The sequence below is a fragment of the Triticum urartu genome, chromosome 3A, assembly GCF_056163025.1.
Source record: "Triticum urartu cultivar PI428250 chromosome 3A, HENAU_Tu73, whole genome shotgun sequence".
Classification (NCBI taxonomy): domain Eukaryota; kingdom Viridiplantae; phylum Streptophyta; class Magnoliopsida; order Poales; family Poaceae; genus Triticum; species Triticum urartu.
Genome location: NC_141875.1, coordinates 335,511,832 through 335,583,920, shown reverse-complemented (window position 1 = coordinate 335,583,920; position 72,089 = coordinate 335,511,832). Strand labels below are relative to the sequence as shown.

The 72,089-nt window shown below is 43.9% G+C and overlaps 1 protein-coding gene and 1 long non-coding RNA gene across 2 annotated transcripts; both read right to left on the bottom strand.

Moving 5' to 3' along the window:
• Positions 1-30,662: 30,662 nt before the first annotated feature.
• Positions 30,663-37,826, bottom strand: LOC125543964 (2-oxoglutarate (2OG) and Fe(II)-dependent oxygenase superfamily protein). The gene is made up of 9 exons (XM_048707478.2): positions 37,401-37,826; positions 37,149-37,307; positions 36,354-36,516; positions 36,104-36,221; positions 35,244-35,313; positions 35,088-35,168; positions 31,611-31,667; positions 31,426-31,537; positions 30,663-31,335 (listed from the first exon to the last, which is right to left on the bottom strand). Exons 1-9 carry the CDS (start codon positions 37,650-37,652, stop codon positions 30,848-30,850), a joined length of 1,500 nt encoding a protein of 499 aa, XP_048563435.1. The 5' UTR covers positions 37,653-37,826; the 3' UTR covers positions 30,663-30,847.
• Positions 37,827-48,717: 10,891 nt separating this feature from the next.
• Positions 48,718-51,848, bottom strand: LOC147979633 (uncharacterized). Its single transcript, XR_015599723.1, has 3 exons — positions 51,516-51,848; positions 50,194-51,429; positions 48,718-48,964 (listed from the first exon to the last, which is right to left on the bottom strand). It is a non-coding gene; the product is annotated as an uncharacterized LOC147979633 (long non-coding RNA).
• Positions 51,849-72,089: the final 20,241 nt, after the last annotated feature.

Below are 72,089 nucleotides of genomic sequence, written 5' to 3'. Positions count from 1 at the left end.
TTTAACTTTCGAAAAGTTTCAAATTCACTCACTTTCAGTCAATCAATCAAATCTATCTATTTATTATAACATTCCAAATTTTAGAACTTTGGGATGTTACAGGGGGTGGGCGAAAACCAAGTGGCCGAAGTGCACTAGAGGGGTCGTCCGCACGGGTTCTGCGAAGCCCGTGTGCACGGGGTCCCGAAGGAGCGGGCGAACAGCTCCAGATCCGTGGCAAATCTAGAATCTGAGGTCAAAATCGAAGGATGGAAGGTAGGGGAAGGTGGAGGAAAGCTAGATCCACTTGAAACCAAACAAATCCATGGATCAAATCCAACAAAACCTCATCAAACCAGCAAATCACAAAAAAAATTGGGGCTATTTTTGGTTGGGAATTTTTGAAATTGGGAAAAAAAACAACAAAACTAGGCTATAAAACAAAGAGGGGGGCTCCAAGTTCGTGGTCAACGTGGCTCTTGATACCAAGATGTTGTAGGGTGGAACCCTAAGTGGGGATCTTTCATGAATTGGAGGGGGGATCCCCCAAGAACAAGAAGAACACAAGAGGGAAAACAAGAGGAACACTCAATTGACTAGATCCAATCACACAAGAGTTCACATGATCCAAAAACAACAAAGGAAATATACAAGATACTAGTTCATCCCAATCCTATGAGGCGAGAGGTCTTGATGATCCTATGATGGGGATCCTTCCCACATGTGGGGGTCTTGATATCCACAAGTGGATCTTCTCCCTTACGAGGACATGATCTCCTAGAGGAGGGGATACAAGGAGCAAAGCTCACAAATATCTCACATATACTTTGATATCCCTAACAAATGGTCTAGGTACGGAATATATAGGTGGCTGGAGGTGAGGGACGAAGTGGATGAAGAGGAGGCCCAAACAGCAATCATAGTCGTCCATCCTATAGGGCCCGTGCGCACGGGGTCCCGTGGGCATGGTACAAGCCCGTGCGCACGGGGTGCTCCAGTGCCAACTCCCTGTGTAGTCCGTGTGCACGGGATCTTCGAGGCCCGTGGGCACGGGGTCGCCTGGGAGGTGCAGAGTTGATCTTGTTGCACTCCTTCTTCCTCCTTGTGGCCTTGGGGTCCTTCTCCTTGGCCTCCGGGATGCTCCCCAACTGCTTGGTGACGGTCGTCCTCGTACCTAGTGATGCACAATGATCCATGGTGAGGTACCAAGTCCTATGGATATTCATGTAAATCTTGGAGAGGAGCGGGTTCACCTTAGGTTCGTTAGGTCCACTTGAGGCTTGAGGTGCAATGAAGGTGAACATGGTGAAAGCTCTAAGAATCATAAAAAATATTAGGCAAACCATCTATACCCCTACCTTTATATATTTATATATATATAGAGAGAGAGAGAGAGAGAGTAGCACTATTCTGATCCCGGGATCAGAATAGTTATTCTGATCACGGTTCGCGCTATATAGGGCGCGAGGAGGTATCCCGAACTCATGGAAGCGTTAGCGAAAAAAGAAAAAAAAAGAAAAAACACTCCCGATCCCATCGCCCCCAACCTCGTGCCCCCGCACCAGATCTCCCTCACCCCCGCGCCGCCGCATGAACCTCCCCAGGGTCCCCGCCGCCGCGCGCCTTCGTGGCCGCCCTGCCGCCGCGCGACCTCCCGGGACCCTTTCTGGTCCGCGCCGCCGCCCCGCCTCCCTTCCTGGCTGCTGCCGCCGCCCGGGGTCCAATCAACGATAGCGCCGCCCACCGAGTCCCTGCCGCCACCGCTGGAAGGGGTCCCATCGATGGGAGCACCCTGCGACGCACGCCACCCACCGGGTCGCGGTCGTCTCCCTCCACCAGCCCCCTAGTGCGGCTTCCTCTAGATCCCATGTGCTCCTCGACTCTGGTGAGTGTGTGTCCCAGCACCTCCCCATCGACCTTCTTCGACGGAGCCGGCGGTGGCTTCTCCTTCCTGCAGCAACATGCACTCCTCAAAAAAGTGACGCCCACCTGCTGCTATGCCGACCTGCTCCCTCTGCTACCCATGAACTTTCCATTTTTCCATGAGTGCTAGTTCTTTCATCTCATGAACTATGTGAACAAGTACTGTAAGCTAGGAACACTAATTCTTTTGATTTTTGGTCTGTGTCAGAGGAGCATGTTTCCCTGGATTCCAACTACAGCGGTCGACGTTGTCAACAAACCCAACTTGCGGTGCGGACTTTCTTCTCGCGACCAATCTGAACTTCAGTGCCCTACTGACGTCTTCCTCCTGAACCCTGTTCCTCTCGGCGTCCAATTTTAAACACTATAAAGTTGGGGAAATGATGGTTTATGGGTTTCAAATATTAATCATTGCAAAAGATGTTGCTAGCATTGTTTTGAGTTGTTATGTGTGCATTTTAATTTGCTGGAATTTTTTGTATGACATACATGATCAAGTTCAGAGGACACTTGTGTTCATGCATGCACAAATGGTTGTGTGTGTCTTCGTGCAATGGGTAGTTCTTTTTTTCTTTCTACGTACAAAAATAAAGAAGTTCAAACAAAAAATTGCAAAGGTTCAAAAAATTATGTGACAAAAAAGGTCGTTTAATATACTAGCGAAAAAATGTAAATTCACACAGGAAGTTCAATATATAAGAAGTTTTTTGTATGTTTTATCATGTAGGAAGCTATTTTTTAAAAAAATAGAGTTGTTAAAAATTCATTAAAAATGCATTATTTTCTGTGACGAATGGATAATACCACGAAGTCGAGATTGAAAAACCAAAAAGTCAATTTAAAGAAAAGTAGAATAGTTCAATGTATACGAAAAGCCCAGATTTTCCTCATTACTAAATAATAAACCAAGAAGTTCAATTTCAAAAACCGGAGCAGTTCGATATTTAATACAAAAACTCAATTTTTCTCGTTACTAACGAATAAACCAAGAAGTTCAGTTCGAAATAACGAAGAAGTTGTATAATGTTTATTACAAAACTAAGATTTTTTTCCGTTACAAATAAACAACACCGAGAAGTCCAAATTGGAAAAAAATCATGAAGTTCAGTTTTATAAAATAGAATTGTTCAATGTATATGAAAAACCCAGATTTTCCTCGCTACTAAATAATAAACCAAGAAGTTCAGTTTCAAAAATTGGAGCAGTTTCAATATTTATTACAGAAACTCATAATTTTACGGTTTGTGAAATTTTACGATTTTCCAAATTACTATTTAACCATAGGAAATTAGAGAAAACCTTCAACATGTAGAAGGAGCGGTTTTGCAACAGCTTTCTAACGCCATATTATTTGCCTCATTCCGATAAACGGTTTAGAAATGCGATCAAAAATATGATTCACGTTTTTTGTATGAAGAAAAACGGTTTTCAAAACTGCTCTTAAACCGCTCACATTTTGCCAAAAATTTAACTTGGGTCATGATACTGGTGTCCATAGCTTTCCAACGGTATATAGCAAGCCCCATTTGGGCAATGTTGGCGGAAGTTCAACTTAGCACTGGAGGAAGTTCAGGTCGGACAAATCAGGCAGTAAAATTGCAAAAAAATCAAGTTCATCATGACCCAAGAACAAAATCTGCCAACGAGCGAGTGACAGAAGTTCAAGGGAAAAACAACGGGGAGTTCAACTACTACACGGAATGCATTTCAGGTGAGAATAAAATAATGCAAAACTAAAAACCTAAAATGTTTGTTGCAAAAAGTTCACGTGCTTCTCCGAGTGAAGTTTGAGAACTCTAGTGCTAGACGTCCGACCTTCAATTACATGTAAAAAAAATAGAGTGAAGTTCAAACAAGCATGCCCCAGAAGTTCAACTACTTCACCAGTGCATATCCATTCGCGATGAACGCAGAAATCATGATCTCGCCATTGAGGTTTGTTCAAAAAATTATTGTGAGAGAGGTTTGTACAAAAGAAATATCATTTGTGTAACACCGACGAATGGGTGAAAAATTACAAACAAAAATACGCGACAGAAGTTCAACTTGAAAACAGAAGGAAGTTCAACCACTACGCTAAATGAATTTTGGATGAAAATGTTCTAAACCGTCGTGATTATGAAAAAAATGATCAAGACGGAAAAGTTGCGTGTTTACAGTAGCTTTCCATCGGTATATCACTTGCTCAATTTTAGTGAGTGGATGAAGAGCTACGAGCAGTGGATGGAGAGCTGCGAGCAAAAAAATACGTGAAAAACAGAGTGAAGTTCAGGTGCGCACACCGAGAAATTCAAGTTCTTCACATGGTGCATTTTCGACAATCTGTTTCGCGAAAAAGGCAGAACGAATGATCTCGCTGTTTTTGAAATTACTTGAAAACGGCTAGGAATCAGAGAAAACCATCAACATGAAAAAGTTTCGCATTTTCCGTAGCTTTTCAACGGTATATTATTTGCATCATTCCGATAAAGTTTGTCCAAATTACGACAAAAATACGTTTTCCGCCATTTTTTAAATTGACTTAAAACCGTAAGGAATTGGGAGAAATAATATATACCAAAAAGTTTCGCATTTCCTCAAGCTTTCCAATGCCATATCATTTGCTGCATTCCGACCTACGGTTGAAACATTATCTCGAAAATACGAACTCTGTGGAACTTGTACCGTTTTCTAAATTACTTTTAAACCGTTGAAAATTAGAAAAAACTTTTAACATGGAAAATAGCGCATTTTCATAAGCTTTCCGACCCCATATCATTTGCCTCAATTGAATTAGCCGTTTAGAAATGGCATCAAAAATACGAACTCGGCTGTTCGGTTTGCGAAATTTTACGATTTTCCAAATTACTCTTTAACCATAGTGAATTAGAAAAAACTTTCAACATATGGAAGGAGCGGTTTTTCAGCAGCTTTCAACGCCATATTATTTGCCTCATTCTGATAAACGGTTTGGAAACGCGATCGAAAATACGATTCACATTTTTCAAAACTGCTCTTAAACAGCTTACATTTTGCCAAAAATTTAACTTGGGTCATGGTACTCATGTCCATATCTTTCCAACGGTATATGGCAAGCCCCATTTGGGCAATGTTGGCGGAAGTTCAACCTAGCACTCGGGGAAGTTCAACGTACTACTATCGGGGCAGGTCAGGTTGTGATCAAAATATTATTCTCATCCCGTGATCAGAATAGTGTTTATATACATATATATAGGGTTTGACATAAGAAAATAAAAATATAGGTCATAAGACAAGAAAATTTACAGTTTATGTGTATTTTAGACTATATTTTTACGTTTATAATTTTACATAACATAAAATATTTTTTACGGCGATTATATATTTTCTTACGATCCCTTTTTGTGTCGGAAATAAGACAAAACTTACGGAACATAAAATTACGATGCATTGATGGTAAAATAGAGAGGAGTGAAGAATAACTATCCCTCACCCAGGATGACGAATAGCGCGACCATCAATGCATCATAAACTAAGCCCGTTCAAACCACGCTTGAACTTGCTAATTATGGAAGTGTCCACATCCCAACCACAGTTTCCACCTGATGGTAAAAGACTCTAGTACATTACCATGTGTGACAATGACTTTTACTATCCAAACCCACAAGTCCCTTCAACTAGTAAAATTGACTAGTAAATTATATATATCACACTGTTGTTACTATCGCTCTAGCATACGGTAAAATCGACCAACAATTACTATATTTTGAATAATTATATCTTGGTTATAATTTTCTCAACGTGCGTGCATGTAACATTAAGATTAATTTGAAATCATTTTTACTAGAGAGGTCACGTATTTACTACATGCTATCTGAGATTTTATTAACAATGTCCATGCATCTATAGTAAAGAGATTACCTTTTTTGTGGGTATAGTAAAGAGATTACTAATTGTACTACATGTTATACTTCTGATTATTTTCCCAAGAATGTGCAGTAAGGTGGTTAACATGCTTTACTAAATTTTGCATGGGGTGTTACGGCAAACTTCATGACCAGATATGTGTAGTACAAAAGTGTATCTATAGTAAAGAGGTTACTAGTTCTATTACAGGTTACTACCGATTGATTCCCTGGGAATGTATAGTAAATAGGTTACCATGTGTTACTACATTTTACATGGGATTTTACCATCAACTTTGTGACTAAACTTGTGTAATAAAAAGGTTACCATGCTTTACTACTAGTTTTCTATGAATTTACGACCATGTTGGTTGCTTGGGTGGGTGCGCAGTTCCGGCCGGAGCGCAGAATTAGCATTCTACGCTCAGGCACAGTTTAGCGCCACCGTATATATATGTATATATATAGGGCTGGACTATTCTGTTACCCGTAACAGAATAATATTCTGTTACCCTTGCGCCCTATATAGAGGAGGTGATCCGTTTGTCCAAAGCCCACCGGACCTCTTACATCTGGTCAACCCTCGACCTTCTCCATCCCGAGTGCACACCACCTCCACCTTCCCGCGCGCTGCTAGACACCACCTCCGTCCCCCGCGCCGCCGGACGCCGCCTCCCTCCCCCGCCCCGCCGGACGCCGCATCCCTCCCCCACGCCGCCGGACGCCACCTCTCTCACCAGCCCCGCCGGACGTCGGCGCCACCACGACCACCCTCCCCGACGCCATTGCCATGACCACCCTCCCCGACGCGCCATCGCCACACCCCCCTCCCCCAGCGTGCCGCCGCCACGACCTCCCTCCCCAGCGTGCGTCGTTCGTCCCTCTTCCCCACTGCGTGCAGGCAGTTCAACGTGCGAGCATGGGCCGTTCAATGTCTCCGCCGTGGACACGCCCCTCTACCTCCTTCTGGTTGCCTGTCATCCTGGTGTGGCCAGGGCGTTGGGTTCGCCGCCAGTGCGACCAGCAGTCCAACCCGGCCGCCCCAGGCCGTTCACTCGTCGTAGCTCCCAGGTCCCTGCCCACCCCCCTTCTTTCTTCTTCACCGCATAAGCTTTTGCTAAGTGCATGCCATGTGTTTTCTAAAATGTCTTAGTGCACTCGCCTACTAGTTTTAATATGTTCATGTTCGTTTGTAGCTAATGTCAAATCTGGTTTCGCTTGAGGCAGGGACAAAGAAGTGAGCAAAAGGAGAAATTGATCAATTGCACATTATGCAGCAGTGGTTTTCCTATGCACATGTTGACACAACGTATCATTAAAATGGGTATGATCAAAATGCCTCTCATAGGATTTGCTATAAATGTGTACACCTTTGTAGGCTTTTTCAGTTGCTAGCAAAAATAGATTTGTAGAAGTTCAACATAAAAAGTGAAATCAGTTAGTTGATGGAAAATAATTCACTTAGATATGTATACACTGCAGTAGCAGTTTGATTCAAAAAATTCTATAGTTTGTTAAACAAAAAATAAAAACACATACTGTGGTTTAGGGCCTAGACCACAAAAATTTCAGTAACTAAAATAGTTCAAAAAATAGGTACAATGGTAGTTCAGAGTTCAAATATAGTTGCCGTCAGATAATTGGAACTTTTCAGATGTTGAGAGGGAGAAATGCACTGCTCAATTCAAAAAATAGCTGAATGAAAGAACTATAGCTTTCTGTATGCTTGTTTTGTGTTCTTGCATCAAGTGACACCAAACTCGTTTGATGGAATATTCACAAGGAATGATCACACACAAGTGACACACTCAGTCAGAATCTAATTTTGGATCAGTGCAATTCTTATTTCCCATGTCTTCTGCATTTTAGGTGGCGGAGAACCAGTAAGTGCTACTACTGGTGTACGCCAAGTTCAAGGATTTTCCCATGCTCGAGCATACACTGGCTCTGACCTCCACCCGTTGCCGCATGCCTGGGATCCGCAACCTCCGACCTCACATGTGGACCTCGGCTGGCTTCTCTGCCCCGAGTGTCACCGCCGGTCTCCCTGCAGCATGGCTTCGGTTCCCTCCTCCGGATGCGTCTGCGGCAACCATCTCTACGAGACACTCGGCACCCTGCAACATGACCGCTCCAAGGCCATGCCTTATGCTTCAGCGGCAAAAAGTGGAGCCTGCTGGAGGAGTCACGGGGTCAAGGACCACCAGCTCAACAGTCCAACTGGTTCCTCTATGGCCGGTCGCTCAAGGAGCTGAGTGCAAGCCGCTCCTTGCTGCAAGCTGCTGCTGCACCTAGGACTGCCCGGCATAGCCGCATCCTTTTCTGTTGCTACCGATGCATGCCCCTACGCAGCTACCAATTGCTGCTATTGTTACCTCTATTTTCTATCTAAAGTTTAGTTCTAGTGCGGTGACTAGCGAAGCTAGAGAGGTACAGAATGTTGATTTGACCATAACCCTTACTCACACCTTTAATGTTGCTAGTAGTGGTGTTTATGTTGTTACTTCGATCGAGAAGGAAGTAGGAAGGAGAAGGAGAAGGAGCAGACTAGCAACCTTGACGTGGAGGAGAACGAGAAGGCCAAGCATGCCGCCCATGGTGCCCCTCAACGAACAGCTCAAGATCGACAAAGGTAGCTGCCGCAGTGCAATGAGTAATCAAATTGATTCATTTTGTTTGTTTCCTTCCATTCAATCTGGGGAACAATCAATTGTTCTTTAATCTTAACTTGTCTTGTTTGATCTCAACTTCGAATCCATCAGCCAATTAATTGTTCTTTCCTCATACCTCTGCTCTCGACCCTCGATCCTATTGCATTACAGGAAGTGAGCGAGTTTGAGAGAGATTTGAGAGATGAATGTGTATGTGGGGTTGCTGTTGCTATGTAGTCTGGTTTTGCATTTATAGGAAGTGAGAAGAAATTCAGGAAGATGAATGTGCATGCTGTTGCACTACTGTGTTTGTTGTTTTTAGAAAGTTGATTGCTATCAAAATTTTGTTGCTTAAAATGATGCTATTTGCTGATCGATGCATATTTACATAAAAACTCTGAAAAAGTTTGGATAGAACCCCCTAGATCGTTCGAACGCCAAACCCTGTTAAGTTCACCTTGAAAAAAAAATCTTATCTTGTTCCTATTTTTTGCAGGTTGCAGCAAAAACAAGTTGCTAAAGTCAAAGTCCCCAAAAAGCCTATTCTTTGCATCTTCAGTACTCACTCAGGTGAGGTCTGAATTTCTTCAAAATTTGAAGTTCAAGTTCTTTGAAAATTTGGCAACAGTTCGATGAAAAGGTTTACCTCAGTACAAAAGTATGGGTACCCAACCAATTTCTGAACAATGTTTCTACGTTCTGCAGGTCCTTGTTGAGATGAGAGGGATGACTAGAAAGTTCAGAGAAGTATATTTACTTGACCCAGAGGTGGTATAGTTTTATTGATCTCCTTTGTAATACTGTGTGGACTAGAAAATGGATTATTTTAATATATTGCGATTTTCAGTCAAGTTTTTGTGCCCAAGCTGAGCTTATTTTGTCCATGTACAGTAATAATTAGTGTGTTAATTGTGCATTGCAGAGTTTTGATAGAAATGGTACTTCGTTTGGTTTGTGATATTTAAACTTACGCATCACCATATGTCTATGTTGATGCCTGTAATTTATCTACTTTGTGTTCCCGAGATTTCTTTTATAGGTCTCTATTACAGAGTGCTGAGAGGGATTGATGTTAAATGTCGAACTTATGTTTTCGTGTGTAGTTGGTAAGATGTATACTGCACATCGGTGTAGTCAGAGAAATAAAAATGCAGCTAATTATTTTAGATGTTAGATTGTCTAGTGATTTTGTTTCACACAAATTGCAAAAAAGGTCGCACTTTCTTTTGCACTTAGTTCATGCGATTAGTTGTTATAAGTTCGAAGAAGTTTATAATACCTCCAAAGGACTATGAGATTTTTTTTTGCATCAATTGACACTACATCTGTTTTGATAGGATGTCCACAAGGAATGATCTTCAATGACGACTAACTCGTGTGAATTCCTCCACTAAACTACAGTTCGGTCAGTTAATATTTCAGTAACACGCTCATTTCCGTTTGCTCATTTTAGTCTAGTACAATTTATTATTTTAGCTCAGTCCAAAGAACTTATTTTAACCGTGTAATATACATTGTTTGCAAAGATGAATATAGTTGTTATAGCAAAAACAGTACAAACTTTTTAAAAGTTTATTTTTGAACTTCTCCCAATTAATATACATGAACTTGATTTTCTTTTTACATGTACTTACAGCAGCTCGTTGGATTTTGTGCGTCTGCTTGTAACACAATCAGTTCATATCTCGGGAGACCATAAGTTCAAGTTCACTAGTATTTACAAATGCTGGTAGCAGTGCTAGCATTTAAAAACTTGTGACCTAAGAATTAAGCTTGCATCTTGTTACTTCTATGGAGGCAATAACCTTTTCATTTTTTTAGACCAACCACTGACTCGAGAATTAGCCATGGTGGTGATCGAGGGAGAACACTCGGCCAGAGGGGTTCCCCAATTAGTTGTGCATGGACGGCCACATCAAGCAGTAGTAAAGTTCATCATATGTAGACTAGTTATGAACTAAACATGCAACCTCCTCAATGTGCCTGATGATGCTTGACATACAAGTACATGCATTTGCCTGATATGCAAGTCTGTGTTGTTGGTACGGTCGTCGTGGAGTATTGCAGCGGCACATAGTGGCTCTTCGAGCTGCAAGACTTGCATCCGTTAGCTAGCACCAAATTCTACTACTGCTCCGACCACTCATGCCAAGAACAGAGAGCCCAATTCGCAAGGTTCAGAGCAATCTGTCATAGTTGATTCAGTGTCTAGGTCTAGTGGAATCCCAAAGGTGCGTGCAAATCTATGAAATTGCTATGAATGGGATGAGTTTTGTTTGTTGTGAGTAATGGACTACTGGTTATCTGCCGCTCCTTTTTGTCAAGAATTTGTAACGAGTTTCAGTTCTGATTTCACTCGCTCACAGTACCATTGTTCTTCATAGCACACCACCTGTTTGTGCAAATACCTATGAGAGGATACCATACAATGGAGATGAAAAGGTGTGTTCAAAATAATGTCAAACAACCTGCTCCTTTCAAACATTTTGGATAAGTGCAAAAATGAACGTTTGCAAGTTCAAAACAACTAGTTCAATAAGGTATTCAGAGAGCTTTTTCAGATAAAAGTTTTCCTGCAATTATCATTTTTCGTGTGTGATCATTTCTCCACTTAGAGCAATTTTCATGTGTGATCTGTACTTTAGGTGCTAATATAAGAATTCGTGTCCTCTGGGAGTTCATGTATTACAACCATAGGAGTTCAAAAACTACACAATGAAAAAGTACGCCCCGTAGTACATTTAAACAAAGATACTCTAGAAAGTTTATTGGAAAGAATACTTAACATGAGCGACATGTTTGTTTTAGTGTGCCTAAAGAATGGTCCGATGACACAAATGCATCATTTCTTTATTGTTTCTCTTGCTTATTAAAATCTAAATGGATAACTTATCTTGAACTGGATGTTGCTGCAGTTTGGGGATTTTATATTATATGGCATTTGGGGATTTTGCGGCAGTTTATGAAAAGCTAGTAAGTTCAGACTCTGGAAGGAGAGATCATTGTTTGTTAAGGTCTGGTGTTTAGTTGGTGGTTATGTGGTACCTACACCGTCACTTTTCATCAAGACCTCAAGAAGAGATATCATCTCAAGGTGAAAAAAAATCCTTTTACTGCTCCCTTTATTCTCTCACTCGTTCATCTTATTATATGCACACAAAATTCATGTCATCCTAAATTTGTTACACTGGTGCGGGAGCAAAAAATAGATGCACAAGTTCATCTTCAGTGACACACTCAGTTCAAATTCTAATTTTTAGTTAGTACAATTCTTATTATTTTAGTTCAGCACCGATTTCTGACTTCCTCGGCCATCACCACCACCTCGTGTAAGTTCGCTGCCGAGAACAAGCATCACCACGAGCTCGTCCACCATGCTTACTCACAGCCGTCCAAGTGGAGCATGGACATCAGTCCATGTAGAATTGAAGCCACCATCTTCACCAAGCAGAATGGTTGTGCTAGTTCAATTTTTTCAGTCCATCTTCTGTGTGCTATTCAGTACATCTAATGCCAAATCGTAAGTACAATTGCCTCATCTTCATATAACATAATTCAATTTATAATGTTGTTTACTGTCCTAATTTTTTGGTACCAGTAACCTTCCTATATACATATGCAGCATCAGTTCAGCCGCTGTTATGGTAATAAGTAGTTTAGTAACTAGAAAAACAACAAAAAGTTGGTTCACTTTTTTTTTCTCAGAAGCTTTTTTGGTTCACCTTGTATATGGTTTTTCAGTTGACCTTGTATATGCCTTTTCAGTTCATTGTACATGTTTCAAAAGGAGCTCCCTTAGTTTTAGTAGATGTGGAGATTGGTAAAATCTAAAGTTCAACTTTTCTGATGGGGCACTTCATAAAGCAAAGAAAAAAGAAAGCAGAGCAAAAGTGAAGAAAAAGAAAAGAAAACCAAAGTGGTTCTGAGAAGAAAATGCCTACTATCGAGTAATACATTCTCTCATTAGTCTATGGTTATTTGTTCATGAGAATGAAAAAATAGTGGTACTATACAAATTACGTGAGTTGTTCATATAAAAATGCCTCAGTTTGTGTAACATCAGTTCTAACTTTTATAGCTTGATAAATGATTAGAAGTCAATCTGAATTCATTTTGATCCATTCTCTTGTGATTTTAGGCTGAACTCCAATACTTGCATCCGCCACCCTAACGTTGGCGTGTTCCCTCAGTCCTCTCTCGACAAATCCAACAGTACAGGTTCTTCGGTGCGCCAAGTATTTCCTGCGGCGATGCCTGCATCATGGCCCATTGAGGAGATCTTGTGTATTCCACATAGAAGAAATATTGTCAGTTCATGAATAGAAAATTTATGTACCAGACTTAATATTAGTTTGGTGCGTATTCTATCTTCAGTCCATGAAAAATCACAGAATAGTTGGTGTGTGTGCAGAAATATCGTCAGTGCAAGTTTCAAAATTCTGTAACTTTAGTTATATCACCTAAATAAGTAATGATTTGTAGCGAGTCCATGAAAAATCACAGAATAGTTGGTGTGTGTGCAGAAATATCGTCAGTGCAAGTTTCAAAATTCTGTAACTTTAGATATATCACCTAAATAAGTAATGATTTGTACCGAGTTTCTTCAAAATTCAGTAAAGTTTAGATATATCACCCTAATATCGTCAGTGCAAGTTTCAAAATTCTGTAAGTTTAGATATATCGTAAAGAAAAATCGATGAGTCACCATCTGCTTTATATTCATGTTCTCTGCATCACAAGTAGCAAATGGGATTGACTGGGAGTGATCCCTGAACCATTTCATTAAAGTCCATGGTTTCCAACAATGCTAATGCTACCAGAAAGGAGCTGGAGGTGATGAAGCCTCCTGGCTTCTCCAATTAGCATGTTTGGCCAGTCCTGAAGCTCCTCCTCAATCTCTTCGATGATGATTGGGCGCCCATCAAGGACGAGAGCTACCTCATCCTTGTTGACACCATAGATTGCAAAAGCAATGAACCAATACCTACCACTACCCGTCATGTAAAAAATGCTACTTTCGTTTTTGTTAGCCTTCCTTAATTACCACTTGATGCTCACCTTTCCAATTGCAGTTTCCAAAAAAATTTAGAGCTTCAGTCCAAATATGTTGCTTCTGTGATTATCCATATGTAGAAAATCACACTAAAAGATTGTTTTGTTGTCTGAACCTAAACACATTTTTCTTTGAGCTTAAATGCATTTATTCTCTGAACATAAACAGGATGGCTCTCTGAACTTAAGTGTGTGTGTTCTGTGTGTATTCTGTGAGTGTTAGAGAACAATATGATGTATTTTGTTCTTGTAGAATGAAAAAATGATGTATGCATTGCTTCTTGGTCCAGCTGAGAGAACCCTCATGTTAAAAAGTATAAAGCAGTTTTGAAGCAATTCCTAGTGTCTTTCGAAGCATTCATGGTTAAAAAGCAACGACAACCTCCTCCGTTCGAGTTGAGCATTGGTCATCGTCCAAGTTGAGGACTAGGTGCCGTCCAAGTTCAAAAAGGGTCATATGCAAGTACAGAAGTCTGTTTTAGTGAGAAAATGCGGGGTTTTGACAATATTCTGTATGATTCATATGTTCAACCTTAGAACTTGGTGATATTCAGTATATTTTTCTATCACGAAGGCACACATGAAGTCCTGTGCAAATGGTTACCCCCCTAGTGCTTCCAAGATTCATATTTTGTTTCTTGAAATGTGTTGTGTGCCTGTTTGATGAGGTAAAGCAAAGTAAAAGGTGAAAATGTCATTAAAAATACTTGGAAGTACAAATGTGAAAAATAAATAATTTCTGATTCTCGTCAGGTAGGAAGTTTGGAGAAGAAAACATAAGTTTTTAAAATAAGGGAATGGTAAAAATGTAAGCCTGTTCAACTACATAAACCATGAAGGTACGATGTGTGATAACACCGTCAGTAAGGATAAGGATGAGAAAGAAAACTAAAAACTAAAACTAAAAGAACATCGAGTGATTTTTTTTGAGAAGTACAAACTCTCTAGTACCATAAGTACCATAAATAAAAAATAAAAAATTGTATCAGTTCTGACTCAAGGGACATTAAATTTGCAAAAAAATTGTACCAGTAAAAGTTCGAAGGAAAAAAGCAACTTAATAAATGAAAAAAATAACAAGTTCACAACTACAAAAGTTGTACGTTCAAACATGACGTCTCAGATAAGTTTGGGAAAAAACTCAAATAAAAGAAAAGCCCACGGAAATTCAAATGGTAAAAGTTCAAGTCACAAAACGCGAGAAGTTCAAAAACATCGTTGCAAAAAAAGAGTTCAAAAAAGAAACACACAAAACATTTTATTTTTGAAAAAATATCATTCAATTCAAGATATAAACCATGCAAGTCCGAGGACTATGATACCGTAAACCATTGAAAAGTTACGAGGAAAACCATACCAAAAAAAGAGTAAAGTCTAGTCTGCGAAAACACGATCATTACAAAACCATACAGACATCAGTTCAAGTAGATTTTTTGGAACCATTCAAAATTACTCTGTGAAAATTACCTCCTGAGTACACACATACACATAGATCAGTACGAGTACTCTGTTTTTTCTGACGTGAAAACAATACGAAGGGTCTCACCGTATTTCAAATTATTCTTCACTAGTTGCGAATTTGAGAAAACGTTCAACATGACTAAGTTTCACATTTACAATAGCTTTGCGTAGACGTTGAACTAAAATCTTTGGCCTCTTTGAAAGTTTCGCATTTGACAATTCTTTGTGAAATTTCGTGGATAAGCAAATAAGCACTCTGGCCCTTTCAAACAGTAAATGGGTTTGGATTCGTGGACAACAATAATTGATGGGTGCAAATAAGCAATCTAGCCCTTTCTCTCAAAAAATAGAAATCGGAAACTTGCTATATACACAATTAAGGAACAAACTACCTCCTCTGTTTCTTCCCAAATTGGGAAGAACGCAATACAACTAGTACTATGTATAGTATAACTGTGCTCTACTTAGCTAAACGATTAACTCCACACAGCGCCTGCGTCTCCGCCATGCCGCTGCACTCCCTATCCTCTCGCCACGCTCCAGCGTCCGGCGGCTCGATGAGCATCCCCTGCGCCAAGCTCTCATAGTACGACCCGGCAACCATGCCGCCAAACCACTGCTCGTCGTCGAGCTCCAGCAAGTCGCCTGACAACATGGAGAACAGCGCGCCGCTCGGGATAACGGCCGACTCCTCTGCTGGGTAAGGTACTGGAAGAACAATCTGCTGCCGCTGGAACACTAAATTGCTGTCAAGATTGATAAATTAAGGTGTTTTTTTGCAGGTTCAATCTCTGATTATTTTCTTGTGGGGAATCCAATCTTTGGTTTACCTTGTAAAAGTACCTCCTTCCGGGCTCCAACCCATTCATGAGGCCATCAAAGACGAAGCCCGGATCCCTCCACCCTACGTTGTCGTTCGCCGGTGCGTTGCACATGTGCTTCTGCTCGTACGTCCTCACCTCCGTGCCCACCTCCGTCCAGCCCTTCTCCTCCCCCTTCTCAAGCCCATACCTCACGGCCCTCTTTCCGGCGTACGCGTACGCGCACATGAACATCACCCGCATCTCGTCGGCCCTATCGGCGAACGTGAGGTGCACCTGCTCGGGCCGCGTGGCCGAGCCCGTGAAAGAGACCTCGCCAGAGTGGAGGACGCGGTGGCGGCCATGGAGGAGAGGGTTACCGTCGTGATTGACGTGGTGGTAGGAGTACTCTTTGGCAGTACAGCAAAAGAGGCGGAACTGGTAGGGCGCCCGCAGGTTGGGGAGCCATGGGAGGGTGAGCTCTCCACGGCTGTTGCGCCAGGAGGCGGAGCCATTGAGGAAGATGTAGCCGAGAAAGTCGTAGTCGCTGGAGGTAGGGCCTGGGTTGCTGGGAGGGATCGGCCACAAGCAGCTTGGTCGACGGCTGGAGTGGCCGGCTGAACGGACGGGGGAGAGCGGGAGGGGCTCTTATTTGCATTTTTAATAAAAGACGATCAGTTCAACGAAAATGACAGAATCAGTACAACCCCTCGAATGCATCAGTTCAAGTAGGGTAACAGAATAATATTCTGTTACGCGAAACAAAATAGCCCAGATGTATATATATATATACTAGCAAAAAAGCCCGTGCGTTGCAACGGGAAAGAAAATAACACACGCTCTTAACCCAATAATCATGACTCAAGACCTTAATTAGCCCGCATCTTTTAGTTTCACATGGCATCACATTTGTGTTGCCGACAGTAACCTCGGTGCTCACACAATTAAAACACGTTTGAATGTGGTCAGTCCTAAAGTCTCTCTCTCGCGCGCACGCGTGCACACTCACTCGAAATAAGATGAAAAATATGTTGTTTTTCCTGCAAGATTTTTCATAGGTGTGCATGCCTGGTTCGTGATGTTTTTTTCTCTCACACTGGTTTTAATAGATGTTTATTTGCAGTTAGAATCACCGACAGTACGAAAGAAAAACGGACTGTGCACTATAGATTAAGTTTGCACCAAACACAATATTTTAGAAAATACTTAACAGCTAAAAATAATATCATATTTAGATTCTACATATTTTTCTAATCAAATTTCATATATAACATGTTAAAATCGAAGTTACGGTTTAAAAGATATGGATAGTTTTGTCTTACATAAACTATGGATTGATTAACCGAAACGTCAAGGTTTTTTTTGTGAAAACAAAAAAAATGTTTCGTCTGACTTAAAACTGGACGGCGGGTTGATTATCTAAAATGTCAGGGGGTTTTCTGGGAAAATAAAAAAAACGGTTTGTATGTAACTTAAATGTGTACTACGGGTTGATTTAGAGAAAACTGAGGGGGTTATTTGTAAAATGCACGACGGACGACCCGAAACAGTTCGTGCTTTTTATTAGTAGGTAAGATAAGATAAGATTCAGGAATTTTGTTTGTTTCTTTATAATTTTCGTCCGTCTGTCCGTCTTGACTTTTTAGTACGTCAGCTTTCCTCTCGCGTCCTCAAATATCAGATTCAACCTTCTTTTGAAAGTTAATATCAGATTCAGCCTAGGCAGCCCATTATTCTGGTCCCTAGGCAGCCCATTATTCTGGTCCACGGACCATTATTCTGGTCCACTAGCCCAACAAACAATAGAAATCAGAGAGCTAAGAGGAGGGCGGACTCTCAATCAGTTTGAGTTTTCCCTTGACCCTCCCATAAACATGGGCTCAAGATTCAGGAAAGAGAGAAGGGGAGGCGGTGGATCCCCTGGGGGCGGAAGGAGCCGGTTGACGGCCGATCCAACGGGGCACTTCATCTCGACCATGAGGCCGCGGTAGTATACGCTCGCGCACATCCGCCACCTCATCAAGTGAGGACGCTGCCATCGCTGCTTTTGAGAACCCACCGGTGCAGTGGACAGCCATGGTCGATTGGAGCTGCTAAGACGGCGGCGGCGCAGGGCGCGCAGCCCCACTTTGAGGTGTGGTGGCTCGTGTCAAGGAGCCAACCATGATTCAGAAGAACGATTTGATTATCTTCTCATGTATGTGAATAATACGGTCTGATCAGCACACAATTAAAATTTTGAGATCGATCAAACGCAATTGGCCAAAGTTGCTCGTTCAGATGGTTCGTCACTTGGTCCTTCTGACATTCTTGATTTCTTGATTTGGAAGCTGATCGTGCGGTAGATATGATCCGGCACATTGCTGTTGTTAAACCTATGAATGACTCGGAGATAGATGCGCTTGGGGTTAGGGTTCTTGATGGCTTGTGTGCCGATCTTGACCCAGCACTACACGAGACGGAAGAGGACACCATTCCTGAGGTGTCTCTTCATGTAGACGAGCCTGAGGCACTAGAAGCAGAGAATGACTGTGCTGATCGGGCTGATGGTCTCCCTAAGCCAAAACGGACGTGGAAACGGAAGGTTTATCCCGTCTCGGCAGCACGTAGGAGTGCTAGGATCCGCACTGCAAAAAAAATTCATGATGAATTATGAGAGGCATTTTCTGGAATAGCAGAGGTCTTAGAGACTTGGCTAAAAGAAGATTTCTAGCGGAGGCTTCTCTTGAACATCATTTGGATTTTATTGCATTGTCTGAGACCGGAAGAAGCAACTTCACTTCACAATTTCTTGCCACTTTGTCCGGGGGGTAGATTTTGACTGGCATTGCCTCCCCCCTCGAGGAAGATCCGGTGGGGTTTTACTTGGGGTTAAGTGCGAAACGTTGGAAGTTCGGAGTGTAGTTTGGGGGGATTTTGCTGTCAATTTTCGAGTTAGAACTAAGGCAGATGGGTTTGATTGGGCTTTGGTGGCAGTGTACGGAGCTGCGCAACCAGAGCTCAAGCCAGACTTTTTGGCGGATTTGGTTCGTATTTGTGGTAACGAACAGCTCCCCCTCTTAGTGGGGGGGATTTCAACATTATCCGTAGGAAGGAGGAAAAGAATAATGACAATTTTGACGGCCGCTGGTCATTTATGTTCAACACTATTATCGAAAGCTTGGATCTCAGAGAGATAGAGCTTTCGGGTAGGAAATTCACTTGGGCTAATTCGTTACTGGTCCCGACGTTTGAGAAACTTGACCGTGTCCTAGCCAGTGTCGAATGGGAACAGAAGTTTCCTTTGGTAACCGTGCAGGCATTGACAAGAGGTGTCTCTGATCATACACCATTACTAGTCGATTCAGGAGATCAAACTTTTGTGGGCAACAAGAACATTTTCTCTTTTGAACTTGCCTGGTTTGAAAGAGAAGGGTTCCTCGAGTTGTTAGCTCAGGAGTGGGCTAAAGACTCAGGAGGAAGGACACCTATCGAGCGATGGCAATGCAAGATTCGTCATCTCCGAAGGTTCCTTCGAGGATGGGCTAAGCACACGCATGGTATTTATAAGGCGGAGAAGGAGAGACTTCTTCTACTTATTCAAAACCTTGAAGTTAAAGCTGAAACATCTATCTTGGATTCCAGTGAGTTGGAAACAAAGATAGAGGCGGAGATGCGACTTAAACAGCTTCTTCGAGAGGAGGAATTGAAGTGGGCGTTGCGAGCTAAAGTTCGCAAGATAGTACAAGGCGAGGACAATACTCAATTCTTTCATATGATTGCTAATGGGAAGCATCGTAAAAGGAGAATTTTCCAGCTAGAACAAGACGAAGGGACGATAGTTGGTCAAGACAATCTGAAAGTCTATATTACCAATTATTATAAGTAGTTGTTTGGTCCCCCGGAAGAGAATTTTGTGTCCTTAGATGAGTCTAGGGTTGAGGATGTTCCTCAACTTGAGACTGCTGAGAATGAGCTCCTGACTGCTCCTTTCTCTGAGAAATAGGTGTTTGAAGCTATTGCACAAATGGAGAATAATAAGGCTCCAGGTCCGGATGGGTTCCCGGCGGAGTTCTACAAAAAGTGCTGGCATTTTATTAAGGGAGATTTAATGCCCATGTTCCACGAGTTTTTTGAGGGACAGCTTTAGTTGTTTAAGCTGAATTTTGGAACGATAACTCTTCTTCCTAAGAAGACAGACGCTGCTCGCATTGAGCAGTTCAGACCCATATGTCTGCTTAATGTGAGTTTCAAAATCTTCACCAAGGTCGGGACGAACAGACTTACGCAGATTGCGCATTCTGTGGTTCATCCGTCCCAGTCTGCTTTCATGCCTGATAGAAATATCCTTGAAGGGGTTGTTGTCTTGCACGGAACGCTCCATGAAATCTACTCAAAAAAACTTGATGGCGTAGTTTTTAAAGTGGATTTTGAAAAAGCATATGATAAAGTTAAATGGCCTTTCCTTCAACAAGCTTTGCGTATGAAAGGTTTTGATCCAGCCTGGAGAAACCAGATTGACTCCTTTACGCAAAAAGGGAGTGTAGGGATTAAAGTGAATGACGACATAGGTCACTATTTCCAAACACACAAGGGGCTAAGGCAAGGAGACCCGATGTCACCGATCATGTTTAACATAGTGGCAGATATGCTGACTATTTTAATAGGTCAGGCAAAGGATGCAGGGCAGGTAGGCGGCCTGGTCCCACATCTAGTTGACGGAGGGATTTCCATTCTTTAGTATGCTGATGATACTATCATCTTTATGGAGCATGACTTGGCGAAAGCAAGAAACATGAAACTGTTGTTATGCTTATTTGAACAATTATCTGGCCTCAAAATTAACTTCCACAAGAGCGAATTGTTTTGCTTCGGAAGAGCAAAGGATGACCAGGACACATATAAACAATTGTTCGGATGTGAATTGGGCTCCTTACCGTTTACATACTTAGGTATACCCATTCATCATCGTAAGCTGACTAACTTTGAGTGGAAATGCATCGAGGATCGCTTTGAAAAGAAACTGAGCTGTTGGAAAGGGAAGCTCATGTCATACGGAGGAAGATTGATTCTGATTAATTCGGTCCTTACCAGTATGCCTATGTTTCTGTTATCCTTTTTCCAAGTTCCTATGGGAGTCAGGAAAATGTTAGATTTTTACCGATCTCGATTCTTTTGGCAGAATGATGAGCTCAAACGAAAGTATAGGCTCGCTAAGTGGGATATAATCTGTAGGCCGAAGGACCAAGGGGGTCTAGGTATTGAAAATTTGGAAGTCAAAAACATATGTCTCCTTAGCAAATGGCTATTTAAACTATCGTCTGAGACGGACACTACTTGGTGATGAGGACATCAATACCATTGTTACACCCACAGCCCCTACTGTTACATATACTGGACCAATTACTAGAGCTCGCGCACGCCAATTAAATTACCAGGTACTTTCGTTTCTTGGTAATGATTCTAATGTTCATGAGATTATGATGCTGCCTAAATTGGATACATTTGTTTTGCTTACAAATGAAGGGCCTAGCTTGGAGAAGGATGAACATTGGAGCAAGAACACGCATGGAGTTGATGGCATGCGCAAGGGGATCAAGAACGGAGTTACAAGTGATGATTTCAGGACTTTGAAGCCGCCATAAGGAGTGCATGAAGCCTTGGACGAAATATACAAGATGCCACTTCATAATATTCGTCCATAGGCTATTCTAGGTGCTGTGTCACCTTATTAATGGGCCAGGCCCATGTAATTTCGAAATACTTAAGTATAGGCTATTTTTAGAGTCCGTATGTGTGGGGAAACAAGAGTTAGGGTTGGTTTCGGACCCCACCCTCAAGGGCCACGAAATTCCCCCCCCCCCCCTCTTCCTCCATATATACAGCCCTTAGGGCATCGTTTAGACTTTGGGTTTTGTTTAGATTAAAAGTTCGCCATAGCTGCAACTTCGCGTACTTCGTTTGTGTCCAACGACCAGACCAAGACGTCACAGAACCCCACCTTGATCAATAAAGCTTTCATCTTATATTCGCAATATCCCGATTGCAATCTCAGTTTCTTGCTTGTTCTTCGTTTGCTCGCAGGAAACAGACCCTCGTGGTCAGGTTGATCGTGCTCCGGCATGGTCAATAACCCTCGGAAGTTGGTTTAGCGATTGCTAAGGCGCGACGTCTCGCACGTTCGTAGTCGGATCGTCAAGGTCGACTCCCACAGAAAACGATAGCCACCATCTCATCGAAACATCGGGACACCTTAGTCTCTATCAAGTGGTATCAGATTTCCAGGTTGCTCGGTGAGATTTTACAGTTTTTCGTAGATTAGATCGAGCCTGTTCTTCATACCTACAGTCCACGAAAAAGCCACAAAAAAATTAGGGTTAGTTCATCATATCCGAACCAATCTGAGCCTTTGCATAATCTTTTTAGGGTTTTTGCTTTGTTGAATTTGCGGTTGCATCGTCGTGTCAAGTTGCTGGTCTTAGAGTCTAGTCTTTTAGAGTTTCGAGTTCTGGTCATAAGTTGTCACGCCGCCGCCGCACCATCATCATCGCCCATCTACCACTTTTGCCTATCCGCCACCACTCTGAATCCATATCCATATACCACCACCAATCTGTATCCATATACTACCGCCGCTACCATATACCACCACCGCTGCCATATACCACAACCATATATCCACCACCAATCCGAGTTCTTCTCATATTAGGTTTGTTCTTGAGATCAATCAAAATTCCGATTCGTGTTTCCTTGCCTGCGTAGGTCTCGGAAAAAAAAAGAGGAGCGCAAAAAAAAAGAGGAGTGCAAAAAAAAGAGCGAAAAAAAAAGAGTTCCAGAGTGTGGTTTTCCCTTATTTACGTGCAGCGCCGTGATTTTGTTAGTGTTCTAGGCTCGCGTCTCTAGCACGATCTAGCCTAGGACCAGCACAGTACCGTCGTTGAGCGTTTATTCAACTTTGCATCTCTGAATTGATTATTGCTGACCCTTTTTGCTACCATACTATAAGCCTTCCCAGCTCCACATACATCTACGTCGTGCGTTTGACTCTCCCTGGCAATCGCTCTATCCAAGCTTTTGAGAGTTTTTGACTACAACGGTTGCCGATCACCGCCTGCTGCTGGGTAAGAACTGGTAAGAATTTGAGATTTTCTTGACGGATTTGTGACACCCGCCACCACCACCACTTGTTAGTAGTCTGTAGGATCATATTCTTGTGTGTTTCTATTGCTGCTAACCATGCCAGGATCACAAGCCGACGAGACTGACTGGGAGAACTTGACGAACAAGGAGCTTCATGATACGTTTCAGCAAATGATGAATGGACAGGTGCAAGATGTGATAAACAGATTTGAAGAGGCCATGGAGAAGATAGATGGCATGGAGAAGACGTTTGAAACAAAGCTCGATAACAAGTTTGCTGAATTGCTTTCGCGTTTTCCACCACCACCACCGGCTGCTCCTGCCGCACCTCTGCAACAACAGCAACAACACCGACTACCTCCACGTCGGGAAACAGCCCTCCGCCGAGCGAGCCGTGTCCCTCTTCAGTCGGGCCAAACCGCTGGTGCTGCTGTTGATACTTCTATGGCTCCTACCGTTGATGTGGAGGAGGATGATTATGTGGGAGATTATGAGGATGAGGTTGATCAAAAATAGAACTACGTGCCACCACTAGCACAGCAACCACCAGGTCGTCCACATGCAAATAATGGCAATGGTAGGGCTCACCCTCAGGTACGAGATCATGACCATCTCCCTAAACTAAAATTGAATATTCCACCATTTGAGGGTAGATATGTTCCTGATATATATCTTACTTGGGAGTTAGAAACTGAACAACGATTTACATGTTTACAATATCCCGAGGAGAGACGTGTTCCTGCTGCTGTTTGTGCTTTCACTAGTTTTGCATGTGTTTGGTGGTCTGAGCATTGTAGATTATATCCTATTCCGGCTACTTGGGCTGCTTTGAAAACTGCTATGCGTACTCGTTGGGTTCCACCATATTATCAACGTGAATTACTTCAAAAATTGCAGCGCTTAAGACAGGGAAAAAATTCTGTAGAAGAATATTATCAGGAATTACAAACTGGCATGATTAGATGTGGTATTGTTGAGGAGAATGAAGCTATGCTTGCACGTTTTATGGGTGGATTAAATAGAGAAATTCAGACGATTCTAGAGTATAAGGAGTATACTAATATCACTCGTTTATTCCATCTTGCTTGTAAAGCTGAACGTGAAGTGCAGGATCGACAGGCATTGGCGCGGACTAACTTTTCTGCAGGTCGACCTTCATCATGGACACCACGTGCATCATCTACTTCCACACGTTCTGCTACACCGGCACCTCCATCGGCCGCCACCTCCAACCGTGATACAATAAAGCAAGCACAATCACCACTATCTGCCAAGAGCACACCTTCTGGGCCTGCAAAGAGCTCTTCTTCATCCATGGCATCAACAGGGCAAACACATGATATTATTTGTCGACATTGCAAGGGTGGAGGTCATTATGCGAGAGAATGCCCATCTAAGCGTGTGATGATTGTTACTGAGGATGGTGGGTATGAGTCCGCTAGTGACTATGATGAGGAGACTTTGGCTCTTATTACACGTGACGAACACGGTGGAGACGATTCTGATCATGAGATGCAATACATGGCTCCTGAAGATGCTGACAGGTATGAAAGTTTAGTTGCTCAACGTGTTTTGAGTGTGCAGGTTACACAAGCTGAGCAAAATCAGAGGCATAATTTGTTCCATACAAAGGGAGTTGTGAAGGAACGTTCTGTTCGCGTGATCATAGATGGAGGGAGCTGCAATAACTTGGCTAGCATGGAGATGGTGGAGAAGCTATCTCTCACCACAAGACCACATCCACATCCTTACTACATCCAATGGTTCAACAACAGCGGCAAGGTTAAGGTAACACGTACTGTTCGTGTGCATTTTAGTATCTCTACATATGCTGATTATGTTGATTGTGATGTGGTACCTATGCAAGCATGTTCCTTATTACTTGGTAGACCATGGCAATTTGATAAAAATTCTGTACACCATGGTAGAAACAATCAGTATACTCTTGTTCATAACGATAAAAATATTACTTTGCTTCCTATGACTCCTGATTCCATTTTGAAAGATGATATTAATAGAGCTAATAAAGCAAAACAGGAGACAAATAAGAGTGAAAATCAGATTGTGGCAAAAGAATTTGAGCACCAAATGAAGCCTAATAATAAACCATCTACTGTTGTTTCTGAAATTAAATTGAAAAGTGCATGTTTACTTGCCACCAAATCTGATATTGATGAGCTAGATTTCAGCAAATCTTTTTGCTATGCTTTTGTGTGCAAAGAGGCATTATTTTCATTCGAGGACGTGCCTTCCTCTTTGCCCCCTGCTGTCACTAACATTTTGCAGGAGTTCGCTGACGTCTTTCCACAAGACGTGCCACCGGGATTACCACCTATTCGAGGGATTGAGCATCAAATTGACTTAATTCCCGGTGCTTCGCTACCCAACCGTGCACCATACCGTACCAATCCAGAGGAGACGAAGGAGATTATGCGTCAAGTACAAGAACTGCTCGACAAAGGTTATATACGCGAATCCCTTAGTCCTTGTGCTGTTCCTATCATTTTAGTGCCGAAAAAGGATGGTACGTCGCGTATATGCGTTGATTGTAGAGGCATAAATAATATTACTATTCGTTATCGTCATCCTATTCCTAGGCTAGATGATATGCTTGATGAATTGAGTGGCTCTACAATATTCTCCAAAGTTGATTTGCGTAGTGGATACCATCAAATTCGTATGAAATTGGGAGATGAATGGAAAACAGCATTTAAAACTAAGTTTGGATTATATGAGTGGTTAGTCATGCCTTTTGGGTTAACTAATGCACCTAGTACTTTCATGAGGTTAATGAACGAAGTTTTACGTGCTTTCATTGGACGATTTGTGGTAGTTTACTTTGATGACATATTGATTTATAGCAAATCTTTGGAGGAACATTTGGAACATTTACGTGCTGTTTTTATTGCTCTACGTGATGCACGTTTGTTTGGAAACCTTGGAAAGTGCACCTTTTGCACCGACCGAGTATCTTTTCTTGGCTATGTTGTTACTCCACAGGGAATTGAAGTTGATAAAGCCAAGATTGAAGCTATTGAGAGTTGGCCGCAGCCCAAAACGGTCACACAAGTGAGGAGTTTCCTTGGCCTCGCTGGTTTTTATAGGCGTTTTGTGAGAGATTTCAGCACCATTGCTGCACCTCTCAACGAGCTTACAAAGAAGGATGTGCCTTTTGTTTGGGGTATCGCACAGGAAGAAGCCTTCACGGTATTGAAAGATAAGTTGACACATGCTCCTTTACTCCAACTTCCTAATTTCAATAAGACTTTTGAGCTTGAATGTGATGCTAGTGGAATTGGATTAGGAGGTGTGTTATTACAAGATGGAAAACCTATTGCATACTTTTCTGAAAAATTGAGTGGGCCTAGTCTGAACTATTCTACTTATGATAAAGAATTATATGCTCTTGTTCGGACCTTAGAAACATGGCAACATTATTTATGGCCCAAGGAATTTGTTATACATTCTGATCATGAATCTTTGAAACACATTAAAAGTCAAGCAAAACTGAACCGTAGACATGCTAAATGGGTTGAATTCATTGAGACTTTCCCTTATGTCATTAAACACAAGAAGGGTAAAGAAAATGTTATTGCTGATGCCTTGTCTCGTCGTTATACTATGCTTTCACAACTTGACTTTAAAATATTTGGTTTGGAGACCATCAAAGATCAATATGTTCATGATGCTGAATTTAAAGATGTATTGCAGAATTGTAAGGAAGGGAGAACTTGGAACAAGTTCGTTCTTAACGATGGATTTGTGTTTCGTGCTAACAAGCTATGCATTCCAGCAAGCTCCGTTCGTCTTTTGTTGTTGCAGGAGGCGCATGGAGGAGGATTAATGGGACACTTTGGCGTCAAGAAGACGGAGGATATACTTGCTACACATTTCTTTTGGCCAAAGATGAGACGGGATGTTGAGCGTTTTGTTACTCGCTGCACTACATGTCAAAGGGCTAAGTCACGACTCAATCCTCATGGTTTATATATGCCTTTGCCTGTACCTAGTGTTCCTTGGGAGGATATATCTATGGACTTTGTTTTAGGTTTACCTCGAACAAAGAAGGGGAGGGATAGCATATTTGTTGTCGTGGATAGGTTCTCGAAAATGGCACACTTTATACCATGTCATAAAAGCGATGATGCTGTTAATGTTGCTGATTTGTTCTTTCGTGAAATTATTCGCTTACATGGTGTGCCAAATACTATTGTTTTAGATCGTGATACTAAATTTCTTAGCCACTTTTGGAGATGTTTATGGGCTAAGTTGGGGACTAAGCTACTTTTTAGTACTACTTGTCACCCCCAAACTGATGGACAAACTGAAGTAGTCAATAGAACATTGTCTACTATGCTTAGGGCTATTTTGAAGAATAACAAGAAAATGTGGGAAGAATGCTTGCCTCATATTGAATTTTCTTATAATCGTTCATTGCATTCTACTACTAAGATGTGCCCTTTTGAAATTGTGTATGGTTTCCTACCTCGTGCACCTATTGATTTGTTGCCTCTTCCATCTTCAGAGAAGGTTAATTTTGATGCTAAAGAACGTTCTGAATTGATTTTAAAAATGCATGAGTTAACTAAGGAAAACATTGAGCGTATGAATGCTAAATATAAACTTGCTGGAGATAAGGGTAGAAAACATGTTGTGTTTGCGCCTGGAGATCTTGTTTGGTTACATTTGCGTAAAGATAGATTTCCTAATCTACGCAAATCAAAGCTAATGCCACGTGCTGATGGTCCTTTTAAGGTGTTAGAGAAAATAAATGATAATGCATATAAACTTGAGCTACCTGCAGATTTTGGGGTTAGTCCCACGTTTAACATTGCAGATTTGAAGCCTTATTTGGGTGAGGAAGATGAGCTTCCGTCGAGGACGACTTCATTTCAAGAAGGGGAGGATGATGAGGACATCAATACCATTGTTACACCCACAGCCCCTACTGTTACATATACTAGACCAATTACTAGAGCTCGCGCACGCTAATTAAATTACCAGGTACTTTCGTTTCTTGGTAATGATTCTAATGTTCATGAGATTATGATGCTGCCTAAATTGGATACATTTGTTTTGCTTACAAATGAAGGGCCTAGCTTGGAGAAGGATGAACATTGGAGCAAGAACACGCATGGAGTTGATGGCATGCGCAAGGGGATCAAAAACGGAGTTACAAGTGATGATTTCAGGACTTTGAAGCCGCCATAAGGAGTGCATGAAGCCTTGGACGAAATATACAAGATGCCACTTCATAATATTCGTCCATAGGCTATTCTAGGTGCTGCGTCACCTTATTAATGGGCCAGGCCCATGTAATTTCGAAATACTTAAGTATAGGCTATTTTTAGAGTCCGTATGTGTGGGGAAACAAGAGTTAGGGTTGGTTTCGGACCCCACCCTCAAGGGCCACGAAATTCCCCCCCTCTTCCTCCATATATACAGCCCTTAGGGCATCGTTTAGACTTTGGGTTTTGTTTAGATTAAAAGTTCGGCATAGCTGCAACTTCGCGTACTTCGTTTGTGTCCAACGACCAGACCAAGACGTCACAGAACCCCACCTTGATCAATAAAGCTTTCATCTTATATTCGCAATATCCCGATTGCAATCTCAGTTTCTTGCTTGTTCTTCGTTTGCTCGCAGGAAACAGACCCTCGTGGTCAGGTTGATCGTGCTCCGGCGTGGTCAATAACCCTCGGAAATTGGTTTAGCGATTGCTAAGGCGCGACGTCTCGCACGTTCGTAGTCGGATCGTCAAGGTCGACTCCCACAGAAAACGATAGCCACCATCTCATCGAAACATCGGGACACCTTAGTCTCTATCACTTGGGCACAAATTTTCCGCAATAAGTATCTTTATGCTAAAACCTTGGCCCAGGTAAACGTGAGGCCTTCCGACTCACCTTTTTGGAAGGGTTTGATGAGAGTCAAACAACTTTTTTTTCAACAAGTCAAAATTTATTGTCGGGAATGGTGCCACTACGAGGTTTTGGGAGGATACGTGGCTTGGGGAGACTCCCCTTGCACTTCAATATCCTACTTTGTACAACATTGTGCGACGTAGAGAAGCCTACGTTGCAACTGTTTTACAATCCACTCCCCTCAATATTAGTTTTCGGAGGACGCTAGTTGGAAATCATTGGGAGGCCTGGCTCCACCTTGTTAGACGTTTGATGGAGGTCAGGCTGTCCCAGCAACCAGATCAGCTGTATTGGAAACTTACTAAGAATGGTGTGTTCTCGGTTAAATCTATGTATCTGGATGTCATTAACTCTAGCGTTGTCCCTTCTTCGATTCACGTTTGGAAAATAAAGGTTCCCTTACGAATCAAAGTGTTTATGTGGTTTGTGCATAAACAAGTCATTTTGACTAAGGATAATCTGGCAAGACGCAACTGGATGGGCTCTTCTAGGTGTAGCTTTTGCGATCATAACGAAAACATCAAACACCTCTTTCTCGATTGTCCGTTGGCTAAGATTCTGTGGCGGTCGATTCATATTGCGTTTAATATTAATCAGCCCACCTCTATCAACATGTTATTTGGAGCATGGCTTGACGGAGTTGATTCCGATACTGCAAGACACATTCGTGTTGGCGTTTGTGCTTTACTTTGGGCAGTATGGAACTGGAGAAATGATTTAGTATTTAACCGATCAACAAACATTCACTTTTTGCAGGTTATCTTCAGGGTCACGACGTTCATCCGTATGTGGTCGCTACTCACTCCGACGGAGGCCAGAGAGCGTTTGGTTACTGCGTCTACCCGATGGGAGATGGTAGCGCAGTATATTTTCAACCGGTTTGGATGGCGGTCATGTAATAGGATAGGCATGTAGTGCTCCTATTGTGCTTGCCATCCGGTTGTGGCTTTGGGTTTTCGCTCTTTCAAGCTTTTTGTTTATTTTCGCACCTCGATACTTGACGACTTTGCTACTGGATTATGTTTTTAATAATATGAGCCGTATGCATCGTTCTGATGCAGAGACTGGGGTAAACCCCTTTTTGAAAAAAAAAAACTTGGTCCTTCTAACCGCCAACAATACGGCCATATGGGAAGTATAGAAAACCAATGCATGCAACCACAAGATCATGATCCAGAAAAACCTGATCCATCACTGATCCACTGCTCTGGCTACCGTTCGTCGTCGAGCGCCTGCACCGTTCCTGCGCCGCCCTCCGCCCATACTGTACTCAGAAATCACCATGTCGTCTTCCTTGACTGGAAACTCCAGCAAAGATGGCTTTATCACATTGAAGCACCGCGGTCGCTGCCGCTATAACTAACGCCAGAAGTAATATCTGGGTGATAAGGGCACCGGATGACAATTAGCTGGATGCATGCTTATCAACTGAAGGCAAGCAGCTAGATGCATGTACGGTTGATTACTGGAGGCGGACCGATAAAATACTAACAACTTCGAGCACGTCACGTCCTCAGGTGCGTCCTTATGCATATGTCATTATGTGCATGAAGCAAATAGCTAGATGTAGTATTGACATTAACTAAACTGAATTAGACTTCAAGATACTTTTTATTTTCTATTATTGCCACATCTGTCACAATTTATATCCACAATTACTCACGCTTGTCGCCGTCTCCGTAAAAAACTCAAGGTCTATCCAAAATAGGCTGGTTATGAAAGTCCCCACATAGTCCTGCTTAGACTAGCCACAGTGCGAGTAATTTCAGCAGTAACATCAAGTCCACCTCAGCAAATTTGCTTATGTGGCAATGAGTTAATGAGGAAAGAGGGAGTTGTAGTAACTTAACTAGTTACGATAACATCACATGTTCCAATGCAATATGAGTCTATAACATAATAAATGAAGCTTTGCATGTTACCATAGTTATATTACTACCCACTATAAAGGTAGTAACATATCCAGAAATATGTGTATGTTACTAGTGTATGTTACTCTTCATTGTAGCTAGTCTTACCAAAATCCAACAGTGGTTATAAATGCATGGAAGTTTACGCACGCATTATGCGCTTACAATTATCTCTCGGGTAGAGCAGTATCAATTAACCTCACCAGATCCTCAGGTCCATGAATTTCACGCATAAAAAATGTAATGCGATCAACAACATTACAATCAGATTTCGAACAGGTCACCGACAAACAGCCTTCCTGATTTAAATATCTCACTTCGTACAAAATTCTTTGCCCCCTGCGAATGCATTCATACGCCTCGGACAATGTCATCCATAGCCTTCTGAAGCCATCGTCTTTTAATATTTTTGTAACATCTGACATAGCACTCCGATTTCCTTCCGAGATAACACAAAGATTCTCAATACTGAAAGCATCTGCAGAAATCATTTTAGATGCAACTTCCCGAATTTGCATAAGGTTATACACATAATGGTGAGTGGCTTCTGGCAAATTGACTTTAGCATCCTCGGGCTCTTGGACATGGTAAAGCTCAATTACATTGACCAAAACAAACCGTGTGATAAAAATGAAGAAATCATGGAAGTTCATGCCTGAAAAAAGAAAAACAACAGCATGTCAGCAGAGAAGGTAAACACGCCATTTGATTGTTCAGGTGATTAATCCACACATTAGAATCTTACCTGTATTTGCTGCCAAGTTGCGTTGACAAAGCGCCTCAAAATTATCACATATATCGCGGATGTCTTCAATATACTCTTTTGCAACTTTGTGGTCTTCATGAAGCAAGTTCCACTGTGAATTTGTACTCTTTAGCAAGAATTATGTTAGTCTGTGAAATAAACTTGACATATACACGTCTACTCACCACCCAATGAAGGTTGTAGGCATTGAACCAATTATGGTTGATAGATATAGTATCCTCCTGCAGTAAATGGTGGAGGAGCAAAAGAAATAAGCAGCTTGCAGTTCACAAATGTTGATTAGAAAACAATAGAATGTAAAACAGAGGAGGTGTAAGAATAATACGAGTCGCTGCATTGATATATTAAAGGTCACCAGAGAAAGCTACACCAATGTTACTGAGAGCATCTCCACTCGTTCGGCCCCCAGGCGCTTGAAATAGCGCCACCTGGGGGTGAGCCAGCGAAAAAATCGGCGTGGGGGGCTATAGTTCCTAGTTGCCGACCCAAGGCCGCCCTAGACGCCGCTTTTTGAAAACCAAATTCAGCCAAAGAGACAAATTTGGAGGAAATTCAGCCGGTTTCATTGAAATTTGTACAAACTGAAAACATAATTAAAAAAACAAACTAAAACTCCAGAGGGCGGCCGTGGCACCGGGACTCCGCCGGCGCTCAACCTCCACGAACCCGGCACCCACATGTCCGGTGGCGCCGGGTAGTCCGCCTCGTAGAGGAGGCGGGCCTCGTCCTCGTGCAGGTGGCGGCGGCCGAAGCCGTTGGCCGTCGCTCCGTCGCCGGGGTAGCGCTCGGCCATGGTCGTCGGCGGGGAGAGAGGGTAGAGGGTCGTCGGCGTTAAGAGGGCGAGAGGGGCGTCGGCGGCGAGAGGGGAAGAGGGGCTGTGGCGAGGAAGTGTGAGGCCACTGGCGATGGAGGGGCGGCTTTTATAGCCGCGGGTCGGCGGCGAGCGGGCGACCGCCATGTGTACGCGTGGGGGGAGGGGGCGGGACGCGCGTTGGCGCGCCTTCACTGCACCGCTCGTGAGGAATCAATGCAAGACTGACCGGCGGCAGCCTTAGCATTGATTCCCCGCAGGAAACCGAGGCGATGAGGACGACGAATGCGCCTAGTCGCTGACTCGGCCGGTCTACTAGGCTTTTGCGCCAAAAATGTTTCCCCCGGCGCCCCGGGGTGCCCCCAGTGTGCCGGATTCGCGCCGGCGCCAAATTAGGCCCTAACCGGCGAAAACTGGGCTTCTGGGGGCGCGACTAGGCCGTTTTTTTCACACCGGCGATAAAAAAGGGCATTGGGGGGGGGGGGGGGGGTGTTGCGGGCGCAGTTGGAGATGCTCTGATACGTGCACCTAACATGATGTCAATAAATTAGTTAATAAGAGCATATGGTCGTTCATGATGTCAACGGTCACTAGTTTCACCATTTTTAATGTCACATGGGACAGATTCATATGATTGAAGCTCTTTTGGTACAAGTTAAGAATATCAAAAGTTATAACAAGGAATAACTGCATCAGTTCCAGCTATGCAGGGTGTATCTGGTAGAAACCACGTCTAAAATAGCAGAATCGGAAATTCCCAAGTGGATCAAAATGTGATGATTTTTTTTCGACAAAGGGTGGATTTTATTTGCTCAAAATGGAGCATCAAAAGGATACAAAACATAATGAGCACACACGCGGCCTCTGCATAGGTATGATGCACACAGCCAACATGAAAGCACGCACATAAAAAAACACCCCGACAAATAGCAAAGTCATATAAGACGAAAGCTATGCATGGCGAGGAAAAAAGAAAACCTAAAGCAATCCGATCCGCGATTGGCAAACTATAGAAATTGCCATATCCGCACCAACCATCTCATGACACCACATGGACGACGAGATTCTTCAACGGTACGCCTTCAAGAAGGGAGCAACGCTGAAGCGCCGTCGTCACCGGATCCAACCAGCAAAGGTCAGATCTAGGTTTTCACCCTGAAGAACCAATCCGAGCTTATCCGAGCAATGCCTTCAACAAGGTAACGACATCAAACATCGTCACTGCCAGGTATATCCATCACGGAGACCTAGGCATTCGCCCCGGAACTCGATACCGGGTGCTTGCGTAGCACCTCCATTGACGTCACTTATGTGTTGTCGCCACCACTTTTCAGCGGTCCCAGGCGCAGCCGCACAACCATCCCTCTGCTTCAAGTCGTCATCTATAGTTTGCATCTCCTTACCGAGGCCGGCCACCGGGTTCGGAGAGATGAACCCTCATGAATACCTTTCGATGGGCATCACAATCCGCAACGAGTCCGCCGCCGCAGGTCATAGTAGTCGCCAAGGACCAACACTAGCAGCTGAAGACATCATCGCTGACTACCACCTCACCGGAGAGAGCCCTACCCAGGCCCGTAGGTCCAGAGGTCGATGTGGTCAAAGCCGGAGCACGAATGGCCGATCAACATTGCCCATACGAAGCGCAGCTGCCGCTAGCCGCAAGATCGACACCATGGACCTCCATCGCCGCAGCCTAGCCGCCTTTGGGCCAGCAGTCTCGGGAGCATCAGATCTCGACGGAGGATGTCAAACAAAATTGCTCCCTGGCCATGTTGCCTCGCGTTGCGTCGCCCAAGAACATTGCCGCTTCAGATCAATCGCTGCCTCGGTGCACGCCAGCCACCAGCCATCCCACCATGAATTAAGGCCGCCCCACCGCCACCGACCCATGCCAACCGCCCGCCAAAACACGCCTTGCACCAGCTCCGCAGTCTCCCATAGAATCCAGCCAAGGAACCCAGCCGCCATGGCCGTACAGGCCCCATGCTGGGAGAGAGAAGGCGAGCCAGGAGAACGCCCCGCCACCGCCGTCCTCGAACCCGCTCGGCTTCGCCGGCAGGGCCTCAAGCAGCGGCGAGACAGGAGGGGCACCGGGAGGACGGCTGTGGCAACGCGATGGATGGCCTCCCGTGTCGCCAGGAGACGACGCGGGGGCAATCCACTATTCTTGGACAAATGTGATGATATATACTCCCTCCCTTCCGGTTTATAGGGCTCAAATCTCAAATCTCGTCAACCATGGGATTTTGAGAGTGGAGGAATTTATCTCGTACTTTACAAAACTACCCCAATTAAACTTGTGCATTAATTTGGATTAATTACAGTGCATGCCTGCTTGGCCACTAGATGAGTAGGAATATTACATGCATTGGTGTGTTCCTTTTTAGTTCTTGCATGCAAAGATTTAATGCGCATTGGAAACTAAAAATGAGATGGAGATGAGCCCTCTAAATTGGAAAAACAAAAAAGTTGAGATAAGCCTTATAAACCAGAAAGGAGGGAGTACCATAATACCAAGACAGATTGCTTACACTGGATGACTGAAAGGTGTGAGAGTAAATGTAGAATTAAGCATAACTACCCAATAACCCAAGGATGTGTCAACTGCTTTTAGTGTCCAAATCTTAGCAACCCGGATCTGATCCAATGATCAGGATTTCTACTTCTCGCACTCATATGCTTGGTTGTTCTCATTTGCCATACAGATGTAATCCAATAAGGATATATATCAACTTGTATAACATAGCAAGTTAGCAAGTTAGTAACATTAAACCTTATATATTAAATAACAAATGCATAAACACTCGGTGAAGATGGAAACATTTACCAGATTATAGACTTGGTGGTACCACCCACTGGGCACAAAAATGATTTCATTCTGCTCTTGAATACACTCTATCCATTCAGCCTACAAAAGAATCTTAATAACATGAGTACACACCGTGGTTACTACCAAGACGCACAGGGGGTCGGAGGGGGGTACCTTATTGAATTCAGGAAACTGCTTTTCAGAAACATCTTCATTTATGTCATAAACCGATGATCGTAGGTTCCTACAAATTACTGGTTGAGTAACAATGCAAAGTATTATGACTAGAACAAATAGACAGCCCAGATTTGACAAAATGTCATCAAATGCCAAGGTAACCTCAATTGGCATACAGAAATCAATTACCAAGAAACTGCACTGAAAAATTATGCCAACACAAATACCCAAAATCAATTCATTCTTAAAACAAGTTAGACAACAGATGCCATGAAATCCTGGAAACAGAAATAAGGTCATACGCTTTAGAACTTTACATCCATCTGGAATGACCCAGCTGAGGCTGTTAAACTCCGACCGGAAGTTGTGACTATTAATTGAATGTACAAGGTCTAAACAAACCCATGTTATTTGCAAAATAAATTACCCTTGTTTTAATTTAAGTTTCTTTTGGCGAAAAACAAATATATGATAAACCATAAGAGTAAGCATAAGTTGCATGAAAAACAAACAAGCATATAATACACCATTACCTTTGTATAGAGGGCCAACAAATTTGTAATTCATGATATTGCTGATCAGAGACAACTCAACCTAGTAAAGAGTGAGTTGCCATCATTGCACTATGTAGCATCACAGAACACAGGAAAAAATTTTTGAGTCACTAGTATTTCTAACTTCCGAGTTAATCAGCTAATGAGGAACAGGGTCCAGGAGTATGCAGTGAATCAGTTTTCCTCTTATTGGCAGCTCAAAATCTCATGGAGGTTATGTGTTCTGTTCATGTCTGATGCTAATTCCATGTCGGATTAGCCACATAGAATGTAATGCATAAGGAGTGCCCAGGTTAAAATTACCTATCAAATATAAGATGACTCTGCGATGGTGCCAGAAAGAGCCATAGTTTTCTCCCACACACATTTGCTGACCAGCTGTATGACCTAAAAACATCAGCATGAAGAGGGGTCCAAGTTCCTAAACATCAAATCACAGTTATAATTATGAGCGATGATACATTCACCTGTAACATAGGATAGCGTACAGAAGCACAGAATCCCAATTTCGTAAAGCACGGAATAGAACAGGATTTTAAAAAATAGAAGTTACCTTTTGCTCCAATGTAAACAAATCGATAGTCAGCACAGTTTACTTCATTTTTGTGGTTGGCAATGTCAGAATCTCTATGCATGGGATGACTGTCAAGATACATGTTGAGCCAATCATCGACGAAGAACGGTGGTGTGGTGTATGCGACATAATCAGGGTACTCCTGGAAGATCAAGGCAAGATGCAATATAACCACATAGAGCAGGAGATGAAATGTCAGCTTCAAGAAAGAAAAGGGTAGGATGAATTCAAATGTTTGAGATAGCAGAGAGCTGGATCTCAATCTTATGAGCAGACATATGCACATACCATCCAAAAAAAGGCATTGCAATAATGCAATCTAATCTAAACAACTACCAAACCAGTAGACAATTGGTATTGAAAACAGTGTTGCAGTTCAGCACATAAAACGTGGCAGCAAAAGGGCGATTTTAAATCCGAACAAGTGTTAATGAGTCATGCTGGAGATGACTGCTAATCACTGGCAACTCAAACAAATAGCGACACAAATTCTAGTTTGTCACACCGCTAATATTTTTGCACAGCTATTGCAGCATCAATCCCACCATGGCTTTGATGTTATTGATTTTGGGTAGTCATAGCAATAATACACTATTATCATAAGATGTTTGAACAAGAAGTGAAGAAATTCATTCCCGCAAAAAAAAAGTGAAGAAATTCATATAATAACTTAATGTTACAGACTTTTTTAGGTATCAGTCATTAACGAGGGTACCATAAATTCAATAGCAAATAAGCGTAGAGAACAAGGTATACTCTGGAATCAGGACATACTTTAACAAAATGCCAATCCTTCAGGTAAAGCGAGGAAGCTTCACAATGACCGCTGCTTGAAACAGTATTCGAATTCCTAACCCAATGGTCCACGAATTCCTGCATGGACATCTCTAGCCGCTTGTGGTCCGTGTACTCCCTGGCGGAACAGTCGGCAACCTGCGAAATCAACAACTATGATAAATCTAAAACGATTCATCTGGCTAGTGAAACGAGGACTCGCACAAGAGGAGAAGGTCAGCTGGTGGGTGCCTGAACGCGAGGGGAGGAGAAGTTTTGCGCGAAAAAGGGGAGGTTGGGGCGGCGGCGGTCGTCGGGGCCGGCGAACGTCCAGTCCTCGCAGGATGGCCAGGAGGAGGTGAGGCCCGTGAGGACGACGGGGAGGTTCGGCTTCATGAAGCGGTCGACGAACTCGGAGTAGGTCAGCGACTGCCCGTCGAGCCTCTCTACCTTCCCCACCACCTTCACCCGCCTGCCGGCGCCACCGCCGTGCATCTGGTCCATCGAGGAAGCACGGACCTCACGATGCGAGTTCGGTCTCTGGGGCCCTTCCTCCTCCTAGCTCGGAGGAGGGCCCTGCCGGTTATGGTACGACCTGCTTCGCTTGCCACCGCCCGGCCACTTCAAGGACACCACCCCGTTTTGCCTGATCTGACCGTGGACTGCCACAAGCGCATCAAGCCGCCATCGTATAAGAGCATCTCCAACCACGGCGCCAAAAGACGCGTGCGCGCCATAAATTGTCACTTTAGCGCGCGAGGCTTTTTGGCACGCTTCAGCGATGACAGAAAAGTAGCGCGCAGAAAACAATTACGCGTGTGGAAAAAGGCGGCAGCTCGCGCGCTAGATTTAGCGCACCGCTTCCGACGTGCCTATAAATTATGACGCTCGTCACGCGGTCTTCACACTGTCACGCGCGCTCTCCCCGCTCCCTCTGTCGCTTCCTTGCCCCGCCACCATGTCGCCGCGCCGCCGGGGATCGTCTGGCTACCGCGGCGTCCGCGAGCGCCCCGGGGCACCTACTACGCCGAGATCCGGTCCGGCAATGTCCGGCTCGGCCTCGGCGCGTTCGGGACCGCGCGTACGATCAGCCTGTGCATTCGGTTTTTTCGGTTTGATTCGATTCGGTTTATACGGTTTTTATACTTTGATTTATACGATTGTATACATAGATACGGTTCGGTTTCGGCAATAACCATTTGCTTTCAGTTTGGTTTCGGTAATAACCAAAATAATCAAAGTTGACGCGAATTTTTAATCAACACATGGTTTGACCACATGGAAAAACAAATTTAGTACTTGTCCAATACAACTACAACCTGGTTACCTACTTGAAGAAATTCTGAAACATGTAAGAATTTATGTTCCAGTACAACAATCTAGTAGAAGACTACGATTACAACTACAAGCACTAATTTAGTACATGTCCAATGAAACCATACGAAGAAATTTTGGAACAAAAACTTGTCCAGTACAAGCACAAGCAAAACTAAACATGCCCAGTACAAGGCTACAAGCAAAGTTCTGGAACATAGAGATGGGGATTGCTAGTAATAGTATATCACGAGCCATTTTTGAAAGGCCCAGTACATGCCCAGTACATCAAGATAACAAACTTCAGTACAAAGTGCAAATTCTGGAACAACCAAAGTTCAGCTCCAGCTCGAGATAACAAACTTCAGTACAGTACATGTGCAACACACGACAAAGAAACAAAAGGTGCAGATTGAGATAAAATGGCATTTGTTTCATCACTTCAGGGCTTCAGGCAGCAATTTTCCACTCCAGCTCCATGCATGAAGATCAATCAATCGATATTGTAACACTATCATTTAAATGAATGGCACCCACTTCTACAAAAACAACAGAAATATTGCATGATCAATTAAATAGCATTAATGTTGCATGATCATTGAAGTAATTGAAATACACATTCATTTAAATACCTTCCTCCAGCCTGGTCAACTCAGCAAGATCAGCTTCAACATTGATACACTTAGGGTGTGTTTGGTAGGGTGCATGGAGGGTGCATGAGGGCAAAAGTTCCCAATCCGACCCACTTTTGCTTGTTTGGTAGGGTGCATGGGCTCATCTGAGCTATGCTCATCTGATGCATAAAAGTGCCCTCAGCCATGCTCATCTCATGCACCCCAGACAGGGTGCATCGAGGCAGCTATGCTGGCCCTGACACTCGTCCCCACCGACCAGACCACGTCCAGATATGTTTATTTTTTCAAAAAGAATCAGAATTTCAAAATTTGTTTAAATTTTCGAAAAACCTTAGAATTTCAAAAAAAATGAAAAGTTTGAATTTCAAAATTGTTTAAATTTTCAAAAAAAATCATAATTTCAAAATTTGTTTGAATTTTCAATAAATATTTGAAATTTCAATTTTTCTAAAAAAATTGTAAATGTTCGGAATTTCAAAAGGAAATCAAAATTTGTTTGAATTTTGAAAAAAAATAGTATTTTATTTTTTTATAAAATTTTCAAATTTTGTTTAAATTTTCAAAAAAAACTCGTAATTTCAAATATGTTCAAATTAAAAAAAGAATTTCAAAATTTATTTTAATTTTCCAAAAAAGTTTAGAATATCAAATTTTATTTAAATTTTCAAAATATGTTTAAATTTGTGTTGAGATTTTTTCGATTTTGTTCATCATTCAAAAAATATATTCAGAATTTGAAATTGTTCAGCATGTCTAAACACATGCAGGCTACCAAACAAAATCTCAGCTCAGCATGTCTCAACGCATACATCACTGCCAAACAACAGCAACTGCATGGACTCAGCATGTCTACACTCAGCATGTATGACATGAGAACAACTAGGCTAGGTCCATACATGCTACCAAACACACCCTTAGAACGCAACCAATCTTGTGTGCATATCAACGACTGTAGTGTCGCTGGTGTTAAAGAGCTTCTGAAGTCATCGAGAATACGACCACTAGTGCTGAAAGCTGATTCAGAAGCAACCGCAGAGATGGGGATTGCTAGTATATCACGAGCCATTTTTGAAAGGACGGGAAAGCGAGGAGCATTGCACTTCCACCATTCAAGAAGGTCAAATTCAGCAGTCAACTCTTCTGTGTCCTCAGCTAGGTACTTGTCTAATTCAGTTCTGGTATTTGTGCTAGTGCTGCCCTCTCCGCAAACTCTCATTCTTTTCTGGTTGTATCGTGACCTCACTAGAGAATTTTCAGAAGCATTTGCACTAGGACGAGCTTGTGATGCTAATTCCCTAGGACGGCTAGGAGTACTGGTTCCATATAATTCTCTATATTCTCCAAAAAGAGAGACAAATTCATTGTGGGAAGATGTCAAGATTCTATTACCTATTATACTGCCATAGGTGTCTTCAATCATGTCTTTAAAGAAATGAGATTCCTTGGTCCTTGCATAAAGAATTAAGACAAGACAAGACAAGTTAGAAGGGCATTAAGAACAACAGCTATATATATTTGACAAATGAACAACAACCAATCAACCATATACCTTGGATCAAGGATGGCAGCAATGAATATATACTTGTTCATCTTTTCAGGATCACCCCAGTACTTCTCATACTTGGTTTTCATCTTGGTAGTCATGCACTTAAATATTTCATCATCACCACAAATCACATGATCACTCCATTCACCCAACATAAAATGTACATCAGCAATATCTTCCAAGAAGGTGTTGGCTGTAACGTACTTAGTGCCAGAAACCTTATTAGTGAGGAGATAGAAGTGTTGGAGGAATTGTTTGAACTCACAAACATACACCCAATCACTTTGAGTTGGAGGACCCCGCTGATCAGGAGTATCAGGCTTAGGTTCTGGACCAGTTTTTTCTAACTCAGTCTTGTAGTTGGGATCCTGAAGTGCATATTGCTTAAATGCCCTCTCAAATTTCTCAGCAGTCTCTAGCATTATAAATGTGGAGTTCCATCTAGTAGCCACATCAATATTAATTAAACCTTTACTCGCTACCTTGCTAAGCTGCACACACTTTTTAAATAAATCCAATCTAGTTGGGGAGGCTCTCACAAACTTGATAGCACTTCGAATTCTGTTTATTGGATGGCACATTATCTTTAGCCCATCTTGGACCACTAGATTAACAATATGTGCCACACACCTCATGTGAAGATACTGACTTTTTGCATGTGTACAGCCCCTATTAGTCAAAGACCTCTTCATGTAGGCTAAGCAAGTGTCATTAGAACTTGCATTATCAACAGTAATAGTGCACACTAGCTCAATGCCCCACTCAATAAGTAATTTTTCTAATGATTTCCCAATGCCATCCCCTTTGTGTCCATCTACCAAGACAAAGTTAATAAATTTTTTTCTAAGATTCCACCCAGAATCAATGAAATGTGCAGTAAGGACCATGTAGCTTTGTTGTCTTTTTGATGTCCATGTATCAGTGGTGAGGCAAACAGTTTGACGTGATCCAATGAAATATTTTCTAAGCATAGCTTTCTCAGCTTCATAAAGAGCAATGATATCTCTATACATAGTTGTCCTAGATGGTATAGTGAACCTTGGGCACGCTTTAGCCACAAACAACCTAAAACCTTCTTTCTCTGCAAATATGAATGGAAGCTCATCTATCACTATCATGCGAGCAAATGCTTCTCTAACTTCTTTCTCAATGTATTGCCAAGGAACCACCGAATTACCATATTCGCTAACTTGGTAGGTAAGCTCGGACTGAGTGCTACATATGTGGGCAAGATTCTTTTTGCAAATCTTCAAATGGTTGACTAAAGAAGCAGTACCTGCCGATGCGGATTTGCAACCCAGTACAACATCACAGTAGTTGCAATTAGCATGATCAGGATCATCTTTCTGAACTGTGAAGTGCATCCATGCCTTTGACCTCTTCCGACTCCCCCCCCCCCACACTGCCAGGGGTAACATCAGGATCTATTGAGAGAGGTTGATCAGCAGCAGAACCAGCGCCAAGGTTAACTCTAACACTCTCGGACACCTGAAAAAATAAGTTAGGTAGTTTTCATTCAGTATCAGTGACCATCAGCAGAACCAATACTAAAAAAGTTGCTCGAAAACTAAATAGGATTATAGGAAACACCCATGTTCAGTAACAAAACTAGTGAAACCATGCATCCATCCACGTTCAGTAACTAAATAGGAACTAACACCACACATCCATGGGAGATGCTTACCATCCGGTCACGGCGGCTCGTGTCTTCCTCGGGCTCCGATGGCGGTTGTGACGGAGAGCTTCACCTGCGGCGGGGGGGAGTGGGGCCTGATGGATGCGTGCGCCAGAAGCCCAGAAGAACCTGCAGTTGGGAAGATGCTACTGCAAGTCATCACATCTATGTGTGTGTTCGCTACTGAACAACTCTTCTACCAGAGCGAATCGAAAGTGCCTTACCATCCGGCGGCTCGTGTCCTGCTCCGTGGAGGCGTGTGCCGGTGCGCGCGACGGAGGGCGGAGGTCAGCGACGCGGAGGACGGAGGGCAGAAGTCGGCAACGCCGGTGCGTGCGATGCACGACGGAGGGCGGAGGACGGCGAGGCTGATGCACGCGACGGACGACGGAGAGCGGAGGATGGCGATGCCGGTGTGCGCGACGGAGGACGGAGGACGGAGGGGAGCAGATGGATGCGCCGGACGGAGTGTGACCTAGCTAGGGCGCCGCCGCCATCCCACTCTCTGCTGCTCTGCATGTGCGTGTGGGGAATTGGCGAATTGCTAATGCTAGGGTTGAAGCAAGCGTGCGTGAGGTTAGGCTGGGCCGCGAGCGATGGCCGATGGGCCTGTGTTGTGAGCTGTGATTGACCGATTCTGTGAAATCTACTGGGCCTTTCGGTTTTGTTTGGTTTAACCGATTTTGTTCGGTTTTAAACCGAAAAAATCGAATGCAATATGGTTTCTTATTTTGCAAACTGAAACCATAACCAAAACCTGAAAAAACCGGAATTTTGGTTCGGTTTGGTTTTTTTGGTTCGGTTTTTGGTTTTCGGTTCGGTTTTGCACAGGGTGAGCGTACGACGCAGCGGCGTGGCGCCTAGAAAGGCCTCCGTCGCAGATGAACTTTCACGACGTCTACACGCGCGAGCAGGCGTAGGCCGTCGTCCCTCCGCCTCGTCTTATCACGGACCAGGACCGTGCGGAGCACCGTCAGCAGCAGTGCCGCCTCTGCATCGCCGAGGAGGACGAGCGAGACATGGCAGAGTGGCGCCTGCGCCACCTGGAGGACGTCGCCAACGAGCGCGCCTACTGGGCGGAAAGGACGGCAAGGCGCCGTGTGGAGCGGGCGGACAGGCGTCGGCGGTAGGCACTGGCGATATCGTTGAAGCAGGTGGGGAGTCGATCTTTGAAGATAATGATCTTCGTTGAGAGGACATTTGGCTCGATACCTCGGACAACACCAGTGAGGATGATGATGAGGACGACTTGGAGTAGGTTATACTTGCACCATAGTTTATCTAGTTGCGCCGTAGTATATAGTAGCACTGTAGTTTTTATGTAGTCCCACCGTGGTTTTATCTATCTATACTATGAACTATGTAAAATATTTATGTATCGTTTTATCTATGAATTATGTATCGTTTTTATCTAAAAAATATGTATGTAACCTAGTCTAGAGTGTTCGTGCGAGAGCGCGCGCTGCATTTTAGCACGCCTGTTGGAGCTACGCGCGCACGCTAAATTTTAGGGAGGCTGCTAGAGTCAGCGCTGCCCGACGCGTCAAACCAGACAATGGATGCGCTGCAAAGTACTTTTTAGCGCGCCGCGCGTTGGGTGGCTGTTGAAGATGCTCTAAGACGAGCTAAATGTCCGCACATTGCAACACAGACTCGTTCAACATTAATCGTGCTCGACATATAAGTTTACTCACTATATTCTATCTCTACTCCTAATGAATCGGCTGGTAGGATTGCGTTCAGGTTTTTCTTCATCCCACTACTTCGTCTGATTTTTTTGACTGGGTTTTTTCGTCCCCTCCCCCACACCCAACCCCACTCACACGTGATCGCCCCCGCCGATCTCAGAGACAAGACCCCGCCGGATCTCGTGCGATCTCGCTCCCCCCTTTCGCTCCCTCCCCCGCGCACCTAGGTGGCCCAGTCTAGCCCCGTAAAATCCTCCACGATCCTCGTAATAATTGCGTTGAACAATTTCCTTCCTTAATTTATTGTTTCCTTTCTCGAGATGGTGGTCCCTTCTTCCCTCCTCCCTCCCGTAACTCTGTCAGGTTTCCTTCTGCCACACCTCTGGTACGTCGTACATTGTGGTGGTGGTGACGGCTTCATCTCCGTAGGAATCGGAAGTGGCGGCGTCGATGATGGACACGTCGAGGAGCCACACCATGGAGAAGTGGGATATTCCTACAATGAAATCCCCTAATCTCTCTTCCACCTACCAATGGCATCGGTGGACACCGACGACAGTTAGGTAGCGCGGGCGCCAGCGCCCATGGCCGCGTGTATCACAAGTCACCCTCGACATGGACGATCTCCTCCACGATATCTGCGACCTATTTCTCCTTCTACACTATTTTGCTCCCTTTCCTCTTGGCCATGACCTGGGGCTACGGGAATGCGCGGCAGGCGGCGGGATCGATAGGCTGGATATCGGGAATGGGGAGTAATTGACAAAAAACCACCACATTTCACGTATCCGTCCCACAGAACTACCACATTTTGAAAACTGACCAAAAACTCTAGATTAGTGCTAATTTCGTGTCAAAAATCTACCAGGTCGAGTTGAAGACCGATTTAACCGTTTTAAACCCCTTCTGACAGAGCTCGCCCACCTGTCGGGACGGCTGCCGCGCTAACAGCTAACGGCGCTCACCTGGCGCCATTGTTGCCGAAGCTCGTCGCTGCTCTTAGGCGCCGCCGCCGCTGCTCTATCTACTGTCGTTGCTACCTGTTGCTACTGCCGTTGTCCCCGCTGCTGGCCTCTGCTGCCCGCGCCGGCGAGCCCCTGGCTTCCCCTGCCTACTGCCACGCAGCTCCTGCCCGCGCCCCCTACTGGCTTGCCGCCGCTGCGGCTTGCCGGCCCCGCCGCCGCAGACCACCCGTGCCGTCCGCTCGCGCTGCCCGCCGGCCTGCGTGCCTCGCCGCTGCTCGGCTCCCGCCTCTGCCTCCGCCGCGTGAACCCTCCCTGACCCGCACTCACGGCTCGCCCCGCCTCCTCCTCCCAGCGCCGCACCGCCCCCTGCAGCCCACACACGGCCGCGCCCGGCGGCCGGCCAGGCCCGCATCTATCATCGAGCAGTAGCTCGCGACACCGACATCGATGTCGACATGAAGGTTGCCGCCACTGCCGCCGTGCAGTGCGAGGCAGAGCCGACCCGGAACTGGTTCACCCGGCGCTCGTGCTGGGGTCCGACGTGGTGTAAAGCGAGCAGGCGGGAGGAGCTCCCCTGTTTCCGTCTCATGCACAAGAGGTGTTTGTTGAAATGCCAAAGAGAGAGAGGAGGGGAGGAAGAAGAAGGTTGATGATGACGTGTGGGTACCATCTGTCATAACGGTTAACTTCACGGTCAAAATAAATAGAGTTGACTTTGCTGCCTGTCCCACATGTCATAAACAGGTTTAAAACCATAAAAACAGTCATCAACCTAATTTGGTAGTTTTTTGTCACAAAATTAATATTAATCTGGAGTTTTCGGTCACTTTTCAAAATGTGATAGTTCCGTGGGACGGATACGTGAAATGTGGTGGTTTTTTGTCAATTACTCCGGGAATGGGCGAACTCAACTCATGTCGGGAGGGAAGAGCATGCACCTCATGGAATTAAATTTGTTGGGGGCCTGCCACGGCGACGAGATCTCAGGAACGCATGAACGCCTGCTCACCAAGGGCCACGACCTTGATGGGCTGGGGGCTGGGGCTTGATGCCAAAGCGGTCCGCTTCCTGGTGCACCTCCTCGCCGTGTTCGACGGCCACGGCAACACATAGGTGATCTGACAATCGGTGGCTTCCATATGGTTCTGCAGGTGTCGAACTACTCCAGGAGAGGCTCCATGATCATCCTGAGCAAGGCGTTGAGAATGCTTGCCGATGATCATTGTGCTGGGCTTTTTGCTAAATGTTTCTAGAGATTAGATGACGAGGTTTCACGGCGAGCAAGCTTAAAACAATCCACGTCCCAGTTGCAGTGTGCTCCTGTCATGTTGTGATTCACACGTCATGCTCTCTCGTTGGAACAAGCAATTGGCTCTCAAGTCCCAATTGATCAAAAGGTAAAAAGAATGGTACATGATCCTCTTTTATGGGCTAATCTTATTATGTTTTGTTGTCCTAGATTGACATGAAGGATGTGCGCATGGCGATTGAGGATCCTAGAATCAAGTATGAAGTGATATGAAGATGTACTCGTGCCTTGCAGGATGTCATGAAAAGGTGCACGTTGTTGACACCAATTATATACGAGCATTGATTTTATTTTTCTTCTTTGAAGGCTCCGTAGGAAGTTCAGATTTTTCTATTGACCATTTTATATACATATAATTGTGTACTCCCATTATAGATTCAAAAAAAATCTATATGCAGGTACTGGACACAATGCTAGGATAAGTTTTGACTTTTGAGAAGCATATCGTAATTTTCAGCTATTAACGTACCCCACAAATTCACTGTATTATCCTTGGTATGATAGTGATGTCTTTGCATTACTACAACAAAATTCATGGATCGATTCATTTTTTCTTAACGCATTTTAACTTTAAATATTGATTCGAATTAATATCTAAGTTTGTGTAGATTAGTCAATTGGATAGAGAATTGATTCCTTAACAGTTAAATTAGCAGGTTCACAATGTGAGCTGCAAATTAAATATTCGCATGTTATTTTGATAGTTTCTAAGATTTTGAAAAGTTTGTTGTTTGTTGAATCCACTTAGAATTATTATCAGGTAAGGGTAGTCTGTGACATGAATTATTTTGGCAAATCATTTTACAGAAGCATTCCTTGCAGCTGCATCATCAAGAATTTCAAATTTACAACAACGCTGCACTATTTTTGGTGTACCTTCTTAACATGTGGTTTCATGTGCTTCATGCAAGTTACGAGACTCGCAAAGGTAATAATTGGTATAGTATAGAAAATCTTTGATACATATGTGGATGTTGCAACGTCATCACTATTATGCTTTATTTTGGAAGAGTGTATCCAACAGGATGCAGCTGACTATGACCAATTGTGCTTGCACAACATTAGGAAATGATTTTTTAAGACCTGCGTTGTGGTTGGAGATGCACAACTACGTGCATTTCTACTTTGGGCTCGGGCTTGAGCCTCTGATCGTCAGGTGAAGCGTGAGTCTATGGGATGGTTTCATCGCGTCTCCTCGTATTGCTACATAGAATAGTTACTAATTAGGTTGTACGATACTCAGGTTTTCCTTAGCATTTTATACCACTTTAGAACTTTCATCTCCTATGATTCAGAACATATGTTTTTCTATAATTGCACTTTTTTATGGTAGATTCTCCCACAATGTATCTTGTTTTGAAGTTAGATTGGTGCGGCACCTAATTATAGATTATTTACAGCTAATACTTTTTCTTGCCTTCTGGTTTTTTACTCACACCATGTTTCAAGAGACATCGTGCAACTCCATAGATGACAACAAGCTGGTCATGAGTGGAAGTGGAGCTGAAGATGAACCGCAGCAGGTTGTCACCACCCTCAAATGATGCAAGGTTAATAATACCTTATATCGTGTACTGAGTTGTATGAGAACTAATTATAGAAGAAGTACATTTTTCAAGGAATTTGAATTTTTTTCATCATGTTTCTCCATTGATTCTGAGGCAGTTTTGAACTTGGAAGCTTGGTCTAGGTTATGGTGTTTAGCTTTTCGGTGGGTTTTGTCGAGCAACTTAAATTTTTGTGCTTGCTCGCCCGTCTTTTTGGCATCACTCCTAGGTCATTTGGTCAATCTATATATATGTTTGTAGGAGAACAAGTGTATGTGGGCGAATACGGATAGTTGAATAAGGCGTTCAGCAGCCTAGAGGGTTCTTATTTTTATAGGGATCAAGAATTGTGTTCATGTTTCCTTTGAGAGGTGATGTAGGTTTCACCATCTTGATGCTGATTTCTCTCCTTGACCTATTTGGCTGCTACAACTACGCTAATAGACTTATATTGTTCAAGTTAATTACATGCCAAATATAGTACTATCTCTGTTTCAAATTATAAGATGTTTTGGTAGGCTAAAAATTACATGCCTTTCTACTTTGGGCTCGGGCTTGAGCCTCTGATCGTGTCAGGCGAAGCATGACTCTATGGGATGCTTTCATCGCGTCTCCTTGTACCGCAGTATGCTACATAGAATAGTTACTAATTAGGTTGTACGATATACATGTTTGCCTTGGCATTTTATACTACTTTACAACTTTCATCTCCTATGATTCAGAACATATGTTTTTCTATAATTTGCTCTTTTTGATGGTAGAGTGTAACACCCACGATGCGGCTATATCTCCCACGTGTCGGAGCACGACTTAGAGGCATAACCGCATAGTAGGCATGTCGCAAGAGGGGTAATCTTTACACATCCCATGTACTGAATAAGAAGGGATAAAGAGTTGGCTTACAATCGCCACTTCACACAATACATAAATATAGCATTACATCATCCAGATACAAACAAGGTCCAACTACGGAACCAAAATAAAGAAAGACCACCCCTAATGCTAGATCCCCGATCGCCCCGACTGGGCTCCACTACTGATCAACTGGAAACGAAACAGCACAACGAACACGATCTTCATCGAGCCCCTCCTTGAGCTCGGTTGCATCACCTGCACGGTCATCAACGGCACCTGCAACTGGTTTTGGAAGTAATATGTGAGTCACGGGGACTCAGCAATCTCGCACCCGTGAGATCAAGACTATTTAAGCTTATGGGTAGGAAAAGGTAGTGGGGTGGAGCTGCAGCAAGCAGTAGCATATATGGTGGCTAACTTATGCAAAAGAGAGCGAGAAGAGAAGCAAAGCACGGTCGTGAACTAGAAGCGGTCAAGAAGCGATCCTGAAACTACTTACGTTCAAGCATAACACAAGAACCATGTTCACTTCCTGGACCCCACCGAGAAGAGACCATCACGGCTACACACGCGGTTGATGCATTTTAATTAAGTTAAGTTTCAAGTTTTCTACAACCGGACATTAACAAATTCCCATCTGCCCATAACCGCGGGCACAGCTTTCAAAAGTTCAAACCCTGCAGGGGTGTCCCAACTTAGCCCATCACAAGCTCTCACGGTCAATGAAGGATATTCCTTCTCCCAGGACGACCCGATCAGACTCAGAATCCCAGTTACAAGACATTTCGACAATGGTAAAACAAGACCAGCAAAGCCGCCCGATGTGCCGACAAATCCCGATAGGAGTCGCACGTATCTCGTTCTCAGGGCACACCGGATAGGTCAAGCTATGAGTAAAACCAACCCTCGAGTTGCCCCGAGGTGGCCCCGCAGGCTGCCCGTTTCGGACCAACACTCAGAGGAGCACTAGCCCGGGGGGTTAAAATAAAGATGACCCTCGGGAGCACAACTCCCAAGGGAAAAGGCTAGGTGGAAAATGGTAAAACCAAGGTTGGGCCTTGCTGGAGGAGTTTTATTCAAAGTGAACTGTCAAGGGGGTCCCATTCCCCCAACCATGTAAGGAACGCAAAATCAAGGAACATAACACCGGTATGACGGAAATTAGGGCGGCAAGAGTGGAACAAAACACCAGGCATAAGGCCGAGCCTTCCACCCTTTACCAAGTATATAGATGCATTAAGTAAATAAGAGATATTGTGATATCCCAACAAATATCCATGTTCCAACAAGGAACAAACTCCATCTCCACCTGCAACTAGCAACGCTATAAGAGGGGCTGAGCAAAGCGGTAACATAGCCAAACAACGGTTTGCTAGGACATGGTGGGTTAGAGGCTTGACATGGCAATATGGGAGGCATGATAAAGCATGTGGTAGGGATCGCGGCATAGCAAAAGAGCGAGCAACTAGCAAGCAAAGATAGAAGTGATTTCGAGGGTATGGTAATCTTGCCTGAGACCCCGCAAGGAAGAAGAACGAGTCCATGAAGAAGACAAACGGACGTAGTCGAACGGATCCTCACACACACGACGTTATTGGAACCAACCCGAAGAAGCAACACCGGAAAGAAGCAAACATCATGGTAAACAACCATCACATAAGCATGACATGATGCACAACCAAGTATGATGCATGTCCGATTTAATGAGGCATGGCATGGCAAAATGCACAAACAAACCTATAAATTAAGTGGAGCTCAATATGCAACTCCGTTGCATATTGACGAAACACCACGTGACTTATTTAGTTCTCTCTCGTTTAGGTACCCAACAATATTAAATGTTGATTAACATGGCAAGAGGTGAAGCATATGAAAACTACCTATCTAGGCAAGTTTAAATGAGGCCGGAACAACAAGCAACAAGTCCGGAGAATCCTCATGTGCATATTTTTGGTTATGGTACTGTTCTGCCCTAAACACAATTTTAGAGTTATCAAACATGCAAAGTGATGCCACCATGTTAAACTAGGCATTTTTCCAACCCATTTACTTATAAAGTTTGTTAGGTTTGGAGCTACGGTTATTAAGTTATGAAATAAATCATTTTAACAAGTCATTAGGAAAAATATATGCAAACAACATTTTAAACATTTTAGACATGGATGAAAAAGACATATTATGAAACTACACAAAATTCTAAGAAACTTTCATATTAAGTTTGTTTTAATCCGATGCACGGTTCAACAGTTATTAAATGCATGATGCTTGGGGGGTTTTCTGTAAAACTCTTATCTCTCGAATAAATGATAAAATCGCCAGAACGAAAAAAAGACGCAGGCCAAATCTGGTGGGCACTGGGGAGCTCACCATGGGCCTCGGCCCAGTCGCTAGAGCTGGCTGCAGGCTGGAAGAGCGCTGGGTCGAAGGAGAGGAGAAGATGGGCCGACTTGGTTCGGTGCCGTAGGCCGGCTTGGGCTGGCGGAGGTTGCAACCAGGCTTGCAAGCTGCTGGCCCATGCGCTCAACGAGACCACGACGAGGAGAGGCGCGGTCAACGCGCACGTCGCGTGGGGCTCGAGTAGTTCGAGCTGATGGCGGCGCGAAGCAGAGGAATCCATGGTGCGGCGAGGGACTTGGCAACGGGCGGCAAAGCGGACGGGTAGCTCCGGGCGAGGGCGACCATGAGGCGCCGGATCTGAAGCAGAAACGCAGCGGTGGCAGAGCTGCTCGAAGTACTCCCATGGGCCTCTGCAGGAAGAACAGAGAGAGAGAGAGAGGTCGCAGGATGTGAGACGAGGAGAAAGGGGAAAACGAAGGAAGGAGAAGACACGGACTCATCTCCGGCGGCGACTAGTCGGCGGAGGAGCTCCTCGGAGCTGTAGCGGCGGGGTCGAGCGGGGAACTCGGGAGGAGCTGCAGCGAGCAGATGGCGCACGCGGGGCACTCGAGCCCAGATCTGGCCCGGGGCAGGCCTCGGATGGGCCTGGCAGGACCGAGGCGATGTGGGGTGCTGGGAGGCGACGTGGCGGCTTGCCACTGGCCACGGGCGGCGCAGGGTGGCGGCGCAGCCAATGGCCACGCACCAAGTGGCAGGGATGAGGTGGCCGGCGGCGGAATTTGAGGAGAGGAGGTGGGAGGCGGCTGGTTGATGATTGGGGGGCGCGGATTTCGAGGAGGAGGAAGGAGAAGGCCAAAATGGCATGTGGGTGTGGTTAAATAGGGTAGGGGCTAGGGTTTGGTGGGTTTGAGGCCGTTTTCGGACCCTCAGATCGCGATCGGATGGCTCCGGACGGAGGGGGGACTAGGTGGGGTTTGTGGGCTGTGCAGAAGGCCTCGGGCTGAGAGGAGAGAAGAGAGAGAGAGAGATAGAGAGAGAGAGAGAGAAAGAGAGAGAGGCCCAGTGACTATTTCCGGAGACCGAAAACGTCCGACGTTAGACCGACTATATTGCTGCTATAGTTTAGCGGTTGGGCTATCAAACGAGCTCCGAATGCGATGAAACTTGGCAGGCGACCTACAAACAACATAACAACATCACATGCCAACTTTAAACCCATTCGGAGAACATTTTCCGGCCACTTATAAAATACTATTTCGGACATGCCGCGGGCGCGTGCGAGTGTGGTTGGGCTCAGAACGGACAATAGACGGAACTAGGGAAACCCAGACGAATGCAAGTTTCAAAAACATGCAGATGCAATGCGGATGATGACATGGCAAGATGCAACACGCAAGCGAATGACATGGCAACGACGACGAGTACTGGAAGACACCTGGCACATCGGTCTCGGGGCGTTACATAGAGTCTCCCACAATGTATCTTCTTTTGATGTAGATTGGCGCGGCACCTAATTATAGATTATTTGCAGCTAATACTTATTCTCGCTTTCTGATTTTTTATTCACACCATGTTTCAAGAGACATTGTGCAACTCCATAGATGACAACAAGCTGGTCATGAGTGGAAGTGGAGCTGAAGATGAACCGTAGCGGGTTGTCACCACCCTCGCATGATGCAAGGTAATCATAGAAGAAGTATATTTGTCAAGGAATTTGATTTTTTTCATCATGTTTCTCCATTGATTGAGGCAGTTTTGAACTTGAAAGCTTGGTCTAGGTTATGGTGTTTAGCTTTTCGGTGGGTTTTGTCGAGCAACTTAAATTTTTTTTCTTGCTGGCCCTTCTTTTTGGCATCACTCTTTGGTCATTTGGTTAATCTATATATATATATATATATATATATGTTTGTAGGAGAGCAAGTGTCTATGGACGGATACAGATAATTGAGTAAGGCGTTCAGCAAGCTGGAGGGTTCTTATTTTTTATAGAGATCAAGAATATTGTTCATGTTTCCTTTTGAGAGGTGATGTAGGTTTCACCATCTTGATGCTGATTTCTCTCCTTGACCTGTTTGGCAGCTACAACTACACTAATAGATGTATATTGTTGAAGTTAATTAATGCCAAATATAGTGCTACCTACGTTCCAAATTATAAGATGTTTTAGTAGGCTAAATTTTTTAGCCTACCATAACATCTTATAATTTGGAACAGAGGAAGTATTAGTGTGGTGACTGAGGTCGATGCTAAGATCAAAGCAATCATCAGAGATGCGGGGGAGAGAGGAGAGGAGATACTAAGAGTTGAGAGACATAGATTGCAGGTGGTTTGGTCAGTGTAGACCTATGTTGCAGTAGAGGAGGTGCGACAAAATTGATATGTGAAAGGTTTTTAGTCGTGTGATCGGTTTTTGAAGCTGGTTCTCTCTCTTACGATCACACACCAATTACAGGAGTAAACGCGGGCCAATGGATGGACATTGCATGCGACGATTTAGTTGAATGCGTTCAGTTGTGTGGATGAAGAGATACCGACTGTCGAGGATGAAATAAGCTAGAGGGGGAATATATATATTTAGCTATATGAATATCACACAAAACGGATACTTAAATTACATAAATTGTTTTATCGTTATGTGTGTGTATATATTTTCATTATTCCATGGCAACGCATGGGCATTCAGCTAGGAAGGGGAGGCTTCAATGACATCCACTAGGCGTCGCCCCATTATAGAGGCTCCCAAGGGAGAACGATAGAATCAGACGGAGACATGGAAGTTTCCCAAGTATGTCACAGATCTGGAGAGACAAACATTGACATTGCACTGCATGTATCAAATTATTAGTAGATAGAAAATAATTATGACATCATCTCTTTGGGTGGTCAGGACCGATTAGTTTTTAAAGCATACGATTTGCCGATTCTCTCATGGAAGTTGAAAAGGATCTAAAATGATGGTAAGTCGAGATGGAGATTTCGAAGCGACAATAATACTAGAGTAAGGACGAATGAAGATAATAGTTGTGAATGGGGAGGAGGGATGATAAGAGATATGCCGCTTTATCTTTTTGTAAGGAGAAAAGGTCCTGTTGCAACATAATTTATGTGGAACAATGAGAATATTTAGGTCATGTTGCAATATATTATTAGCTTCCCTTCGTTAGGTGCTTAAATTTGACCTTCAAAATTTAATCCTTCTTGGGAATCACGGTTGTTGATGAGAAGGTGGGATGCAGGAGGAAAAATCTTATTGCTTGTAACGTGATTGAGGCATTTTCCGCCTTCTTCCGGTAGCAACTAAATCAGCTAAAAGGATGTCCGATATACCATCAATCTGACAATGAACAAATTTTATCTAATTTTGATCTCAATTTCCTAGAGAATCCACCTAATGGAGTCAAAGACAGACGTCCTAGCCCAATGCTCATATGCCCATGGATCTATGTGAATTACTTGCCGGCCTCTGCAACTACATCATGTCAATCGATGATGCCAAGTGTTTGGAGTAAGTATCATTTATCAATATGTAATGTGCTAGCATAAATTATTGTTATTCTTACCTTCCAATTTTCAGGAAGGAATGGGTCTGAAGCTCAACACCCCGTCCAATGGGTTAAGTCTCAAAACATTTGAGGGCATACTTAACATGGAGTAGTCTATGGACAATGATTGTTTCAACATTGCCATGCGTATACTGGCATGTGACGAGGGAGTATTGTTCATAGACCCTCCTATACACTACATGGATCTAAAATTTTGTGTAAGTTATCAAAAATTTCATTCAATATCATTAGTATCAACATGTTTCTAAATAGTTTTTTACTCAATCCATGATGCGGGATTCAACACAAGATCAAAATTTCCGCGATAAGGAAACTATTCAGAAGTTGGCAACTTTGTTTGATAGTCGGCCTGGGATAGACAACAACATCTCATCGTGCAACATGGTAAGTAAGCTATTTTTGTCCATTGTTTGTCATGGTTTATTGTTGTCTGTAATAGCTACCACTTGTAGATTTATCTTCCATATGAATCCATCGATCGATACATCTTGTACGTAATCGATAAAGAGGCACTTCGTATATCTATTCCGAACCCTATTCATACAACACAATCATCGGAGATGAAAATTTTGCGAGACTTAGTGAAATCTAAAAGTTTTGCGAGGGAATTCAAAGAAGCACCCAAAATAAAGCAACAAGGATGGCATTCTGATATATCAAAATGGCAACGCTTATTTTCTAATGGTATTCCAACGAGCGTAGGCAGGTAATAAATTTATAATACAACCATTTATTTTTGTTATCACCATATTTAATACAATAACAATTTAGGAAATTGCAGGGATTTGTCAGGTTATTTTGTCTTTCATTTTATGCTATTGTGGAACGGTAAAGACTCGGCGAAGCCGGTTCGTGCGGTGAGTATTGTGTGTTACACATGTTTTTAAATCTTCCACGCGAAGTATTCGTGCTAACTACATATATTGCTTTTGCAGGATGGGTATGAGTTGAGGAAGTAGTTTTTATTATACTTGCTCAAACATTGTGCGAATGAAGCTAAAGACTTGCCTGATATTGTGAGAGAATTTCTTAAGCACATCGAATATATCTCAATAATTTGTAATAGATTTTTAGCTGGATCATCACTTTATATGTCTACATTGTTAATTTGCTATTTTGTTATCACTTTACATTACCGGTGAAATGGACTTCAATTATTATGCAATTGTGACCGTGTTATATTGTCTTTACCTGTGACTATTTCAGAAGCCCGTGGCAACGCACGTGCATTCTATTAGTAATTATATAAGACTAGCAAATATGCCCGTACACTTGCAATAGGAGGAATAAATCACACGCACCTACCTTATAAGAATGGCAGGAGCCAAAATTTTACCTTGCACTTTTTACGCAGCAACAGTGTAGTGGTTGAGTATATGTGTTACCGGGACATACAATTGTTAGTAAAAGTTCTCTCACAAGCATTTTTCTGGTGGAGGAAGTGTTGCCGCCATGCTGAGGATGGTAGAAGGGCGAACCTCACCATGGACGGGGCAGGGATGCAGAGGAGCATGATCTTTCTCGACGGGATCAATATATCTAGAGATAATTTACATGGATGGTCTACGCAGTTTGGTGTTTAATTATCTCAAAAAAGAAATATATATGTTTTTGTTTAAATAAGAAACCCATGTGTGTTTATATGATTGTATGTATCATGAACACATGGTTCAAAGAGACCATAAGATCGATTTGATAAGAAATGTCTCTTCAAGAACTTCACCTTCACATTGGGCAGGTTGTATATAAAGTCGATAAGCACTTCGTTATCGAATCCAAGAAGCTAAATGACCATTGTGGCAATTCACGGCTTCATCACGTCCATGTGCACATTTGACATGTTCACCTAAAGACAACGAAAGAAAAAAATGAGAGTTTACCTTGAATCAGCATCAGATACCCTCTGGATGCTGATCACCTAGGATCCAATGGAAGCATAGAACATGAACCAAAATAACCCGGTGGTCGATCTTGGAGGTGAACTTCCATATCTTGAGCATCTTGGAATGCTTGTTTGATAATTGGGTACCCTGATCGGCCACCATGTCCCCTAGAAAAACCAGGGCAAATCAACCTACCTCCTACAGAATCGAAGAATTGGAAAAACTAATCAATACTCCGAATCAAATGACACATGTGATAATCTATCTCTAGAAATCAAAGATCAATTTATATATTGAACGTTTTGTGAAACAATAGACCATATACTCTAAATGTGAAGCATTGTCTGAAGAAGATAGTCTAGAATAATCTAAAGTAGTACTGGAAGGAGTAGAAAAACGGACAACCATTATTTTCACTGGTTTTGGAGGAAATGCCCGAGGGTTGCAATGGGAAAAATAAATATAAACTAATTAGAGTATAGAACTGCTAACTAGAAGCAACATGTTACATATATGTATTGACAAACGGTACCTTGAATGCAACCTCTGTGGGCATCCCAGTAGCAACATACTGATGCTAAGAGTGTGCATACTTGCATCATTGAATAATGCATCTATCTTCAGTCATCTGAAGTTACAATCCATGTTCAAAGTGTGCCTGTCATTATACCTTCCCATCATTTGAATCATACGTGGTTCCATGAACCTTGAAGTTCATTATTGTATGAGTTACCTCCCAACTGCCACAAGCATCACCGCTGACTTCTGGTTGGTGGTCAAAGTTCATGTCTTATTAGAGCAAATCACTGTTGTCCAACTTAATGTATCGAACACCCTGTAACTTTATCACAAGTGCATTCTTCCGAGTCATCTTCCTTGTGTAGTCCCAATTATGGGCGCCTCACCTAACTCATTGAGATTCTTTTTCATCAATGTGTCATCCTCCTACTGCAAATACCTCCTGGATATGCGAATTGATCTTGCCTGTATCAGAATTTCTGAAGGAAATATGCCCTAGAGGCAGTAATAAAGTTGTTTTTTATATTTCCTTATTCATGATAAATGTTTATTATTCATGCCAGAATTGTATTGAACGGAAACCTTAATACATGTGTGAATACATAAACAAACACCGTGTCCCTAGTGAGCCTCTACTTGACTAGCTCGTTGATCAAAGATGGTTAAGGTTTCCTAACGATGGACATGAGTTGTCATTTGATGACGAGATCACATCATTAGGAGAATGATGTGATGGACAAGACCCATCCGTTAGCTTAGCATAATGATCGTTCAGTTTTATTGCTATTGCTTTCTTCATGTCAAATTCACATTCCTTCGACTATGAGATTATGGAACTCCCGGATACCGGAGGAATGCCTTGTGTGCTATCAAACGTCAAAACGTAACTCGGTGATTATAAAGATGCTCTACAGGTAGCTCTGAAGGTGTTTGTTGAGTTGGCATAGATCGAGATTAGGATTTGTCACTCCGAGTATCGGAGAGGTATCTCTGGGCCCTCTCGGTAATACACATCATAAGATTGCAAGCAAAGAACTAAGGAGTTAGTCATGAGGTGATGTATTACGGAACGAGTAAAGCGACTTACCGGTAACGAGATTGAACTAGGTATGAAGACACCAACGATCGAATCTCGGGCAAGTAATATACCGACAGACAAAGGAAATAACGTATGTTGTCATAACGGTTCGACCGATAAAGATCTTCATAGAATATGTAGGAGCCAATATGAGAATCCAAGTTCCGCTATTGGTTATTCACCGGAGAGGTGTCTCGGTCATGTCTACATAGTTCTTGAACCCATAGGGTCCGCACGCGTAACGTTCGATGACGATATAGTATTATATGAGTTATGTGATTTGATGATCGAATGTTGTTAGGAGTCCCGGATGAGATCACGGACATAACGAGGAGTTTCAAAATGGTCGAGAGGTAAAGATTGATATATAGGATGATGGTATTCGGAAACCGAAAGCGTTCCGGAAGATATCGGGTATTTATCGAAGTACCGGAGGGGTTACCGGACACCCCCGGGGGAATATATGGGCCATGAGTGGGGAGAACACTAGCCCACAAGGGGTGGAGCCCCCTGTAACGCCCTGAGACCGATGTGCCAGGTGTCCTCCAGTTATTCGCTGTTGTTACCTTGCCAATGCTTGCGTGTCATGCATCTCATATCATGTCATCATGTGCATCGCATTTGCATACATGTTTGTCTCATGCATCCGAGCATTTTCCCCGTTGTCCGTTTCTCAATTCGACACTCCTATGTCCTCCGGCGCCCCCTTTTACCTCGTTTCGTGAGTGGCCGAAAAATGTTCTCGGAATGGGATGAAACTTGGCATGCGGTCTTATTATAGTGTAGACAAAGTGTCTGTCAAGTTTCGTCGCATTCGGAGCTCGTTTGATAGCCCAACCGTTATATATATAGCGGCACCGTTGCCGGTATTTTCGTCGGACGTTTTCGGTCTTCGGAAACCCGTGTCGGGCTGCAGTTCTTTTCTCTCCTCTCAGTCCAACCCTCCTACACAGCCTGAGTCCAGCCCACTAAACCCCCCTCCGACCGGAACCGTTCGATTATGATCGGAGGGCTCCGAAACCCCCCTAACCCTAGCCCCTTCTCTATATATATACACCTTCCCTAGCCCATTTTTGGACAAACCTAGCCTAAACCTACCCCCTACCTCTAGCCAGCCGCAATCCCCACCTCCTCCTCGAATTCCGTGCACATCCAGCCTCCCACCGCCACTTGGCGCCGCCGCCGCCGCGCCCCGGACCAATCCGGGCGTGCCACGTCGCCCCTGGCTGTCTCCAGCCACCCCTGGGACGCCATGTGGCGTCGCCACCTCACCCCAGCGCTCCCCACCGCCGCCGGCCCTGCGAGCCCTGCCGCGGCCCACCTGAGCCCATCTGGGGCTCGGGACAGCCCCCGCGTCGCCTCCCACTCCCTCGTCCCCGAGCTCCAGGGGAGGGAGCTCCCGCACCAGGCCCCGTCGGCGTCCTCGCCGGAGCTGCTCGCCGGAGCAGCAACGAGCTCCACCAGGTCGACCCCGTCCCTCTCCTCTCCCTTTTCTCTGTCTTCTCTTTTTCTCTCCCTGACCTCTCTGCGCTTCCATGTGGTCAGCACCGCCACCAGGGCTCCCTCGCCGACGCCCACGACGAACCGCCGTTGGATCCGGCCGGAATGGACCCGGCACGACCAGATCCGGCCATCTCCATGTCCCCGCGACCTCCCCGCCGTTGCTGCGCCCTCGCCGGCGTGCGTCGTCGCCGCCGTCTCTGCCTTTCGGTTCGTGCGGGCACGAGGAGGAAGAGCGCCTCTCGTGTGGGCCCCGCGTGGGCCGATGCGCCCCAAGGCCCAGCTCCCGGCCCAGTCGCCCGGCCTGCTGTTTCCACCGCCTTGGGCAAAGGCCTACTGGGTGAGAACCCCGCTGTGCACTATTGGCCCAGTCCGATTCGGCCCACCTCTGTTTTTTTCAGATCTACAATTTGTCTATTTTTCCAGAGGAGAGCATTTTTGCAGGAAAACCCTTGTGGATCATGCATATAATAACTCATGAACCGTGCATCGGATCTAAATAAGTTATATATGAAACTTGCTTAGAATTTTGTCTAGTTTCATAATATCCAACTTTCATCGATGTTTGAAATGTTAAAAATGATGTTTGATTAAATTTGCTCCTATGTCATGTTAAAATGCTTTAATTCATAATTAAATAACCGCAGCTCGGTTTTAAACAAACTTTATATGTAAATGGGGTAGAAAAGTGCCTAGTTTAACATGGTGGCATCACTTTGCATGTTTAACAACTATAAAATATGGTTTAGGGCAGAACAGTACCAAATCTATAATATGCTCATGAGGAGTTTCCGGATTTGTTGTTCGATGTTCCGGCCTCATTTAAACTTGCCTAGATAGGTAGTTTTATTGTGCTTCACCCTCTTGCCATGTTAATAAACATTTAATCTTGTTGGGTACATAAACGAGAGAGAACTAAATAAGTCATGTGGTGTTTTCTTCAATATGCAACTTCGTTGCATAATGAGCTCCACTTAATTTGTAGGATTGTTTGTGCATTTTGCCATGCCATGCCATGTATCATTAAACCGGACATACATCATACTTGGTTGTGCATCATGCCATGTCCATGTGTGGTTTGTTTACTATGTTGTGTGCTTCTTTTTGGTGTTTGCTTCTTCGGGTTGGTTCTGGTAACGTCGCGTTTGTGAGGAACCGTTCATCTACGTCCGTTTGTCTTCTTCATGGACTCATTCTTCTTCCTTGCGGGATTTCAGGCAAGATGATCATACCCTCGAAATCACTTCTATCTTTGCTTGCTTAGTTGCTCGCTCTTTTGCTATGCCTATGCTGCGATACCTACCACTTGCTTTTCATGCCTCCCATATTGTTGAACCAAGCCTCTAACCCACCTTGTCCTAGCAAACCGTTGTTTGGCTATGTTACCGCTTTGCTCAGCCCCTCTTATAGCGTTGTTAGTTGCAGGAGAAGATCAAAGTTTGTTCCTTGTTGGAACATGGAGATGTTGTTCCTTGTTGGAACATGTTTACTTGTTGGGATATCATATTATATCTTATTTAATTAATGCATCTATATACTTGGTAAAGGGTGGAAGGCTCGGCCTTATGCCTGGTGTTTTGTTCCATTCTTGCCGCGCTAGTTTCCGTCATATCGGTGTTATGTTCCCGGATTTTGCGTTCCTTACGCGGTTGGGTTATAATGGGAACCCCTTGACAGTTCGCTTTGAATAAAACTCCTTCAGCAAGGCCCAACCTTGGTTTTACCATTCGCCACCTAGCCTTTTTCTCTTGGGAGTCGCGCATCCCGAGGTTCATCTTATTTTAACCCCCCGGGCCAGTGCTTGTCTAAGCGTTGGTCCAACCCAGAGCACCGTGCGGGGCCGTCCCTTGGCAACTTGGGTTACGTTGGCTCCTGTATGCTTAGCTTATCCGGTGTGCCCTGAGAACGAGATATGTGCAGCTCCTATCGGGATGTCGGCGCATCGGGTGGTCTTGCTGGACTTGTTTTACCATTGTCAAGGATGTCTTGAAGAACCGGGATACCGAGTCTGATCGGAATGTCTCGGGAGGAGGTCTATTACTTCGTTGACCGTGAGAGCTTGTCATGGGCTAAGTTGGGACACCCCTGCAGGGATTTGAACTTTCAAAAGCCGTGCCCGCGGTTATGGGAAGATGGGAATTTGTTAATGTCCGGTTGTAGAAAACGTGAAGTTGACCTTAATTAAAATGTATCAACCGCGTGTGTAACTGTGATGGTCTCTTTCCGGCAGAGTCCGGGAAGTGAACACGGTTGTTGGAGTTATGCTTGACGTAGGTTGTTTTAGGATCACTTCTTGATCATACTTTTATCGACCGTGCTTTGCCTTCTCTTCTCGCTCTCTTTTGCGTATGTTAGCCACCTTATATGCTAGTCGCTTGCTGCAGCTCCACCTCATACCTTTACCTTACCCATAAGCTTAAATAGTCTTGATCGCGAGGGTGTGAGATTGCTGAGTCCTCGTGACTCACAGATACTTCCAAAACCAGCTTGCAGGTGCCGATGAGTCCGTGTAGATGACGCAACCAAGCTCAAGGAGGAGCTCGTTGAAGATCTTGTCCTTTATGTTGTTTCGTTCTAGTTGATCAGTAGTGGAGCCCAGTTGGGGTCGATTGGGGACCTTTGTCGCATTTGGGGTTTTTCTTTTATTTTGGTTCCGTAGTCGGACCTTGTTTGTATCTGGATGATGTAATGCTTTATTCATGTATGGTGTGAAGTGGCGATTGTAAGCCAACTATGTATCTCTTTTCCCTTATGTATTACATGGGTTGTTTGCGAAGATTACCTCACTTGCGACATTGCTTTCAATGCGGTTATGCCTCTAAGTCGTGCTTCGACACGTGGGAGATATAGCCACATCGAGGGCGTTACACCCCCCAATGAGGAGGCCGATTGGGAGAAGGAAAAGAGGGGGTTCGGACCTCCTTCCCTTTTTCTCTCCGGTGTTTTATGGAAGGGGGCGCCACTTGGGGAAACCCCAAGTAGGATTCAGATCCTACTTGGGGCGCACCCTGGCCGCCTCCCCTCTCCCTCCCACCTATATATTTGTGGGGGGAGCCCCTAGCACACCCCAGACAATTGCCTAGCCATGTGCGGTGCCCCCTCCACCGTTTACGTCTCCGGTCATATTTTCGTAGTGCTTAGGCGAAGCCCTGCGGAGATCACTTCACCATCATTGTCACCATGCCACTGTGCAAATGGAACTCATCTACTACCTCGACATCTTGCTGGATCAAGAAGGCGAGGGACGTCACCGAGCTGAACGTGTGTTGAACTTGGAGGTGTCGTACATTCGGTACTTGATCGGTCGGAGCTAGAAGAAGTTCGACTACATAAACCACGTTGTCAAACGCTTCCACTTACGGTCTACGAGGGTACGTAGACATACTCCCCCCATTGTTGCTATGCATCTCCATGGATAGATCATTGCGTGTGCGTTGAATTTTTCTCTTCCATGCAACGTTTCCCAACAGTGGCATAATGAGCCAGGTCTATGCGTAGATGATATGCACGAGTAGAACAAAAAGAGTTGTGGGTAGTGATAGTCATACTGCTTACCACCAACATCTTATTTTGATTCGGCGGTATTCAGGGATGAAGCGGTCCGGACCAACCTTACATGTCCATGCATGATACGTCTCCAACCTATCTATAATTTTTTATTGTTCCATGCTATTATATTATCAATCTTGAATGTTTTATAATCATTTTATATCATTTTTTGGTACTAACCTATTGACATAGTGCCAAGTGCCAGTTCCTGTTTTTTCCATGTTTTTTTACATCGCAGAAAATCAATATCAGACGGAGTCCAAATGCCACGAAACTTTACAGAGATTTTTTATGGACCAAAAGGAACATGTTGGGCCCTGGTTGCACCTGGGGGGAGTCCCGAGGAGGGGACAACCCACCAGGGCGTGCCAGGAGGCCCGGCGCGCCCTGGTGGGTTGTGCCCACCTCGGGTGCCCCCCGGATAGCCTCTTTGCTCTATAAATACCCCAATATTTCCAGAACCCTAGGGGGGTCGACGAAATATTCATCCAGCCGACGTAGAGTCCAGAACCACCAGATCCAATCTAGACACCATCTCGGATGGGGTTCACCACCTCCATTGGTGCCTCTCCGATGATGCATGAGTAGTTCTTTGTAGACCTTTGGGTCCGTAGTTAGTAGCTAGATGGCTTCATCTCTCTCTCTTGATTCTCAATACAATGGTCTCTTGGAGATCCATATGATGTAACTCTTTTGCGGTGTGTTTGTTGGGATCCGATGAACTTCGAGTTTATGATCAGATCTATCTTTTTATATCCATGAAAGTATTTGAGTTTCTTTGATCTCTTTTATGCATGATTGCTTATAGCCTCGTATTTCTTCTCCGATATTTGGGTTTTGTTTGGCCAACTTGATCTATTTATCTTGCAATGGGAAGAGGTGCTTTGTAGTGGGTTCAATCTTACGGTGCTTGATCCCAGTGACAGAAAGGGAAATGACACATATGTATCGTTGCTACTAAGGATAAAATGATGGGGTCTATCTCTACATAGATAGATCTTGTCTACATCATGTCATCGTTCTTATTGCATTACCCCGTTTCTCCACGAACTTACACTAGATGCATGCTCGATAGCGGTTGATGTGTGGAGTAATAGTAATAGATGCAGGCAGGAGTCGGTCTACTAATCTTGGACGTGATGCCTATATAATGATCATTGCCTGGATATCGTCATAATTATTTGAATTTCTATCAATTGCCCAATAGTAATTTGTTCACCCACTGCTTTGCTATTTTTCTCGAGAGAAGCCACTAGTGAAGCCTACGGCCCCCGGGTCTTCTTTGTCATATTATTTGCCTTTGCCATCTATTTTTATTTGATTTTATTTTTGGATCTATTAATCCAAAAATACTTTGCTGCACTTTATTTTATTTGCGATATATTTATTCAATCTATTATAACCTTTTTCCCATCACGCACCAATTTTTGGCACCGTTACCCGAAAGGGATTGACAACCCCTTTAACACGTCGGGTTGCGAGGATTTGTTACCTGTGTGCAGGGGCTGTTTACGTTGTGTTGCTTGGTTCTCCTACTGGTTCGATAACCTTTGTTTCATATCTGAGGGAAATACCTACCGCTGCTGTGCTGCATCATCCCTTCCTCTTTGGGGAAATACCGACGTAGCTTCAAGCGACATCAAAAGGAATTTCTGGCACCGTTGCCAGGGAGGATCTTCAACATATACCAGGTTCCTAATCACAAATCTCATCTCCTTGCAATTTACATTATTAGCCATTTGCCTCTCGTTTTTATCTCCCCCACTTCACAAAAATTTGCCGTTTTATTCGCCTCTCTTTTTTGTTTGTCGTTCTCTTGCTTTTTAGTCTCGATGGCTAGTGTTCCTACTCCTCCTTTGTCACCAGATTTTGAAGTGCTTTACTTCAAGAAAAAACAAGGAGAAAATTTAAAAGATGCTTGGTATAGGCTTATGGAATCGTATCTTATTTCCAATTTAAAGGGGGACACTAAGGTTTTGCTTCGTAATTTTTACATAGGATTGGCTTTGCATCATAGAAAACTCCTAGATTTTGCCGCTAAAGGGAATTTTATTGAGCTTGATGCCAATGCTGCCTATGAAATTTTAGAAGGAATTTTGGGGATTCCACCTCAAAAGAAGGGGTTTACTTTCACCCTAGAGGGAGTTCAAATGTTGGACAAACTTGGTGATTTGCATAAATACATGGTTGAATTACAAAAATATAATGAACCCCTCAAACATCTCAATGGTAGTATCAATCGCATGAATACCTTGATTACTCTTTGTAACAAGCGATTGATTATTTTGGATCTAAAGATGGTTTCTTTTCCAAAGAATTTAGGGAAGCATAAAGAGCCTCCCAGGTTTGAGAAAACCCTTACAAAAGTTGCCAAAATTTCGTAAGACAAAACTTAGATCCTTGCTTTATGCCTAGCTAAGGACGTAAAATTTTAGCGCTTGTTGGGAGGCAACCCAATGAATAAATTTTATTTTTGCTTTTTGCTTCCTGTTTTTGAGTGTTAGCACAATTATTCTACTGTTATGATTGTGTTTCTTATGTTTTAATTACTGTTTGTGCCAAATAAAGCCTTTAGGATCTTCTTGGGTGACAGTTGTTTGATCTTGCTGAAAAAACAGAAACTTTTGTGCTCACGAAAATATTTATCATTTTTTACTAGAGAGTGATAAAATACTCATTCCAATTGCAGTAGATCAATATACAAATTTCTCAGGCCGTCCTAATTTTTCAGAATTTTTGGAGTTACAGAAGTATTCGAAATAGTCAGATTACTACAGACTGTTCTGTTTTGACAAATTCTGTTTTCTTTGTGTTGTGTGCTTATTTTGATGGCTCTATGGTTTTCTTTGATGAGTTTTTGCCATAGAAAAGTTGGAATACAGTAGATATAATACAAAAACAAAATATGAATTGGTTTGATACAACACTTATAGTAGTGATTTATTATTCTTATACTAACCGATCTCACGAAGGTTTTGTTGAGTTTTGTGTGATTGAAGTTTTCAAGTTTTGGGTTATCTTACGATGGATGAAGAAGGATGGAAGAGCCTAAGCTTGGGGACGCCCCGACGTCCCAAGCTATTATCCAAAAATGAGAAACCAACTAAGCTTGGGGATGCCCCCGAGTGGCATCCCCGCTTTCTTCCAACGATCATCGGTATTTTATTCGGAACGATATTTTTATTCGTCACATGATATGTGTTTTTCTTGGAGCGTATTGTATGATATGAGTCTTTGCTTGTTTTATTTTGTGTTTTAAGTCATCAATCCTTGCTGTACACACCTATTTAGGAGAGCCAAAATTATGTCATGACTTGTTAAAATTGCTCTCTATGCTTCACTTAAATTTTTATGAGCAATGGACTTGCTCTAGTGCTTCACTTATATCTTTTTGAGAACGGTGTGCTTAGTATTTTCAAGAAATTCTCTCTTGCTTCACTTAAATTAATTTGAGAGAAAGAAAAATATATTATGCTCATGATCTTCACTTATATTTGTTGGAGCTTGTCAAAATCAACACATGAAAATTAGTCCCAAAGTGATAGATATCCAAGAAGGATATAATAAAAACTTTCATGAAGATCATTGGCAAAATAAACTTGATTCTTAGTAATAGTTTTGAGATATGATGATGTGATATGTGAGTCATCTTGATGAGTAATTATGCTTTAGTAAGAATATTGGTGTTAAGGTTTGTGATTCCCTATGCAAGTACGAAAGTCAATAGTCATGCAATGAAATTATATCCTACTTGTGGTGCATTATTCGGTGTTATTTATGTTTAATGCTTGCTTATGAGATTATTCGTTTCTTAGTTGGTCGCTTCCCAATCTTTTGCTAGCCTTCATTTTGCACTAAGTATGATCACTACTTGTGCATCCAAAAACCTTTAACCCAGTTTTGCCACATGAGTCCACTATATCTACCTATATGCGGTATCTTTTGACGTTCTAAGAAAATTTGCATGTGCCATCTCCAATTTTCAAAATAAAAACTTCTCTTTTGTGTGTTTGTTTCGCTCGCGGAGCGGTGAGGGGTGGCTAATATTTTCCATGCTAGATCTGTTATTATCAAGATGCGTCTTTATTCACTTGTCATTGCACAAGAGTAAGGCAAAGGTATTAGGGATGCCCAGTCCCGAAATGCAAAAAAATATTGAATTTACTTTATGTTATCAAATAATAAATTCCTTGGAAAGTGTTGGTATGGAGGGCAACCGTGGATACAACTAGCCATGGAAAGTGAAAGTTATGGTGGAAAAAGGAATAAACTTTATTTTTCTGTTTGGGAACCACCTATGATATCTATGCATGGAAAGTATTGGGAATTCTAAGTCATTTTCGTTGGTGGGATGGATACACCTCTCAAAATGTTTTTATCTCTAAGTTTTTTGCTTTGAGCTCTGGCACCTCTACAAATCCCTACTTCCCTCTGCGAAGGGCCTTTCTTTTTACTTTATGTAATTTTTATTTTTAAATTTGAGTCTCCATCTTCTCTTATAAAAGCACCAACTAGGAGGCAATATGATCGTACTTAAGTATTGGGTGTAGCTAATATTCGAGTGTGTTTCACAAATGGATCAATGTTTGAGCATGATGGGCTAGGGATAACTTATTTTAGCGTTGATATTTTGAAAGATATGGTTGCTTGTTGATATGCTTGAGTATCTAAATTATCATGTCAAAACTAGACTATTGCTTTGAACAACTAAAAGTCCAATTTTCCATGCTATAAAGAAAAGAATATGATATGACATGATAGGCAGCATTCCACATCAAAAATTCTGTTTTTATCACTTATCTACTCGAGGACGAGTAGGAGTTAAGCTTGGGGATGCTGATACGTATCCAACGTATCTATAATTTTGATTGTTTCATGCTGTTATATTATCAATCTTGGATGTTTTATAATCATTTTGTATCATTTTTGGTACTAACCTATTGACATAGTGCCAAGTGCCAGTTCCTATTTTTTCCGTGTTTTTTACATCGCAGAAAATCAATATCAGACGGAGTCCAAATGCCATGAAACTTTATGGAGTTTTTTTATGGACCAGCCTGGTTGCACCTAGGGGGAGTCCCAAAGAGGGGACAACCCACCAGGGCGCGCGAGGAGGCCCAGGCTTAACACCCACGATGCGGCTATATCTCCCACGTGTCGGGGCACGACTTAGAGGCATAGCCGCATGGTAGGTTTGTCGCAAGAGGGGTAATCTTCACACAATCCCAAGTACTGAATAAGAATGGGATAAAGAGTTGGCTTACAATCGTCACTTCACACAAATACAAGTTATACATACATCATCCAGCATACAATCAAGGTCCAACTACGGAACCAAAATAAAAGAAGACAACCCCTAATGCTAGATCCCCGATCGCCCCAACTGGGCTCCGCTACTGATCAACTGGAAACGAAACAACACAACGAACACGATCTTCATCGAGCTCTCACTTGAGCTGGGTTGCGTCACCTGCACTGGTATCATCGACGCCTGCAACTATTTGGAAGTATCTGTGAGTCACGAGGACTCAGCAATCTCACACCTGCGAGATCAAGACTATATAAGCTTATGGGTAGGAGAAGGTAGTGAGGTGGAGCTGCAGCAAGCACTAAGCATATATGGTGGCTAACATACGCAAATAAGAGCGAGAAGAGAAGCAAAGCAGATCGTGAACTAGAAGTGATCCTAAGACTACTTACGTTCAAGCATAACACAAGAACCATGTTCACTTCCCGGACTCCGCCGGAAAGAGACCATCATGGCTACACACGCGGTTGATGCATTTTAATTAATTTAAGTGTCAAGTTCTCTACAACTGGACATTAACAAATTCCCATCTGCCCATAACCGCGGGCACAACTTTTGATAGTTCAAACCCTGCAGGGGTGTCCCAACTTAGCCCATCACAAGCTCTCACGGTCAACGAAGGATATTCCTTCTCCCAGGAAGACCCGATCAGACTCGGAATCCCGGTTACAAGACATTTCAACAATGGTAAAACAAGACCAACAAAGCCGCCCGAATGTGCCGACAAATCCCGATAGGAGCTGCACATATCTCGTTATCAGGGCACACCGGATTGTGCAAACTTCTGGTAGGCCAACCCAGAGTTGCCCCTGGTGGCCATCGCCGGCTGACAGGTTGGACCAACACTCAGAGGAGCACTGGCCCCGGGGGGGGGGGTTAAAATAAAGATGACCCTCAGTCTCCGGAAACCCAAGGGAAAAAGGCTAGGTGAGGCAAATGGTAAAACCAAGGTTGGGCCTTGCTGGAGGAGTTTTATTCAAAGCGAACTGTCAAGGGGTTCCCATAACACCCAACCGTGTAAGGAACGCAAAATCAAGGAACATAACACCGGTATGACGGAAACTAGGGCGGCAAGAGTGGAACAAAACACCAGGCATAAGGCCGAGCCTTCCACTATATAGGTGTGTTAAAGTAAACAAGATATAATAATAATGATATCCCAAATGATAAACATGTTCCAACAAGGAACAAACTCCATCTTCACCTGCAACTAGCAACGCTATAAGAGGGGCTGAGCAAAAGCGGTAACATAGCCAAACAACAGTTTGCTAGGAAAGGTGGGTTAGAGGCTTGACATGGCAATATGGGAGGCATGATATAGCAAAGTGGTAGGTATCGCGACATAGCAATAGAGCGAACAACTAGCAAGCAAAGATAGAAGTGATTTCGAGGCTATGGTCATCTTGCCTGAGATCCCGCAAGGAATAAGAACGAGTCCATGAAGAAGGCAAACAGACGTAGTCGAACGGATCCTCACAAACGCGACGTCATTGGAACTAACCCAAAGAAGCAACACCGAAAAGAAGCAAACAACATAGTAAACAACCATCACATAAGCATGGCATGATGCACAACCAAGTATGATGCATGTCCGGTTTAATGAGGCATGGCATGCCAAAGTGCACAAGCAAAACTACAAGTTAAGTGGAGCTAAATATGCAACGAGTTGCATATTGATGGAACACCACATTTGATTATTTAGTTCGATGTTGTTTAAGTACTCAACAATATTAAATGTTCTTAAACATGGCAAGGGGTGGAGCAAATGAAAACTACCTATCTAGGCAAGTTTAAATGAGGCCGGAACAAAAAGCAACAAGTCCAGAAAATCCTCATATGCAATATTTTAGATTTGGTACTGTTCTGCCCTAAATCATATTTTAGAGTTGTTAAACATGCAAAGTACTCCCACCATGTTAAAATAGGCATTTTTCTACCCCATTTACATATAAAGTTTATTTAAAACCGAGCTACGGTTATTTAGTTATGAAATAAATCATTTTACATGACAATATGGCAAAATATATGCAAACATCATTTTAAACATTTTAAACATAGATGAAAGTTTCAAATTAATAATCTACACAAAATTCGAAGCATTTTACATATATAAATTATTTTAATATGAGGCATGATTTGTGAGATATTAAATGCATGAACAGCAGGGGGTATTCTGCAAAACTGCGGTCTCTGGAAAATTAGGAAAATCGCAGATCTATAAGAAAAATATGTGGGCCGAATCTGGAACAGGGCCGAACAAAGAGGAGGCTATGGGGAGCTCACCCTGGGCTGAGGCCCACAACGAAGAGGATAGGGGCGTGCTGGGCCTTGCTGGATCCACGCGGCGAGAAGTCAACGCGGGCGCGACAGCGTGCGCCCGTTCTCAGCTCGGAGGAGGACGAGGCAGAAGGCAGGGGCGATGCAGGGGAAGCAGAGGCGCGGCGGTCTCGAGCGATAGCGGGCTCCAGGGAAGGCCGACGAGGTGCTGGCGGGGTGGATCCGGCGCGGCTCGGGTCCCAGTGGCCGGAGCTGGAGGTGGCCGGCGATGTTCAGCGCGGTCGCCGCAAGCTGCAGGGGAGTGGGACGCGTCCATGGCAGGGAACGGCGACGGGGTATCGCGAGGAGCGGGACGAGGCGCTAGTCGTCGTCATCGGGCTCGATCCCGCCTGGATCAAGACGACGGCTACAACGGGCGATGGCGCTCGGCGACGCAGGGGAGACAAAGGAGCTCGTGTCCTGACGAAGCAAAGGGATGCAGCAGCAGCGGTGGAACTTGGCACGGCGACTCGGGCGACAGGGACTGCGCGAAGGAAGGCAACGGCTTGGCGGGACGCTCACCGGCGACCTTGAGGACGAGCAGGCGCCGAGGCTTCAGGAGCATGGCGGGGCGGCGAGGTTCGGCGGACTTGGCGACGCAGGGATGGCGAAGATGCAGGCAACAGAGACGAGCGGGAAGACGAGCACAGGGTCGAGCGCTGTAGCGGGGCGCTCGTCTCCTGTGCGGCTCGGGCGTGAGGGGGGTCAGGCGGTCGAGGAAGCAGGGGCCCATCCGGGTGGCCTGAAGATCGAGGTCGCTGTCGGGTTCGGGCGTCCATGGTGGTTTCCTTAACAGAGAGAAACAAGAGGGAGTTGAGCAGGGACGCGGAGAAGAAAAGAAGGAGAATAAGGGCAGCGCGCGAGGGACTGGCCTGGTGGTTGCCAGCGGCGGCGTTCGTCGCCGGATGGCGAGGCGAGGAGGGGGCCAGGGACGAGGCATGGCTCGGGCAGGGGAAGGAGGGGCGCTGTGGGATTCGAGCGGCTGCGATGTGGTGGTTGGCTCGCTGGGGAAAACGAGGTAGAGTGGGTGGATCTGGACCCCGAGGAAGATAGTGGCGGCGGCCGAGAGGGATCGGTGGGACATCTCCCTAGATTCTAGGGTTGGTCTGGTTTAAATAGCAAGTGGATCTAAAAGCAGACTAATGGAAGACCTCTGATCTAAAATGAATGGCTAATAAAATATAGGTTAGGAAGTCCAAATAAGAAAACAGAGACGTTTTGTAGATGTTTGGGGATGAACCGAATCCAACGGTGATGACTGTCCGGGTCGGGTCCAGGACAGCTTTCGGACGCGCACGTGAGGAGGGCCGCGGGCTGATGAGAGAGGTTAGATTTGGCCTGGCGGTAAGTAATG

Coding starts and splice junctions, on each gene's coding strand:
- LOC125543964 (XM_048707478.2), bottom strand. CDS start 37,652: ATGGACCAGATGCACGGCGGTGGCGCCGGCAGGCGGGTGAAGGTGGTG. Junction 36,517..37,148: donor AGGATTGGCATTTTGTTAAA/GTATGTCCTGAT, acceptor TTGATCTTCCAG/GAGTACCCTGATTATGTCGC. Junction 35,169..35,243: donor AGTTTCCTGAATTCAATAAG/GTACCCCCCTCC, acceptor ATTCTTTTGTAG/GCTGAATGGATAGAGTGTAT.